The sequence below is a fragment of the Leucopleurus acutus genome (assembly GCF_964270905.1).
Source record: "Leucopleurus acutus genome assembly, chromosome: X".
Classification (NCBI taxonomy): Eukaryota; Metazoa; Chordata; class Mammalia; order Artiodactyla; family Delphinidae; genus Leucopleurus; species Leucopleurus acutus.
This window is the reverse complement of record NC_139148.1, coordinates 111,480,960-111,551,564: the sequence shown is the minus strand read 5'-3', so window position 1 is coordinate 111,551,564 and position 70,605 is coordinate 111,480,960. Positions and strand designations below refer to the sequence as shown.

The window sequence follows — 70,605 nt, the reverse complement described above, 5'->3', positions numbered from 1 at the left end:
TAGCTGTGAGCGGCCCCTAAAGCAGGCCGCAGAGCAAGCTCCTCGCCTCAGGAGCCTCCACCCCGGTCAGGCCTCAGACTAAGCCCGGCTTTCCGCCAGTACCTGAAGTCTGGTCCCCAGAACCCTGTGGGGAAAGACTAAATGAGTCTGAGTAAACGCGTAGCTCCTACTGGAGACATATCTCAGCACGAACCGCAGCATCACCTTTATTTATATAACAGGGCAAACCCTCCCAAACCCCGCAGCCTGGCCTCCAGACTCTGTCTTCCCCAAGCATGCTTTCCTGTGATGGTGATCGTGGCAAACACACTGGGGCCTCCAGGCTGATGCATCTGTGTCCCAAGAAGAGGAAGACAATCCCCCCAGGGGCCAGTAAGACCTGGCATTACGCGTTCTGGAAAGCCACAGGACAGACTGATTCAGAGAAGGTTTCCCCGCAGATTTGAGACACAAATGATTGGGGTGAATATCGTAAAAGAAAGCTGCCATTTTCTCTGTCTTCATCTCTGCTTTTAACTTAACTTAGCTGCTAATGCAACGAGCTGGCTACACTAGACGTGTGCCAGTGTTCACAGACTTGTAGGCCCGACCTATTGTTTGTGCTGTGAATGAAAAATGCTGCCGGCCATATCAGCAAACAAAGGATGCTGCGGCCAGCAAGCCATCGACCACTACCGCTGCCCTGATGGTGAGCCCCGAGGGAACTCAGGATGGAGACAAACGGGCTGCCCTCTGTGAAGCCCCCAGTGGTGCACCCTGAGGAGACACAGGGTGGGAAAGATACTAGCCCTTATCTTTGCATAGCAAAGGAATGATTTCAATAAGCCCCGACTCTTGCATCTTCCCATACACAGAAAAGTGCTAAATTCAACTACTTGGGATATCTGGTTTCCTTGAACTAACAGTAATCTTTTGATGTTCCCACTACCTGGTCTTTGCTGCAAAAACCCCTGTATATCCTGGCTTCTCCCTTACCTCTAGAGAGCAGTCCCTCAGAGCTCTCTGAGAGGCCGCCTCCGGGGCTTGAAGTCCTCAGAAAGTCTGCCGAATAAAGCATAATTCTCACCTTTTAGGTTATGCAATTTTTTTCAGTCGACAGTGCTGACAAGCCTGTTTTCAGGAAATGAGCTTTTCTTAACTGTACGTGCCACGCACATGGCAGAATACCAGGAGAAACCCGGGCCAGGTGAGGAGGGCCAACTTTAGATACAAGAGGTGGAGGCTGAGCCCGAATCAAGAGCAACAGTCAAGACCAGAGATACACACAGGAACCAGAGTTCACAGATGGCCAGACAGACAGAGCGGGTCGGCGGCAGACACCAGAGATAAGGGCTTGGGGAACCGAAGCCCCAGACCCGCTCAAAGCTGAAAGTTTCACATCCTCTTTCCTACAAAAGGGGGGTCCAGTGACAATCCCCCAGGGCAGGGGCAGTGTCACCTGCCCCCTCAGCATACACACAACTAGCCCCGGCTCCTGGGGACTGCAGCGGAACACTTCAGTTCTCTTGGTGGGTCTTGACCAAAAGCAAGTCGGCAGGCAGGGACAGCGGCCACACCTTCCTAGAGGTCACAGCAAGCTAGATGACCAGAAACTAGGTCAGTGGTCAGGCCAAGCAGACACCACCACCATGAAGGCCTCCTGGGTGAGGCATTTGCAGCCTCAGGGAGAAAGCCTCTTCCGCAGGATGCTGGGGAGCTGGGAAAGGGGGCTGAGGGGTTACAGGGAGGGGAAAGCACGGCGGTGGGGTGACCGCTCCTGTTCCCTGCATCTCCTCCATCCTCCTTCCCTGGTTTTCCCTGCCCGCTATTCTTTCCTCTTTTTCTTCCTTGCTTTCCCCTTCTCTCCTCCACCTTCCATTCATTTCCTCCTCTTGTATGGCTAAGAGGCAGCTGCCTGGATAACTTCCTCCTTTTATTGCCTGGAAAAGAGGGAAGAAAGAGAGGATGGGCACCAGGCTGGCCTGGGCCCAAGGAGGGCAGGCTGGGGTGCTATTTTTAGGCCGATGGGGCCTATTGTGGCCTCCCCTCCACCCGTCCCAATCCCAGGAGTCTCCCCTGAAGCCCCAGGGACCAGTGATCCTGGAAAGCCAGCAGGAGGGCAGGCGTGGGGCTGGAGGTGGGCTTTGCTGAGGAAGAGTGGACTCACCGCCAGGCTGCCCTCTAATTGCAGTTCTTGCCTTTTTCTGTCATTAAGCTCAGTCGGGGTTGGGGGTGGCTGGGAAAGTGATTTTTGGCTCCTGGGACCTTGTGTCGGGGCCCCTCTGTCCCAGCTTTAGCTCAAAATGGGAGAAAACCACCTAAAAGGACCATGTGGGTGGCGCCGGGACATGGGCCTGGCAGGCCACTCCTCAGCCCAGGGACGGGGAAAGAACTAGACAAGTTCTTTGGGTGACTAAGGGTGAGGGCTGTTTGCCCCGGGGGGCCTCTTGCCCCGCCCACCTCTAAACTCAGGGGCGGCCTCAAATATCCTGAATACCTTTCGGTGAACCTGAAGTGACCCCCCCCCCAGCCAGGTGTGAGTGGACATCCTTGGGCCCTTTTGGATTTTCTGCCTGGCCTCCCTTTAGGGTGAGACCTTCCTGGGGGTCCTGGGTGGGAGGTTGTACCGTACACGTCGGCCACTTTTTCATATCTAAGGGGAGGATATGGGCCTCTTGGAAAGAACTACTTTTTTGGCGTCACACATTGCTGAGTTCAGCTCTGGGATGTGTGGCCTTCGGTGAGTTATCTGACCTCCCCGAACATCAGTCTCTTCACCTGGTGTCGGCTAGCGAGAGTTCACATCTTGCTTCTGCCATTGACGAGCTGTGTAAAGCTGGGTCAATTCCTCAACTTCCCTGGGCTTCCGTTTCCTCATGGGTGAAATGAAGACCGGAGCACACACCTCACTGGGTTGTTGTGCGGATGACAGGGGTGAGCATGGGATGCAGCAGCCCCGCGAGGCACGTTCAGGGAGGCTTACTTAGCCTTTCCAACAGCCCACCTCCAGGCTCTTAGCCCTTGCATTCCCCACCTGGAACACTCTGCCCTTCTCTGTGTCAACCATAGTTTTTCCCATCCTTCAGAATCCAGTTTAACTGGAAACAACTCAAATGCTCAGCAGCTGTAGAGTGGATTTGCAAATTGTGGCCGAGTCCCATGAGGGAAGAGCACATGGCAATGAGCTTCGTGCAACTCTCCCCAACAATACGGTGACTCTCACGGCTACACCGCTGGGCAGAAGGGACCCACCACCAGAGTATATTATATGGTTCCCCGTACAGAAAGTTCAAAACCCGGCAAAACTAATCCATGGAAGTCAGAAGAGTGGTGGCCTTTGGGCAGGGGCATGAGGGAAGCTTCTAGAGTGTTGGAAGTGTTCTGTTTGATCTGGGTGCTGCCTACATGGGGATGTTCACTGAATGGAACTCCACTGAGTGCTACATTTATGATTTATGCACTTTTTCTACGGATATTATACTTCAATAAAAAAGGTTTTTCAAATCCGGTTTTAAAGGCACTGCCCCCTGCAGGAAGCCTTCCCTGATCACCCCCTCAGAGCCTCACCCTGCCCCCACTGGCATCTTCTTCCCCTGCTTCCTAAGACCGAGCGCCCTCTGGGCACTGGGCACAGGCCTGTGCATGTGTGGGAATCCGGTAACGAGGGGTCAAACACCGCCCCTGTTCCCAGTGCCCTGCCAAGCACTTTGTGTGTGTCCGCTCACTTCAGCTTCACTGCAGCCCTGTCTTTACATCACGCTTCCCATCTGGGCACACAGAATCGGAGAAATGACGCATCCTAGGTGGAGTGGCACAGCTGACAGTGGGAGGAACAGGGCTTTGAACCCATGTCTGTGACTCCGGAAGCCCGTGCTTGTTCCTGTGCTCAGAGCTCAAGAAGTTGCCCCCTAGTATAGAAGTGGATTAAGGGCAATGGCGACTGCAAGCGTTGTTTGGAGGAAGCTACCAGGAGAGCAGGTGGGGGCATGGAGGAAGAAGGGCTCCGGAGGGCTTCGCGGAGAAGGAGGCACATTTGAGCTGGGCTGTAGCAGGGGAGCCAGGATTTCTCCAGGTGGAGTTGAGAAGGGTTTGTCAAGAGTGGGAGTTAGGGATGTTCCAAGCGTGGCGATGGAATGGTGGGTACGCCAGTGCTTGGGGTGGGCAGCGGAGCATAAAAGGCCACAGAAGGCCCTTGCCAGCCATGGCATCAGCCTGTGGGCAATGAAGAGCCACTGGAAATATGAATTGCATGCTGGTGTGGAGGGGGATGCCAGATGTGTGCTGTAGGAAGGGAGCCTGGGGGAAGTAGTGTGCTGGGATTGGGGAACAGAGGAGCAGGGAGAGACTGGAAGGACGGGACAGCTGCACACTCGAATGGGAGCCTTGATTCCTCTCCATTTCTCCTGGTGAGAGGTCTGGGATGTAGCGAAAAGTAGGGGTGTGATGGGGTAGGACCATCCTTAGGGGAGGTAGGTCCCAGGACAAACCCCTGTCGACTACCTACACTCCAACAGACCAAAGAGAGTGCAGAGAGACACTTGATGGAGGCAAAAGTCTCCAAAAGGCAGCCAAGGGGTATTGCTCCCCCCATCCCGGGCGTCTCCCCAATCCTTCATGATGCATAGCAGGTGACACATCCTGAGCCCACCATCCTAGAGGGCCTGTTCCGACTCTGCTCTGCTGCTTTGAAGGTCACTCATCCCCTGGCCATCTGGACCTGCCCTGCAGAGCTCTCCTGCCGATAGGCTGAGTCTTTTATGCTCATCAGACTCTACCAGTGCTTTTGAGATCAGTAGGGAGACAAGAGAGTAGAGGGAGAAGGGGTCAAGACCCTGGACACCAACAAATCTGGCTTAGATCCCTGCTCTGCAGTTTACTAGCTGTGTGACCTCGGGTAAGTCGCTTCACCTCCCTGAGCCTCAGGCATAAAATGAAGACAATGCCTGCCCTACTTCACAAGGTTGTCGTGAAGAGCCAACGGGCTAAGGGATGGGTGGAGTGCACAGCACAGCACCTGGCACCTGCTGAGCTGTTAGGTGTTGTTTTCTCCACTTCAGGGCTGGGACCGAAGCTCGGTCCTTGCAGCGGGTTCCCCACCCCCACCCACGCCTGTAGCGTACACCCTCTCGTGGACACATGTACACATGTGACACAGTGCACTCACACGTATTGTTCCAGGCAATCCACACCCTCCTGAGGTGGGCAGATCAGGAACTATCTCCCTTTTCCGAGGTGACGAAACTTAGGCCCAAGAAAGGTCAGTGAACTGTCCAGGGTCCTACAGCTGGAACCTGGTAGATTCCAACTCTGCTTTCTTGTCCTCTGCCCAGCACATTCTCCACTTGGTAGGCCCGAAAGGAGGAGAGGGACAGGAAAGGGAGGCCTCTCTTGCCTTTGTGCTTTCCCTCCACCACGTCACCTTGGCCTCTGAGGGAAAGGGACTTGCCCAAGTCACAGTGCAGGAGCCACGCTGCTGCCCCCGGGCCTGGGGAAGATGCCGTCTCCACCTTCTGGAAAGTTGGCTTTTCTAAGGGCACTCCCATGGGATGGGCCTTGGAGAGTGGCTCTGGAGGCTGGCCCAGGCTCTGCAGGGGTGAGGTAGGCTTTGCCTGGACGATGCTGCCCTAGAGGACATGGTCCTCAGAGTGCCACAATGGCCTTGACTCTCCGGGGAGAGGCCTGTGGGAAATCCCAGAGGCCCAGTCACCAAATACAGAATCTGGATAATGGAAGTGGGGAAAGAAGACGGGACTTCTGGCTTCTGTGAGCCTCTGGGCACTTCCACCTGAGGCGGCACAGCGTGCCAGCGTTGCAGTGTTAGCTCTTTCTCAGACTCTTTCCTCCAGCTCAGCTCCCCTGTGGTTTGGGGCCCAGCAGTGTGTAGGGCGGTCTCTGCTTCCCACCCCCATCAGCCGGACAGCAAGGGGAAGTGGACCCACTCACTGAGCAGTGACAGCCAGTGGTAAGTCTGCCGGGGGCTGGCGCCGTGTGGGGCTTGGACAGGGGTGACAGAGCCTGTGAGAAGATTCATGAATCTCTTTCCCACCCGCCCACCTCCACTGCAACCTTAGAGAAGCAGTTGGAGTGGGGAGAGTACAGCTGGGAGTGGCAGCCACCCCAGGACCTGAGATGGGGCAGGATGTACACCCCAGTGCCCTGATGCTCGGCTTCTCAGCTGGTTCAGTCTCCGTCTGGAAGCTACTCCCCTGACAAAGGGGCTCCCCCACGGAGCACCTGAGCTGGGCTCCAGGGGAAACCAGTGGGGTGCAGTGAGGGCCTGGAGGCCCTGGACCTTGGCCTGTGGCTACGCCTGGCCTCTTGGACCTGGTTCAGGCCTGCTTTGGGATGGTCCTAGGCTCCTGCTGGATGTGCGGAACGTACTTGCTGATTGCCCGGGAGGATCTGACGATCGAGTCAAAAAATTAAGTCTAGAAATCCTCAGATCCAACTAGAGAAACCTAAATGTGGCAGAGCCTTCAAGGAATCTTCTAGTCTGGCCTCAAGACTCCAGGAAGATGAGCCCCTCAGAATTTTTTCCTCCTCAGCCCTCCCTCCTACTCATCGTCTCAGCACCTTCATTTCTCATTCTTCACAAATAATTTCTCTCCACCTGGGAAGAACCTGTACGCCCCCAGCATCCCACTGCAGGTTTGGAGGCCCTTTCCTTAAATCTGGAAATCACGCTGGGCCCCATCTTCAGGTGGGCCCCCTCTCCTTTGGGCCCCGGGATCTACAACAGAGCTGAACCAAGTGAGCAGAGCCTGGGCTCTGGCCAAAGGGCGGGGGCCCTGGGAGCATCATGGCTCCTGGCTGGGCGGCCCAGCGGGGCCCTCTGAGTGAGATGGCTCCCGGTGGCGGGCCCGGTGTAGGGAACAGAGAATTAAGTACGGTCTTAGGGTTCAACTTGAGAATTGTATTTTATAATTCTCGAATTCTAGTCTAGGATTCTAGTCCCCAATTTTAAGTCTCTATCTTATCATCGTAGGGTTGAATCCTACAACTTTTAGACTTCTAAGAATGTGTTCTGTAACTCCGTTTCTCTAGAATTTGGGAAGTCTCTTCTGTACTTCTGTTACTCTAGTTACCTTTGGGCCCACGTCCCATGCCCTTGGGAGTATGGCCCTCACCTACAGACTCAACAGAAGGCCTTCGGCTCTTCCCACTTCCGTGAGTCCCGGAGAGGCTGGGTTGAGAGAGGGAAGGAAGCAGTGAGCTCCCAAAGATGCTCCTCACCTTTTTCTTCTGCGTGGGCTCCTTCTCGCTGGCGTTGGAGGGCTTACGGCGCAACATGGTCCTCTACCCTGGTGATGCTCCGCCCCTGCGCTCGTAGGTATCGAGATGCGGAGGCCTCTTGCTCAGCCTCGCCGGCACCGTCCAGGGGGCACGGCATGGACTGAGCCTCCGGCTGCCACTCTGACTGCTGCACTGGCAGCTTGGGGGTGCGGGCCATGGACACCCGGCGGCAGCAGCATACAGGAAGCCCCGTCACGTGACCTGCTCTTACAGCAATCGCAGCCCCTGCCGGCCCCTAGGGAGGAAGGAAGTCCCAGCTTCAGTCTCCAGAGATTCTGATGCAGACGGCTCTTGGGTTGAACAAGCAGAGAAAAGTCCCTACCCTGCCATCTCATGGCAACCATTGCCAGTCCTTCGGCCAGTCAACCTGACATACGGCCGACTCAAGCCCTTTATCTCACTGACCAGAGTCCCGAAACCAGAAGTGGGACCATCTCTCTGCCTGTGGGGCCAATGCTCCCAGTCACCTTGCATCGCCAAGGTCATCACTGCTATCAGTCCCTCTCCTATCACCCCATAGCCATCACTCCTATCTACAGCCATCAGCCCTGAAGTCATCTCCACTGCTACTGGCACACCTACAGCCACCACTGCTAGAAAAACCATCCCTACAGCCATCACCCCTATAGTTGTCATCACTGCTGCTATCACTGTCACAACCATCATCCTCTCGGCTGTTATCCTTACGGACATTACAGCCAGTCACTCCCATGACACTCTTACCCCACGACCATCATCCCTACAGCCATCACCCCTACAACCATCACCACACCCCTGCAGCCAACACCTTTCAGCTATCATCCCTGCAGTCATTCCCACTGCCATTAGCACCACTACAGCCATCACTGCTAAAACAACCACCCCTGTAGTCAACACCCCTCGGCCATCTGTCTCTATCTGCCTCACCACTGCCACTATCACCGGTACGGTGATCATCCTCATAGCTATCACCCTTACAGACACTATCACTATAGCCAGTCATGCCCACTGATGCCCTCACCCCTACAACCATAACTCCTAGAGCCATCTCTCCTCCACCATCACCCTGCAGCAGTCATCTCCACTGTCACCGGCACACCTGCAGCCATTCTCACCAGAGCACTCACACCTACAGTCAACATCCCTTGGCCATCGCCACTTATATTTATCACCACCACAGCCATCAACATGAATAAAAAAGCAATTGCAAGCAACTCCACACCACCAGCAAATGTCCCTTTCAGCAGGCATTTCTCGAATGTCTATGTGCTAAGTTTAGAATGTTCGCTTTGTGGGTTATCTGTGGCAGATATTTTAATAACCTTAATTACATTTTCTTATTACAAAAGCAATTCATATGCGGCATATACAATTTAGAAAACAAGGATAAACAAAATTCAAAAATTCTCCGAAATTATCTTCCATACTATTTGCATGAATATTTTTCTGTTTTTGAGCATTTAACCTCTCTCTCTCTCCGTGTGTGTGTGTGTGTGTGTGTGTGTGTGTGCGCGCGTGTGTGTCTCTCTCTCTCTCTCTCTCTCTCTCTTTCTCTCTCTGTCTCTCTCTCTGCAGCATGATTTGCACAGAGAGCAGATCAGTGGTTTGGGGGGATGGGGAGGGGAGGGAGAGATCAGGAGGGGCACAAGGACCCTTTTGGGGGTGATGGGTAGTTCACAATCTTGGTTGTGGTGATGGTTTCATCGGTGTATACATATGTAAAAATTCAACAAATCGTATACTTTTAAAATGTGCAGCTTATTGTAGTTAAATTATACCTAAATAAAGCTGTTTTTAAATTTTTAAAAATTAAAGTCCCACTTCACACACTGCATCTGCTTGTCAAACTGAGCACAGTCTCAAGATTTTCTCCTGCCATGAAATGTTCTTCTACGACGTGATTTGTAATGGCCGCCGAGCAGCCCACTGTACGAATGCATCACGATTATTTCACCAGGCCCCTACAGATGAACTTACGTTGCCTTGATATTTTTACTCTTAATTGTACATCCTTAAAGTAAATATTCGTGTATAGCCACGAATTTGTTCTTAGGATAGATTTCCAGAAGGGAAATCCTTGGGTTAAAAGAAAGGTGTGCATCTTTTTAAGGCTTCCCATTCTGGGACGCTCGTGAAATCTGAGGCTGTTCCCAAGATGTTCTGGCGACTTCCTCGCCCCTACTCTCCAGCCTGCTCTACGCCCTCCCAGCAGCCATCCGTGGGGATGAGCTCAGGAAAGACGAGGTCCTTCTCCCCCAAGCTGAAACCATACTTCTTTGGCTGCGTCCTACTCAGCCTGCCGGGTAGACTCGCGAAAAGCCCACGCTCTCCCGTCCCCTCCCCCCACGCCGGGCCTGCGCTTTCCAGACTGAAAGTCCCTCCCCTGCCGCCCCAGGCGCGGGCGCGGGAACGGCTGAGGCTGCGCGGCGCGGTGTCGGGGACCCGGCGGGCCTTGGGTGGCGGGCGCGATCGGGGGCGCCGGGTGGGGGACGTGGCTGCAGGGCTCGGGGCTCCTGGGGGTCCGGCGGCCGGAGCGGCCGGCGAGGGAGCCTTCAGGCAGAACCTTCCCGGCCTGCGCCGCGACGGCGCGTCCCGGCCCCGCGCAGGATGTGCCGGCTTCCTGTTTGCTCAGTCCCGGCAGCGAGCCGAGCTCACACACTAACCTCAGAGCCTTCAAAGGCAGCCAGCCACCTAACCCCAGCGCTGGGCGGCCCCGACCGCCTCGCCGAGGCCTGGGAAAAGGCGGCGGTGTGGGGGCGGGGTGAGGGGCACCTCGAGAGAAGTACAGAGAGGCGACCAGCCCCCGGGACAGAAGGGAGCGGGTGTTTTCAGCCTTTCCCTTCTGGCTTCTTTTCAGATCTGTCGCTTCTGGTAAGAAGTCTCCACTCCGGGGGTCCTGGGCTCCCTCATCCGGACTTGCCTTCCCGGAATTTTCTCTCCCAGCAGATTGCCTTGGCCCCAGTTCCGTTAGGTCAGGCCCCAGCTGGCTAATGGGCCCTAAACACTTTTTTAATAGGTTTCCCTTCCAGGCAACACATTTGCATTTTATAGGTTCTGATCCAGGTACATAAAGCCCTCAACTAAAGAAGCGATCCGGGTCAGTAGTTCAGTGAACAAGGCCACCTCAAACTTGATAATGGGCTGGCAAACAGGACCTAGGAGCTAGCTCTGGGTCCTCGTGCCAGGTACTCAGAGGAGATGCAAGATAAATAGCTGTCGAGGTCCCTTGCACCCGGGAGCTTACATCCTAGGTGGGGCGGCAAGCTTACATTGCCCAGCACTTGTTCTTTGACAAGCACTGCATCAGGCACTTCAGAAACGTTATTTAATCCCGGCACAGGCTCCCCACCCCACCCGGGTAAGTAGTTTAAATTGGGATTATTATGGCAAAGATGTGTCCAGTATAAACGTGGGGCAGGAGAGCCTTGATTTAACGGCAATATTGCGGGTGTGTGTGTGGGGGGGTAGGGAGGTGTTCCACCAATAGTGAGACTCGTCTGAACCTTCAGAGGGTGGATACCGGGCTTCCAGAGATACAAAGGTCATTGTAGGCATTCACATAGAGCAGCCCCCCACCTGCACCTCCCTGCAAGAGATTCTAATTTGGTAGACGATCATGAGTGGAATATTTGGGCAGATGGGACCCAGACATGTATGAAAGCATCCCTCACTCTGCGAATGGGTACAATCCTGCGTTGAGAGAGTAAGAGTTCGGATAAGCGATATCTACGTTTGGAAAACTTCCTGAATAATTCTTATTCTCACCTCCCCCTGCCACCCACACATATCCAGTCGAAAGTAAGAACACTAAGTGGCAGGCGGTGGGCTTTACAACAACCCTATGAAGCAGGCACTGCTGTCATCCTCATTTTCCAGGGAGGAAGCCGAGAATCAGAGGGGTTCAGCAAACTGTGTAAGACCACACAGCTAGGAAGTGACGGGAGCTGAGTTTTGAGCACAGGCTTGGTCTAGGTTCAGGGCCCGTGCTATTAACCACTAGGCTCAAGTGCCTCTGATGCAGAGTTCCTGAACAAGGACGTGAGAGAATCGACACCCTACGCTGATTGGGGCGCCACAGGGCCACCTTGAAGCAGAGGGGAGTGAAGAGGATGGGGGGAGCATCTGGAAGCGGCATCATATACACAACAGATGGAGAGTTAGGGTTGATCAAGTGGGGGCGATCTATAGGGGAGCCCTTGTCAGCCTGGGGAGTACTCAACATCTGTACTATCTGGCTTAGAGGGTTGGCGTTGGGAAGCAAGTTGACTTCAAACAGCTGTCGTGTAGAGGAGGGGGATGTATTCTGGGTGGCCAGGAATGACGGGGAAGAGGTAAATGGAGTTTGGGTTCATTTCAAGGAAGACATTTTTGATATTCAGATGGTACTAGCTCAGCCCTGGTAAGTAGTGATCTCCCCGTCTCTAGAAATGTTCAAACAGAGACCACATAGTCCCTTGGAAATACCTGGGCATTTCCAAGGTGAAGTCCATCGTGGTAGCCTGAGCCCTTATCAGACTTCATGGTGGTCATTTTAGGCAGGGAGGGCAAGGAGAGCAGAAGTGCAGGTGGGAGGAGGGCAGAGGAGAGCAAGGGACCTGGGCAGGAGGCAGCCATTCCCACGCACACAGACAGTACACACGAGCTGGCAGGTCTGGGAACACTAGGGAGTCCCCGGCAGCAGGGGCTCATGGGAGGGAAAGACAGTCATCTCTGAATCTCTGAATTCATGATAAGGTCTTGGTTTAAAAACAAATAAAAACTAACACCTGCAGGCAGCTGTGGCAATTAGCATCAGAAGAGGAGGCTGGGCTTTGGTGCTTGATTAAAAACACACTCGGGACTCACCGGAGGGCCTTTCTATGGGAGACTGGGAGGGACTGGAGACAGCTGTCTAGGGCTCTGGGAGAGGAGGAGCAGGATAACATCTCCAATAAATGGAGTCAGGTAGAACTGGATTCAAATTCATCGCCCCACATCACCTGCTGACTGCATGACCTTGGGCAAGTGACTTTGGGCAATGAGCTCTAGATAATGACAATGATAATGTGGGCCTTGCTTCGGGGGGAGGGGGGAGGAGTGGTGTGTGTGTGTGTGTGTGTGTGTGTAAGTGTAACCAGCATTACCCAGATGGCACGTATGGAGAGAGTGCTCTTGGCCCGGTGCCCAGTGCATGGAAAGTTTGGTCCCTGGTGGGGGACTCCACTGCTGTTCACTCCAGCCTCCAGTCCTGCCTTGGCACCTGCTTCTACATCTCATCTGGGCCCCAGCTGAATCTCTGCTCCGTGACCTGGTGGCCCATATCCTGTGTGTCTCCACCTTATGGGGCAGGGTCCCTCAGCCCAAGCTATTCTGGAACACAGGAGGTGTGACAAGCAAGAGGGCCTAGGACTACGCAGGGCCCCGGGGAGGGAGTTGGCGTTTCAGCCTCAGGGCCTTGCCCTGGGCCACTGGGGCTTTCTCACCGCCAGCCTACCTCACTTGAGCTGCTTGCTCGGTTCCTGTTTCACAAAGAAACTAGGAAGTGAGGAGATGGGCCAGCCTTAGGGCAAGGGCTGGCTGGGCAGGGCTGGCGCTGGGGAGTGCCTCCCACTCCCAGCTGAGAGAACCCTGGAGGACAGAGATGGACAGAGAGGAAACAGTTGCTCTCGACTCTTTCATATTCCTATTTTTTGGCACCAAGAGTGCCCACCCACTGAGGAAGTGCCCAGTGAGTTGGTAAACTTCACTGCTGACGTGGTTTAGCTGGTGAAGGGTAGCGAGCCCCGCCCCTTCTGTGGTCCTAGCCCGTGAACAGCTGGAGCAGCTGGCGGGCAAATGAGAGAGAACTGACAGTTATCATTTCTTTTTTTTCCGGTACGCGGGCCTCTCGCTGTCGTGGCCTCTCCCGTTGCGGAGCACAGGCTCCGGACGCGCAGGCTCAGCGGCCATGGCTCACGGGCCCAGCCGCTCCGCGGCATGTGGGATCCTCCCGGACCGGGGCACGAACCCGTGTCCCCTGCATCAGCAGGCGGACTCTCAGCCACTGCGCCACCAGGGAAGCCCTGAGAGTTATCATTTTGAAAGTGAACCATTTAGACTCTTTGTGTACGTATGCAGGTATGTATGTATGTGTCATCTTACCCACGCTCTTTCCTATTCCAAAAAGGATTAAAAGGGTCAAAAGTGTAGCTCAATCCCATCGTCACCACTGCTGTCACAGCTGTGTGACATCAAACTGGTCTCCATGGGCCTCACTTTGCTCATCAGCGCCAGTAAGGGAGTGACAGAGGCGCACACTGAGAGGCACAGGGGAGCCAGCAGAGCTGAGTCAGGAATGCTGGGGACTTCATCCCAGCTCCTGGGCAAAGGGCAGTGTCACCTTGGGCAAGTCCCTTCCTTTCTCTGGGCTGCTGTTGCAGTTTCCCCGTCTGGACACTGAAGGGACCAAACCTGGTTTTTGTTTGTTTATTTGGTCCTGGAGCTCCTAGTCAGGACGGCCTATGGCATTTGTGGGGCCGGTGCAAAATGAAAGTGCGGGAGCCCTTGTTAAAAAAATTCTTAAAGATTTCAAGATGGTGACAGCAGAGCATCACATCAAGAGTGGGGCCCTTCTAAGCACAAGGCCTTGCGCGACTGCACAGGTCAGTCACCCAGGAGGTGGCCCTGCAATTGCTTCCAGTACAACTTTATGGGAAGTCCATCCAGCTGCTTATTTTTTTTAATTGAAGTATAGTTCATTGACAGCATTGCATCATTTTCAGGTGTACTGGGGCTCTGCTTTGCCTTGTGGCATTTCTGAGGAGCCTTGAGCTCTGGGAAGCATAGCTGGGAAAACAGATTAGATACTTGCTCAAAAACCTGTCTGGTTTTGACAATTTGTATGTAAAATTTTGGTCCCAAACGTTTTCCTTACCTCCCTCCAAAGGTGGGCAGATAATAGCATTTTCATCTCTTGTCTGTGCGGCTTCCTGGCTTACAGAGCGCTGTCACATCTGGATCTTACGGGCTTCTCACCTCATGAGGAAGGCGGTCCAGGTAGTTTACAGAAGGGATAACTGAACACCAGAGAGGTGCAGTGACTTGAGCAAGGCCACACAGCTGGTACAAGGACCCTAGAATCCTAACACCTAGGAAAAGGGAGTTTTCCACGTGGCCTGCTCCACAGCGGGAATCAGCAGGCGAGGAGGGGTTTGTAAGCTCTATTATCCAGCAGAAAAAGCAAGGACCGGAGCCCAAGGGGACATTTATTTATCTTCGGTTCCTAATGATGTCTCAAGTGCACTGCACGTGTTAGGAGCCCCGCTGTGTGTGCCCTGAACGTTTCCCTGCCTGATCTGGAGGGAAGCCCTTGAAGCAGGATGCTCCGTGTGCCGGGCATCTGAGGCCCTGGAGGGGAGGCGCTCGGGTGGCTGTGGCCCCCTCTGCAGCCAGGCTTCTGAATCCAAACATGGTGGATTAGAAGAGGCAGTTAAACTGTGGGGAGGAGATGAGGCGCAGCCCTGGGTCTTGCACTAAAGGGAGGAAAGGGGGGCATGTGAGCTGCCCTGGGCTGAACGGCCTGCGAGTGGGTCTTGGCCAGGCACCCAGGCCCTCCTGCTGCCCAGGAACCCCAGGATCAAGTGTCAGGGGTCAAAGGTAAAGGCCTGGGCGGGAGGGCTCTGGGGAAGCAGGATCGTGTGGAGAACATGAGCTAAGTCCTACTCACCAGCCATGTGATCCTGGTTGAGTCTGTTTTCTCATCTGTAAAATAGTGAAATCCAGATCCCTTGCCCTTTTTTGAGAGAATGGGTCCTGGAGTCATTTGCCTGGTTTGATTCCTGCTTTTTTCATATCCTTGACGAGTGACCTTGAGCGACTTGGATAATCTCTATGAGCCTCGCTCTTGTAAAATGGGAACAATAAAAGTACTTTCTCAGAGGTTGTGGGGATGAAATGGGAAAATGCGATAACGTATGGTATGCTTAAAAATTTCAGAGGGTAGAGCTCATGTTTAATGTTCTTACCACAATAAAAATAAAAACATGTAAAAGAGTGCATGTAAAGCACAGTGCCTGGAACATAGTAAACACTCAGTGGATGGTACCTCTGATGATGATGATGATGATGGTGGCGACGATGGCCACTAATTTTATTATGAGCAGCTGTCTTTGTGGGGTGGGCCTCTGGGGGAACAAATGACTCAGCAAACAGAGGCCCGCTGTTGGGTGTTACAGGCTCTCAGTGAGGATGGCTCAGAGCTGTGGCCTTTGGGTGCAAGTATCGGTGGTGATAACTGTCACAGGTCACCCTCACGCTCGGCAAGCTAGGCCTGCTGGTCCCGTCTGGGGGACTCCTCGGCCTGGTGCCTTCGCCCAGCACTCTGCCCCAGAGACTTGCTTCTCTCCTCCCCTGACTCTGCTCCACTTCTGCTGGCCCCAACTTTCCGTGACCACCTTTGCCAAGTCCTCCAGCATGGGGCTCCCCTCATCCGGTCCACGAGGCTACCCGTCCTTTAGCACAGGAGGTGGTTGGCTGGGCGTGGCATTCATGCGAATCCACGTACGCGCACGCATGCTCACTTGCACATTCTCAAACACATGTGCTCCCCAACTGAGCTTCTGGGAGCCTCACAACCCCGCCGCCACCGCAACTCCTCCCCTTCCTCTCCCACCACAAAAGCCACAGGTAACAGCAGTCCCCGGCTGCAGAGCAGACAATGCAAAACCCAGAGGCAGGCTTCCTTGCCAGGCTGTTTTAAGCATTCAGCAGGATGTGAGCCCAGGTGGCTAACGGCTGGGCTGGCCAGAGACAGCTCTCCCCCACCCTCCCCCTGCCCCAGCTTGGCGAACTTGGAAGGGGCTGGGAGGTAGGCTAAGGGATTCTGCACGGTGCCAAAGAGCAAAAGAGCTGGACTGCTGACCCACTCTGGCCCCGCCACGTTCCCACCAAACACGGTGTGTCGCTGGGCAGGTCCCACCTCATCTGGAGTTCAGTTCTCTTATCTGTAAAATGGGGAAACCAGATTCTGCCCACACAGGTTAAAGGTCATCCAAGAGTGTGGAGGATTTAACAGCCTTGTCCCAGTGGCTGCACTTTGGAAAGCTCAAAGGGTGACACACGTGCCGGGAAGTCTGGGAGAGTGATTGGGCACTGTGCCTCAGGTTGTTCTCCGCGTCCTCTCCTACCCCATGGCCGGATTGCTACGGCTTAACTCCCTATGCTGTCAACTGGCATGGAGTCTGCCTAGGGTTTAGGAGTGATGGGCTCACACATGGGTGGGTGGGGCGCTGGTGTATGTGCCCCTGACCTGGCTGGTCTCCCTGACCCTGGGGTGGCGGTAACACAGCCAGAGGACTCAGCCACCACCCCCTCCTCTCCCTCTACAGGCACAGTAGGGAGCCTGGAGGCAGCAATTGTTCCTTCAGCCTGTAGGCTGCAGCCAGGAGGCCACTGCAGGGCCAGGGACAGTGGGGGTGACCAGAGGTGGCCTCAAGGATGCGGGAAGACCAACAAGTCAGGAGCCGGTGTGGGTCTGGCTCTCTCCAACAGGTGCTGGCAAGGTGGGGCTCTCCCAGGGCCACGGAGCCCCTGCGGGCTAGGGCAGTGTCCTATATTGGTCTTTTGGGGGTGGAGCCGACAACAGCCTCTGCCAGGTTACAGCCTAGGCCTACCGGGCTCATGGGAGGAAAGGGACTAGCTGGCTCCTGTATCCTGGGGCTGGGGGTTTGGGGGTGGGGAGCTGAGGGTGAAATGTCGAAGCCCAGGTGTGGGGGGGAGCTAGGGGTGGGGAAGGTGTGACCCAGAAGCCCTGCACCCCTAGGGCTTGGCCCTGCAGAAGGAGGCTAAGGGCAATGGGTCAGCAGGGGCTCTTGGGGCACGGGTGGGGGGTGAGGGGAGCTGAGTGAGAGGGTCAGGAGGGGAGTCTCGAGCTGCTAGACACTCCAGCTGAGGATGGTGAGAGCAGAGACTGTCATCAGAGGGGCCAAGGAGGCGGTGGGCACTGCCCTGGAGGCCAGGGGCTCCGTGTGCCGCTGTAGCCAGGAGAACTCCTTCAGCAGCTGGCGCCGCTGGAGCTCGGGGCCCACCTTCTCGCGGATGGTCTGGTAGTAGCGGTTCAGGTACTGGAGCTGCAAAAGGTAGGAGGGGTAAGGGCCTCCCCAGGCCAAGCTGTCAAGGTGTGGGAGCTTGGTACCATCCAGGTCCCCACAGGTCCCCAGCCATCATCAGGTGAGCAGGGGAGGGATGCCCCAGTGTGTGCCTGTACGTGCCATCGGTGTGGACCCTCCCAAGGGAGGGGAAGGGGCAGAGGGTCTTCGCTTAGGGGAAGCGGGGGTGAGAGAGGCCCAGGGCTGCGGAGAAGGCACTTAGTGGCTCGAGGGCTGAAGGGGAAACAGCGCCGAGGGGCGCTCGCTCACCTGCTCGGGGGACAGCAGGCTGACGTCGATGAGGTTCCGGTCATAGGGCACCAACGACACCACTTCAAATGTCAGGTAGGTCCCTGGGTACTGGGGCGGGGGCACAGGTAAGGTAGGAAGGCAGGAAGTGAGCGAGGGGGAGGAGCTAGGCTGAAGGGGTGGAGGGAACACTCCACCCGGAAGCCCTGGGCATGGGGAACTGACCTTGTCAAGCCTGAACCCTCCACAGTGCCCTTGGCCACCCCCGTGTCTACCACTTAGGCACCCGCCTTTGGTGCTTCCCTCATGATTCCTGAAGTTTAGACTTAGGCCTGTGTTTTTCAAAGTGTGTGCCTCCAGAGCGCCAAGGGAGCCTGTTAAACATGTAGATAGATTCTGGGGTCCACACCCCAGATCACTGGAGTCAGAATCTCTAGAGCAGAGCTGGGAACCTACATTTAAATAATTTTAAGGTAAGTATTAGTTTTTTATATCTTTCTATCTGATTTCCATCTCTATCTACAGCTCTCTTTCTATCCATATCTCTGTTTCTATCCATTGAGGTATCTATGGAGATAAATATAAAGAAGAAGAAATAGCCCATAATTCCCATCTTCCAGAGAGCTCTTGCATATATGTGCTTAGAAAATTCAAACAATACAAAAAGATACTCAATAAAAATGGAAAGTCGGGCTTCCCTGGTGGCGCAGTGGTTGAGAGTCCACCTGCCAATGCAGGGTACATGGGTTCGTGCCCTAGTCCGGGAAGATCCCACATGCTGCAGAGCGGCTGGGCCCGTGAGCCGTGGCCGCTGGGCCTGCGCGTCCGGAGCCTGTGCTCCGCAACGGGAGAGGCCACAACCGGGAGAGGCCTGCGTACCGCAAAAAAAAAAAAAAACAACAAAACCCACAAAAATGGAAAGTCTCCTCCCTGCCTGGTTTCCTTCCTGAAAACATTTTTGGCACATATAGTATATATATGTGTATATTCTAAAAACTCACGCAAAATGGATCCTACTATACACTTTTCTGCACCTCCCCGCCCCCCTGCCATAGTAAACCTAGGAGAGTGCTCCATATTGGCACAGGGAGGTCTACCTCACTCTTTTTTTTTTTTGCGGTACGCGGGCCTCTCACTGTTGTGGCCTCTCCCGTTGCGGAGCACAGGCTCCGGACGCGCAGGCCCAGCGGCCATGGCTCACGGGCCCAGCCTCTCCGCGGCATGTGAGATCTTCCCGGATCGGGGCACGAACCCGTGTCCCCTGCATCGGCAGGCGGACTCTCAACCACTGCGTCACCAGGGAAGCCCTACCTCACTCATTTTAAGGGTCCATAGTGTGCAGATGATAATTTATTTAACCAATGAAGGATATTTAGTCTGCTTCCATTTTTTTAAACTATTACCATCACTGCTACAATCAACATCATCGTATAAACATCTTTATACGAAGTGACGTTTTGGGACTATATCCAGAAGGGATACATCTGGCAGTGGGAATGCTGAGACAAAAGGTATAGGCATTTTCAATATGTATTTTGATAGATATTACCAAACTGCCCTCCCAAAAGGCTGTACCAATTTGTACTTCCCCCAGCAGTGTATGAGAGTGTTCTTTCCCCCACAAACTCACAAGCACTGGGTGTCATCAAAGTCTTTCGCTTTTGTCAATCAAATGGTATTCTACTGTCACTTTGATTTGTATTTCTTTAAGAATAAAGTTGAGCATCTTTTCACATTTATGGACCATTTGTGTTGATCTTAGTGAATTGTCTCTTTACGTCTTTTGCCCATTTTTTCCCTTTTCCTTATTTCTGTCTTACTCGATTTTTAAAAGCTTGTGGTAAAAGAAGGACATTCCCCCTTTCTCTGACACACGTGCTATACTCATCATACATCTTTTGAGTTTGTATATGGTATTGTTCCCATATAGATGTTTTTTATTTAATTGGGTCAGAGTTATCAATCTTTTTCTTCATGACTTCTGAGTCTTACATCGAAAGGCCCCTTTCCTCCCTGGGATTATAAATGAATTCAGATAGGTTTCCTTCTAGATCTTTTATGGTTTCACCTTTAAACCTCGATCCATTTGGAATTTTATTTTAGTGTAACAGTGAGGTTCTTCAGTTTAATTCCCCCCATTTATTAAACAATCTTCCTCTTCTTTACTGTTTTGAAGCACCAGCTTTATAGTAAACTAAATTCCCATCTTGTTTATGGAAATTAGAGGGTCCATTTCTGGACTATTCTGTTCCACTGTTCCGTCTTTCCCATCTCTGGTGTCTTACTGTTTTAGTGATGGCTGCTTCGTAGTGTGGGCTAATATCTGCAAAGGTTAGTTTCCCTTATTGTTCTTTTCCAGAATCCTCCTAGCTATCTAGCTATCTTTGCATGTTTATTTTTACAAATAAACTCTACTATCATTTTGTGAAGTGTTGAAATTGAGGTTGCCTTGAATTTATAGATTAACTTAGGGAGAAATGACATCTTCATAATATTGAGGCTTATTTCCAAAGACCGCCATTTACTTAAATCTTTTTTATGTCCCTCAGTAGAGATTTTCTCCGTGTAAGTCTTTTAAAGTTTATATCTAGGTATTTTATCTTGTTGGTTGTTATTATACAGAATCTTTATACCTAACAGGCTCCCCTGGTGATTATTATGTGCATTGAGAACCAATGATTTAGGGCAAGGATACTGATTCATTTGGTTTGGAGTGGGACCTGGGCATTAGCATTAAAAAAAATCTCCACGGGCTTCCCTGATGGCGCAGTGGTTGGGAGTCCGCCTGCCGATGCGGGGGACACGGGTTCATGCCCCGGTCCGGGAGGATCCCACATGCTGCGGAGCGGCTGGGCCCGTGGGCCATGGCTGCTGGGCCTGCACGTCCGGAGCCTGTGCTCCGCAATGGGAGAGGCCACAACAGTGAGAGGCCCGCGTATAGCAAAAAAAAAAAAAAAAAAAAAAAAAAAAAAAAATCTCCAGGTGATTCTAATATTCTAATGTGCAAACAGGTTTGAGAAACTGATTTATGGAGTTATTCTGACACTAAGGAAGACTCCAAATAAATTCATGACCCTACATTAAATTCTCCTTTGACCTTCCTTACCCCCCATGCAGCCCAGAGTCACTGCCACGCTGTCCACACCTCCAGCCCGCCTCAGTGGCACTTTACCTTGGTCTTTGCTTCTACCACAAGGGCCACATCTTCAAGACGGATCCCAAATTCTCCATCCTGATAGTAACCAGGTTCTGGGAGGCACAAGAGATGCTGGTGACATTAAGTAGGGGAGGGGACCCAAGCCCAGGTTTCCTATGCTGACTGAGGAGTGGCTGGAGGGCCCGGCTGCCCCCCGCTGTTGGCTTGGGCAGACCCAGCACCTGTTAGATGCCCCATGGCTACTCGGAGGCCACTGCCAGACTTCAGATTCCCCACCCTCCCTTGTGACCCAGCGGGGAAGACTTAAGAACCCACTTGGGTCCTGGAGGCGCTCCCCTCTCCCTGTGTGCCACTGTCCTGTAACCCCGGCACTTGAATGGAGACTCTGGAGTTTGGATGTACAGCTGGAAACCAACTCCCACGGGCAAAGTGAGGGTACGGGCTGAAGGGGCTTGGGGTTAGAGTGGGACAACCCATTCGGGGCTGGGAGTGGGGAGGTGAGGGAGTGCAGCGGTGGAGCCGGGGCGGGCCTGTGTGGGGCTGTGCTCCTTGAAGGCTGGCGTTCCCTAGACTGCGGTCCTGGAGGAGCCCCGAGAGCCGTACCGATGGAAGTGAACATGCCCTTGGCCATGGCAATGTTGCCAGACTGGAATCCCACTGGCCCTGGAAAGGGAGAGTCAGGGACAGTGTCAGCCCTCCTGCACTCACCAGCTTGGAAACTAGCAGGTTCCGGGGAAGAGCAGGTAGCTGGGATCCCTAGCAGCGTGTGTCCACCGCATCACCGTCTACCTGCGACTGGTACAGACCAGACTGGCTCTGGCTTATATTTCTCTGGGGTCTATGCCAGTCAGCCACTGGACCTTGACCTGCCTATTCTCTCTCTGAGGCCGTCCTAAATGCCAGCGGAGCGGCCAGCTGCCAGCATGTCTCACTTACCCTGTGGAGCACCAACTCCCCACCAGCTGGGTAACCTTGCATGGGTCACTGCACCTCTGTGGGTCCTGGTCATTTCCACACCTGTGAAACGCTCCACCTCTTTCATAAGAGGGGGAACTCCAGGGGAGTGCTGAGGAGATACCTACATTCGTGCACACACAGGAAGTTGCCAATGCCGTGGCCTGTCCCATGACCATAATTGAGGCCAACATCCCACAGGGCTCTGCGGGCAAAGGCCTCCACCATTCGCCCTGGAAGAGAGATGACCTCTGGTCAGCTGGCTGGACCCCAGATATTGGCTTTGCCCCTTCCTGCTCTCTTTTTCCAGACCAACCACCAGGATGGTGCCTGAGGAGAGGGCCCCCTGAGAGGCAGGTAACCATGCCCTATCTCCAGTATACTGTACGTTGTACCCACTACCTGGACCTCCCCATCTGTGAAGACACCCGCTTCCTCCAGGAATCCTCCCATGACCGCTGCAGCCCACACTGACCGCCCCCACCTCTGAGCTCCGGCTCCAGCTCCTGAGTTGGACTAGGAGACAGGAGGCCTGGGCTCAAGGCCTGGCTCTCCCACTAACCCTCTGTGTGACCTTGGGCAAGTCACTTTCTCTCTCTGGGCTGGATTTTATCTATACAGTGGATGGGATGATGATATAATCCCTGCCCCACTAGCCTCCCAGGGTCTGAGTGCAGTGAAATCAGGGCCTGAGGTTCTGGGTCCAGCCTGGTTTGCAAAACCCACCTGATGTAGCAGCTGGGAAGACGAGTCTGGAGAGATCAATATTTCCTATCAACACGCGGGTGTACGCCTCCTGATGGGGAGAGGGCGAGGGAATGCGGTGTGTGGGCCCAGGCCTGGGTTGGGGGATGTTTGGGGGAAGTGCATGCTCATGCGTGGTCACCCAGGTTCTGGAGGATGGCCGGAGGAGACCGAGGGGGACCTGCTCAAAGCTGGGGCTTGGTCCATGCGGTTCCCTTTGGCTGGTCCACAGGGATGCTTGTAGGTGGGGGTGAGCTGAGGCCACAACAGTAGGGATTGGGGAGGCAAACTCCCTGGGCTGGAATCCTGACGTGGCCACTCACAAATTTGACCTTGGGCAAGTGATTTTAACCGCTCTGTGCCTCAGTTTCCTGGTCTGTAATGGGACGGTCATAGTACCAGCTCATAAGGTTGCTGGGAGGACTAGGTAGACTCGTGCATGTTGGGTGCTCCCAACAGACTAGATGCTCAAATAGAGGTCAGCACCCTTCATTGCCATGATCACGATCACCATTTAGTTTTCTTAAGGCCTTATGGTTGGGTTGAGGCCTGATAATTGGCAGGTCGGCCTTGCTCTGTCAGGGCTGTTACCTTGTGGTAAGAGGGAGGGAGGTGGGCTGACAGTGGCCTCTTCTCCTGGTCACTCCCTGTGGCGACCTGGTGAGTCCCCTTCACCGCCCCCCCCCCCACAGGCTTGTCATCTTGAGCATGATAGCCTGGGGCATTGGATCTAACAGCTAAACTGAGCTCCTTGAGGCCTGACCAGTGTTTGTTTTCTCTCTCTCTCTGTCTCTGGCACAATGTCTGAGCCACAGTCCACTTGCTGAATGCACAAATGTGGCCCCCTGCTCTCCAGCCCCCCAGAGGCCCCCAGAGGCACACAGACCATGTCCCTGCCTCGACCCCAAGTGGACCAGCCCTCGCTGCTTCCTGAAAACCTCCAGCTCCTTTCCACCTCTGAGACTTTGCTGGTGCCTTTCTCTCCCCCTGGAATGGAATGCCTGTCTTCCTCTTTTCTGTTCAGCACAGTGCTAGGCTCACAGACAGCACTAAGAAAATATTTGTTCATTGAGTTACTGAAATGGGATGATGATAAGCTTGGGCTGAGGCCCTGTTGGGGGCCTGAAATATCTCTGGGGAAGTAGTTGGGGGCACTGGGTTTTCTGGTACTAATTTGCTGTGTGACCTTGGGCAAACTACTTAACCTCCCTGGGCTTCAGTTTCAGCCTCTGTACAATCAAATGGCTCTTGGCGGAGTGGTTGCTTGGGTGTCCGTTGGGTGAGTGTGGGTAGGGAAATGTGGTCCAATGCCTACCTTTTGGAAAGCAGAGGGGGTGCCCCAGTGGACTGTTCTGGTGATGTCTGTTGTCCCGTCCCTGTGGAGAAGGACAATCAACATGTCCAACTCTTCTGAACACCTTGGGGTAGGGATCGTGGCCACGTGCTTCCCGAGTGCTTTCCACTGGGGTTTGAGTGGCAGGGCTGGGATGGGGGTCGGGAGGGAGGTGAAAGGAAGAGGATGGCTGCCATCATGCAATTCCCAAACTCAGCATCTATGCATGAAGGGGCTCTACAAAGCTATCACATTCAAAATCACTATGTTTTCTGAGAGTCCCAATTCCCCACATACATCTTCTACCCCCATACCAGCCATTTTGGTTGTTTTGTAAATCTGGGTTTCCTTGGGCCAGGCTCGCTCTAAAAGCAAGGCTTCCTCCAGGCTTCCTAGGAGGTAGGAAGGGATGGTCCCATTCTTACAGATGGGGAAACTGAGGTCCAGAGAGATCATAGCACTCTCACACATTCATATACTTATTTGCCATTTATAGAAGGGAGGGAGGCAGAGCAGACGTCATTATCTCCATTTCACAGGTAAGGCAATTGAGGCCACGAGGCTATCTCCCTCCCTGAGCCTCAGTGAGGCCAGGTCTGGCGCAAGCACTGACTCCACACAGTTCTCTCCATTGTAAACATGGATCTGCCCCAGGGATTTGCTCAGAGTCTCAGTGAACCAAAGCTGCCAGAAGCCAAATAGTCTGACTCCCAACCACCAGCTGCAGCCGTTCCCTCAGGATGCCTGCTGTGGCCACCCCCCGGGGGTGGGGGCAGTGAGGAATGATCCCAGGGCCCTAGGGACTCCTCCGTGGGAGCAGGTCACAGGGCGTGGCCGACTTCTTCAGAAGGAGAGAAGAGGAACTGAGATGGCCATTTACCCGGCCTCACCCTGCTGAAGCATGCCCCAATCCAGCAACGCCCCAAGAATTCACTTCCCCTTCGCACACTGGCCATCTCAAGTATACACAGCGCCACACGGGTGACTGCGAAGGCTGCTAGGCTGAGCGCCTGCCAGGCTGGCTCCCAGAGCCCCGTTAAGGCTAAGTGTAGGGCTTTTATCATTAGCACATTCACTGCAGGATAGAGGATGGGAAACTATTCCTTGCTCCTCCATCAGTTCAGCGTGCCCCTTTCTATCCCCCACTCTAAGTTTCCCACAGTCCACCTGCTTCCTAGATGAGAAGGGAAAATCTTCCAGCCCACCTCAGCTCAGCTCCCATGTGAATGAATGGGCCTAGTCTATTCTGCATGGCTGCCATGTCCAGGTGTTCAGGTTGTGCACTGCACAAAGGTACCACATCTAAAGAAATGCCATTCACTGAATGGGTATATACTAATTTCAATGAGAGCACACAAGTGGACACACAGATTGTGGGGTCCTGGAGCACGGGACAGTGCCCCCCCCACCGCATAACCCTATCTGTGGTTGTGCTCACACTCAGAAGAACACGCACATGTCTACTCGCAGACACATCCTCATGCTGATGGGTGTGCCCTGTCCCAACTGTGCTGCAGGTGTCCCCTGAGGTTGCTTCACTCACCTGCCTACTGCTCTTGAAGGCCTGATCCTGCCCCCACTCCCCATGACACGGTCATCTCACCATACAATGAGGGAAGAGGTGGTGAGGACAATGCATCATGCTGGTGGCGCGCGGGACGTGTCCAGGGTGTGCATGAGTCGGTGAGAATATGGGCGCTGTATTTGTGCAGCCAGGCGGGGCTGCTGAGCGTGGCTGTTCGGACTGTGTAATAATGTTCGGGCTTAAAAAACATTTAACTTTCACAAGGGGAGTCTTCCTGATTCTCACAGGGCAGCACCTGTGGGCATCCCCACTGTTTTGGCCTCTGTCTGTTGCCCACCGGGCAGGGACCCCCACGTGTGAAAATGGGAAGGATACTCAGGCACATTCAGTCCAGGCCTCTCCTTTCTCAGATGAAGGATCCATGCCCAGGAAGGGAAAGCTTTGGCTGGCTCTTGGCTGAGCTGAGACGGCCGGGCCAGGGCTGGGTGGGGAGCACATACCAGTATTGTCCCCCGGAATCCAGCAGGTACATCTCATCTGAGGACAGCTTGCGGTGCAGCTCCTTGGTGGGGCTGGGAAGGGGAGAGATGCTGAGAAAGGAGCAGCCTAACCCTGAGCTGGGTGAGGTGGGGGTCCTGAGTTAAAGCAGAGGAACCTCCTCCCCGCTGGGGGCCGGCCTTCTAGCTAACTCCTTTGGGGAAGCCATCATCCCCCAAAGGGCCCTGGGAGACTACTGAGCTTCTGCTGCTAGTGCCCTCAGCGCACATCTGTTCATCCTGCACCTCCCCGAGCAAGGCCCTGGTCCCCAGGGAGGGGAGAAAGAAAAGAGCCCCGAGTGTGGGAGACGGGAGAACTTCAATGAGCACCCAGCTGAGCTATCTCTTTTTACATCAGGAGAAACAGGTTTGCAGAGCAAGGGGTTACAGAAGGCCCCGAGGGAAAGCTGTGAGGGAGCTGGGCCTGAACCCACATGCTGAGTCTAGGGCTTTCTCTAACTACTTGCCACCTCTGGGAGCAGAGGGCCCCAAGAAGCCAGGGCACAGGAAGGGAGGGTACCCGAGGGTGGAGCTGGAGAGCAGGAGTTGGTAGGGCTGAGGAGTTCCTACCCTGTTACTCTCTAGTAGGGAGAGGGGCTGGGCTAAGGCAGCTGAAGGCTTGGGGACACTGGAGGAGGGAATTCTGGGATGGGTCAGGCCAGCCACTGGAGGGTGTCTGCCCTCTCCCTGCTTTGTCCTTGCCAGGCTGAGGCCTCTGGTTGGCTCGACTCCCCACCCCCAAATTGCATCAGGCAGGCCTGCAGGTGTTTGTTTTGTACAGAGCCAAACATCTGGCCAGCCTACATCTTGGGCCCACCTTGGTTGGTTCAGGCAGAGTGAATGGGCCCTTCTCCCCATGTGCTTGTGAGCTTTAAGAATTAAATAACTCACAGGAAGCCAAGGAAACACATCCAGCAGCAGTCCCACCATCTCCCTTCCAGATCCTTCTGCCCAGAGTGCTCACAAAGTCCCAGCCTCTCGAGCAGGGAGATTATCAAGTCTTTTAATTCAAAGGAGACTCTCAACGCCTGACTGGGCTCCATTCCGCACCTCCAGCCTCCACAATGCTAAAGACCTCAGAGCTTAAATGTGGACTCAGGTCCTCCATAGAGCCCCAGAAAATTCTTTCTTCTGAAGTACCTGTAGTGGGCCAGGGCAGCATTCAGGCCACTAGCAGAGATGGTTTCAAAACTGGATCCGGAGAAGAACTCTTCTTCTCTGGAAAGGACAAGGCAGGAATGATCAATGAATGGGCTCAGGGACTAGGCTGGGCCCAGGATGTCCAACAAGGGCAAGTGAAGGTGACGGCTGCCTCTACCTCAGCCAGGCTCCATTTGGCCTTCCCAGTCCCACCTCCTGTCACTTCCCAAGCCCTGACCTGTCACTCATAGACCACTCAAGGTCAGAGAAGCAGAGATTGTAGAGGCCAATTTTTCCTCCTCTACCTCCATTTTATAGATGGGGAAACCAAGGCCTGTGTCCCAAAGTGAGTTCCTAGTAAAGCAAGAGTGAAGAAACCTAGCTCCCTGTATCTGAAAACTCCCTCAACTCCGGAACAGCATCCTGGGCTAAGTGTGCCCTCAGGGAACCTCCCTCCCCAACCTTGATATTCTCAAGTGGTCCAAGGTCCTACCTGGCCTGAGCTGGCCTGAAGCAGACACTAGGGGGCGCTGTTGGGTTGTGGCCCTTCAAGTTGTCCCACTTTCTGCAGAGCTGGGGAATGTCATCCAACACCTCTGCCCCGCTTCCTGACCACGACCACCCAAGAACCTGTCACTCCTTGTTCCAGTGGGGCCCTCAGATACTAGGAGGGTCTTCCTTCCCCCATAAGGAGACCAATCCCCCCTCCCTGCCCCCACCCCCACGTTAAGACAGTCAGCCGAAAAGGATGGCTGTGGTCCTTCACCCTCGGAACTTCTCCAGCAGCTCTGCCCCTGAGAACTCATCCACGGTGCCTTTGGGCACGTTCTCCTCCAGCCAGACCAAGTATCGGATCACAGCCACAGCGTCCCGCACCTGGAGCAGGGCAGGCAGAGAGGCGGGCCGAGGAATGGTCTCAGCCGGGGCTCAGGGACGAAGGAGATGGGGGGACTGCTCTGGGAGCTGAGCTTTAGAAACACGAGGGTCTTCCTCGCTATTCGATGATATTAAGGGATTCTTATTAATGTTTATATATATGATTAGAGTGTGGTCATGTTTTGAAAAGAGTTCTTGTCAGAGATACTGAAATGTTGATAGAAGAAACGATATGATAGATGGGATTTGCTTTAAAATCGTCCAGCAGCCGAGGACACGGGGGAGTGGAGATAATGAATGTAGGGTTGTAGAGGAAATGAGATTGGCCTTGAGTTGATGATTATTGAAGCTGGGTGATGGTGATGGAGATCATTATGCTACTTCCTCTACTTTTGTATATGCTTAAAATTTTCCACAAGAAAAGTTTTCAAAAATGAGGCAACGTATCCTAATTTTAACAGGAATATCCAAAGGGGCAAGCCATCCTCTCCCTGGGGTGAAGGAATTATTATAAGTAACACTTATTTAAGACCTGGAGTGTGCCAGGCAGTGCCCAAAGCAATATATTAAAAATATATAATTACATAATTATACTTATAGAACTATATAATCATTATATAAGTATCATATATTTATGTAATTATTATATATTTATATGTACATATTAGATATATAAATGCACATATGTACACTATATATATTTATATTATGTATTACAATGAATATATTTAAACATGTATTATTTATTATATATTATTTATACTATACAATGTAGATATATATCTTTAATCCTCACAGCAACCCTCTGCTATGGGTTACAGTTATGATCCTCATTTTACAGAGGAGGTAACTGAGGCCCAGAGAGGTGAAGTGACTTACCTAAGGTCACCCAGCTAGGAGGTGGGTAGAGGAACTAGGATTTGAACTCAGATACCATAGCTCCGGGGCCCAGGCTCTAAACCACTGAACCACCCTGGGAACAACAGGGTGGAGCACAAGTGGGTGCCCAGGAGTTTGGCGTCCACGTCTCTGATTCACTGGGGGCCTTCTTCAGGCTCCTCCAGCAGCGTCTACTTTCTAACCCATCAGACCGGGAGCTCCCCAGAGGCTCGTGTGTCTGCCTGCCCATGGACTTACATGGCTGGCCCTGAGGAGGGTCTGCTCCTTGCTGTTTTTCACCGCCTTGGTTACCATCACTGGGGAGTAGGTGTCTGCTATGAGTTTCTCCTGTGAGGGGCAGAGAGGAAGCGGTCTGGGAGCCCTCTCTAGGGCACGGTGGTGTTTGAAAAGGATTGGCAGGAAATTCCAGCTCAGATGAGACTTGCCGTCTCCTGGAGTGGCAATGCCCTTCCCGCGTGTGCTTTCTGACTACGCAGGGCTTTCCTAGTCTTCCCTTCCAGCCTAACCTTCCCTCTCTCCCTCCCTCCCTCCCTCCCTTCCTCCTCCCTCCCTGGTCCTGGATCCCAGCAGCACCCTGGGATGGATCCGAGCCTGGCCCCTGCCAGCCACGGGCTGTTCTGACACTGTGTTTCCTGCACATCTCATATCATGACAGCTACCACTTATTGAGCGCCTGCCATGCGTTAGGCACCGGGCTTTACATGCACTGTCTCCTTTAAATCTCCTCAGAGTGACTCTTGAGGTTGTGACTCTTAGTGCCATTTTATAGGTGAGGAAACGGAGGCCGGATTGACTAAGTCACTTGTCCAGGGTCACGGCACAGCCAGTTCTCAGTCTCAGGTTTGGTGACCTCAAAGCCTCTGCTCTACCAGCCTGTACTCCCCCAGCCTCCTTGACAATCTCTGAGCTCTCTGTGGACAGATGTTCTGTCTCTTCCCGGGAAACCCTAGAAAGGGGACTCAGTGCACCACTGCTGACTGGCCAACTGCCAGAATGGCCCAGGGGCTGTCCACCCCCCCCCCCGTTAGGTTGAGACTTATCAGGGCTGTTGGGGGGTGGGGAGGACGGTGCATGGCAAACCCACCTTGGGTATCACTTCATAGAGCCCATACGAGGTGTAGCTGGTCCCGATCCAGATCTTCACGGCTCCTGAGGTGTAAGCCTGGACGCTGTCACGGACTTGGCCGTAATCTTCGAATTGCACACACATGGAATCCGTGCAGCCAGAGTTCAGGTACTGCAGGGTCTTGGAGCTAAAGCGACTCTTGTTTGCAAATAACCTAGGTGGAGAGGGAACACCAGGAGGGTCCAGACAGAATCTAAGGACAGTGCAAAAGACCAGCGGCCCTTTGTTCCTGGAGGTCAGAGGGCGCCTGCGCCAGGCAGCTGAGCAGACCAGATTTGGAGTACGTGGGAACAGAGGTCAAGTGGGTCAGGAAAAGCTGATTGGAGGCTTCCTCGAGGGTCCTGCTGGGGCAGGCACCCCGCTTCTGGGAAGACTGCATGTTGGGGCAGTGAGGAGTTAGAGGAAGTCCGTTACCGCAAGCCAAGGACAAGCCCTACCTGATGGAGGAGTCAGTAAGCAGCGTGTAGGAATAGAAGAAGGGGTTATAAGGGATGTCACTGCTGCGAAGGTTGAAGAGCCCTGGGGAAGAGAATTGATGGGGACTATTTGAGGCTGACCTGCCCGACGGAAGTACACATGACACCTTTGCTCTACTGTTGGCTTTGGCCGCACGCCGGCATCCTCTGCCCCTGAATGTTTCTCAGTCTTTCCGGAGTGGGGGAGGGCCTTTGAAGCACTAATGAGCGCTAGGGGCACTTTCTCCCAGAGAAAGGCAGATACCCAGCCAGTAGTCTGCACACGGTGTCGGTGGGCTCCCAGAATACCTGAAGCCCAGAGCTGGGGTCAGGTGAGAAGCGCTGTGGGCTCCCAGAATACCTGAAGCCCAGAGCTGGGGTCAGGTGAGAAGCGCTGAGCCACGATGGGATAGAACAGGGCTGCACAGGGTGCTAAAGCCGGGAAGCTGAGTGCCCTGGGCTCGTGGCCAGGAGGTTGGGAGGTGTTTGCTGGGCCTCCTCCCCTTCATGAGTCAGAAGCCTTTGCTGCTGTGGTTTCCTGGTCCTCTGATGGCCCGGGGGCTGGCCCCAGATTGCATGGGGCTTCCTGGTTTCCTTAGTGAGCAGACGTGAGCTCCTGCCCTCACCTTAGTTCCCGCAGGCCATGACCACGGAGCTCTCAGAACCCATGGGTCAGTGGTCGTTGGGGGAGGAGTCCTGTGCTGCAGAGCCCAGGAGGCTTGGGGGTTGGGGGGAACCCAGGCACCCCCCTGCATCCACAAATCTCTACTCACAGGCCGTCTCATCAAGTGCGGACAGAAGCACGGCAGTTGGGGCCTCACGATGCTTCTTCATCTGGCTTCGGATGCCAGATACTTTCTCCTGCCAGCTGCTTCCTAGAAGCAAAAGAGCCAGAAGCAAGCAGAAGTGATCTACCTTCTCTTCGGCACTCCGTTCCTGAGAAGGGCTCCCTTAGGGCAATGGTTCTCCATTCCTTTAGAAGCAGTAGAACCCTTTCTTTAACCAAACTCTTACTTGTGTAATCATTAAGGACATGGGCTCTTGACCCAGACTGTCTGGGTTTAAATCCTACCTCTGTCATTACTTGCTGGCTGACCTTGTGAAAATTAACCCCTCTGTGTCCTATCTTGCACATCTGTAAAATGGGGATGGATTATAATAATAGTGTCTACCTCAATAGAGTTGTTATGAGGTCCGAATTAACTAATATTTGTAATGTATGTAGAATTGTGTCTTGGTGTATAGAAAATCTGGTATAACTTTCTGATTAGCAAATAAGCATGCAAAACAGAGACCAGGAGAGCAGCCCTAGTTGAAGGGCAAAGGGATAGGGCTGGGCCATGTTTAATCTTCTTCCTCGCAGTAACCCCAGCACTTACTAAAGCCACTTGGGTCTGGGCTAAGCACTTTGTGTACATTGTTTTAATCCTTACTTGACCCATTTTACAGATAAGGAAATTGAGCCTTTGGAGAGGTAAAGTGACTTATCTATGGTTTTCATAGCTGGCAAGGGGCGAAACTGAGACTTGAACGCAGGTCTGTTTGACTACATGGCTCACACTCTTAATCGGTATAGACATTGGACTATCTTGCTAACCTTGTTAGTCTCCAACCTTGTCCTTAAATTCTGTGTCACAGAGCTGTCCTTTCTGCGATGCTTGTATCCTGGTTCTAGGACTTTGGTTTTCATCCCCCCCCCCACCCCCCGCGGCTCCCTGTAATCACTCTAAAGAGTCTGCCCCTAGGCAGGGCTAGGAATTTGCTGGCAGAAGATCATAAGCATTAAGGGTCCTAGTTGGGCTGACAGATTAGCATAAACAACATAATTCAATTTAAAAAATCTTTATGCAAACAGGTGAAACTGCTCATCAAGAACCAAAGCTTTGGGTGCGATACTTCTTCTAGGTTTATTTTATTTTATTGTGGTAAAATACACATACCATAAAGTGTTATCATTTTAACCATTTTAAAGTGCACAATTCAGTGCCTTTAAGAACATTCACAGGGCTTCCCTGGTGGCGCAGTGGTTAAGAATCCGCCCGCCAATGCAGGAGACACGGGTTCGAGCCCTGGTCTGGGAAGATCCCACATGCCGCGGAGCAACTAAGCCCATGCGCCACAACTACTGAGCCTGTGCTCTAGAGCCCGCGAGTCACAACTACTGAGCCTGTGTGCCACAACTACTGAAGCCCGTGCGGCTAGAGCCCGTGCTCTGCAACAAGAGAAGCCACCGCAATGAGAAGCCTGTGCACCACAATGAAAAGTAGCCCCTGGGCTTCCCTGGTGGCCCAGTGGTTGGGAGTCCGCCTGCCGATGCGGGGGACGTGGGTTCGTGACCCGGTTCGGGAAGATCCCACATGCCGCGGAGCGGCTGGGCCCATGAGCCATGGCCGCTGGGCCTGCGCGTCTGGAGCCTGTGCTCCGTGGCAGGAGGGGCCGCGGCAGTGAGAGGCCCGCGTACCGCAGAAAAAAAAAAAAAAAAAGAGTAGCCCCTGCTCGCCGCATCCAGAGGAAAAGCTCGCGTGCAGCAACGAAGACACAACACAGCCAAAAATAAAATAAATTAAACAAAATAAATAAATTTTTTTAAAAAAAGAGCATTCACAAAATTGTGCAACTACCACCACTATCTAATTCCAGAAACATTTCCATCATCCCGAAAGGAAACCCTGTAGCAATTAGGCAGTCTCTCCCCATTTGCCTCTCTCCCCAGCCCCCCGCCCCCGGCCACCACTAATCCTCTTTCTGTCTCCATGGATTTGCCTACGCTGGATGTTTCACACAAATGGAATTCTACAATATGGGGCCTTCACTGACTTCTTTCACTTAGAATTATGTTTTCAAGGTTCATGGATGTGATACATTTTTGAGACAACAAACGAAAGCCAATTTAAATTGTCTGATACACACAGGTGTCTTTGAACTTTTCACGTTCTTCCCTTTGCTCTTTGCCCCCTTTAAAACCTGTGAGTGGCTGGAGAGAAAGTCTCTCTTGTCTCTGTGAGCTTAGAGACTCTGTTCTTGGGCTTCCAGGCCCAGTTCTGGCTCTGGATGGCTTTTCCTTGAAGACTAGCAGCCTGTGATGGCTTGGCTTCCTCTCACTTGTGGGAAGTGATAAAACCCATGTGAATTCTCTCCCAGTCCCTGGAAGGTTTTCCCCTTTATCCACTCCTCTTCCTGACATAACTGCACCCTTCTTTAACTGAATGGAATGAGTTTTATTTATGATGGAAATGTCTTGGATAGCAAGTTTCTTTAAAAACTGCGTCAAGATGCAGAAAGTTTCTGCAAGTTACATCAGAATGGATAAAGAAAATTGGACACAATTTTGACTTGTTTCATCAGACTCGCTATTTTGAAATTTCTCTCCTGTTTTTGGGATTCCTTTCCAAACAAGAAGTGTGCATAGACCTGTGTGTGGAAAGGGACCTCTCAGATTGCCCAATATTTCTAGGAATCCAAGTCTATGGGCTTGTTCAGAATTCCTAGGGAGGTAGAAGCTGGTGGTGGCCAAGACATTGATTCATACTCAGTAGCCTGGGTCCAGTCAGTTTAGTTACCACTTACAAGAATTACAGAGCACACTGTTCTTTTATGACATATTTAGATGGTGTCAACAGGGTCAAGATTATCGATGTTAGAATTTTGAGGGCCAGTTAATTTTCCTTTGCAGTCCGGCCAACACTTGAACCCTAATCTGTGCCACAGACTGAGCTTGACTTAGTTTTTGCTTCCTTTGTCCATGCCAGCCCATCTGACCTCAGCCATCTTACATCTAAATTCCTCATCACTGCAGGACCCGAAGTCAAGGTCTGAATGATTCAATACAAACCAGTCTTCACTACCAGACAAGCAGCCCATATCATGTTTTTTTCTCTCTTCAAAGGGGTAGGTTTTTTTCATCTTTTTCTGACTCCCTTGTTTCCCCCCTTCCTGTTCCCTCTTGCTTCAAATCCTGACACTCTTTATTCCAGCATTTTCTAAATATGCTTCGAGGAACTTCCGATTCAGACTCTCTGAGGGGATGGGGCCTAGAAACCTGTGTTTTAAGAAAGCATCCCAATCTATTCAGGTACACATGGAACCATTGCTTTGGGACCTCTTAGGATGAATTTTTCAGCCAGAGGAGCAGCAGCGGGGGCCTGTGTTGCTCCAAGGTGGGAAAGAGAACGGGCGTAGGAATCACCTGTGAATGCCTCCTGCAGGGCATAGATGGGCTCACTTGGCACCGGAGGCCTCTCTGACCCCCACAGCAGGTCCACAAGGTTGACGGTGATGGACACCAGCTCTCTGTCAGAGTCTCGGAGGGCCACGTTATAACTCTCCCAGGAATCTGCAGAGGCAGGAAGGAGTCACTTGTCCCTTGCCTGTGTATGCCTCCGGGAAAATTGTGATGCAGGCAAAGCTCGTTCTTGTCCCCTCTGCCTCCTGTTCCGCTCAAGCAGCCTGGGCTGTGCACTCTCACCTTCCTCCTTCAGCTTGCCCTGAGCCCGCCCCAGTACTGCCCATGGTCAATTAGCTAAGCTCGCCCTTTTAAGTGCCAAGGGTTGCGGGGCCCTCTTTTTGGTCCTGTCTGTTCGACTGAACTTCAATGCCACAGCCCAAAGGAATGGTGAGGTTCAGGCCACTGGAAAGGCTGGCAAAGAAGCCAGATCTGAAGTGGGAGCCTTTCAGTGCATATTCACGAGGACGGCACCCTTGGGGGCAGGCTGGCCAGCTGGCGGGGGCACTGGGAGCTCAGGGAGCTGTGTTCCTGGATGGGAGGGGAGGGGACTGTGCTTCTTTTTGTAAAAAAAATTGTTTGGCCACACCATGTGTGCCATGAGGGATCTCAGTTCCCTGACCAGGGATCAAACCCACGCCCCCTGCAGTGGGAACGCAGAGTCTCAACCACTGGACCACCAGGGAAGTCCCAGGGATTGTGCTTCTTTACTCAGAAACCCTCTCGACTCCTTTGACCCTTCCAAGCTGCCTTCCAGAGAGGGCTACCAAGTGATTCTACTGCCCTGACTGTTAGAGTTCCAGGGCACAGAGGATGGTTCTAGGTTTAAGAACATCCCGGCCTACCCACTGGCTAGGTCTTAACGATTCCCTGAGTCTTCTAGGTTGGGTCTCTGCACTCCTGACTTAAAAAAAAAAATCTATGTTTATTCTTTTAAATGTATTTTCATTACACAATCCAGGAATACACCCTTGTTGCAAAATATTTTGCAACTACAAGTTCAAACACTCTATCTTTAGAGTCACCCTGCACCTCCTTCTACCAAGATGTGCTTCTTTACATCCTGAGGGCCTGAATCTCCCTCGTTGGTGTGGACAAACATGGGGACTGAGGGAAGAACATACTGATGGAGAAGAGGAAGGGGTCGAAGCCCACACGCCCTCCAACAGGAATCTCGGTGAGGAGCCAGGTGACAACAGGAGTAGTGCCAACTGCGAGAAAGACAGGAAGGGACACCGAGGTTACCCCAGGCCTTCCAGCCGGGCTTCTGTCTGTGACAGTCCTTCCACATCTGTCCTCCTTGATATCCGCCTCAAAGATTAGGGATGGCTCCAAATTTCTTGAGCTTCCCAGAGGGGCCCAGCATGGCCTTCCATGCACCCCCCTCACCTGTACCTTCCCAAACCCAGTCTGGGTTCCAGGGCTTGGGGAACAAACCCGTGCCGTCCTCTTACCTTCCTTATGGAGCTCCCAGTTGCAGTCCATCTGCCGCTCAGCCTGGGTCCAGTAGCGGCTGTCGGTCCAGAGAGCGGCTTTCCCCATGGTCACCACGGCGATTCCTGGGGCAGAACAGAGAAACTTGGAGGGGAGGGTGAAGGTGTAGAGCGTGGCTTTGGTTAGCACTTTAGCAATGCGGTGCTGGCTCTGACATTGTCACAGGGGGTCTCTGGAAAGAGTTGCTCTCCTCGCTTGGAAGGGAGTGAGGCAGGAGATGTTAAAGAGAGTGTTGGGGGGAAGGTAGCTGGAAGTGTGTCCTGAGTTGGGCACCTCTGCTTTGCCTTGAGGCCCTTCCCTAAGGGGGCATTTAGCAGGACAAGTGGGGTCTGCTTTTGGCCATCCCCAAAAGTCGATGCTACATGTAGGTGCTCTCAGCAAAGACGGTGTGGCAGTCAGTATGAAGATGCAGTGGCTGATGGGAACACTAAGCCAGGGGCTTAGCTGAGGACAGGCAGAGAGGCCAAACCCAGCAACTTCTGCAAAGAGAAGAAGGGCCCGTGATGGGCAAGCCAGGCAGCTTGAAGCCCAGGGGAGGGATGTTTAAGGATCAGCAAGGGAAGTTTAGGTTTCATTCAAGGGGCCAGGATCAAGGTGGGAGGCCGATTCCAAAACTGGGACCCCATAAATGGCCTCTATGTTTGTGTCTCATTTGGCCACGTGAGGTGATGTTATCCATAAAAGGACCAGCAAAGTAAAACTTTGTCCCCAAACGAGCCATTGTGTGAAGGGAATCAGTGGGCTCCTAGTGGCTAGATATAGAGGTAGCAACTGTCCCAGAAATGGAGCCCAGGGAGCGCCGTCTGGGCCTGGCTGTGGCCGAGGCAGCGAGCACAGGAAAGAAGTCAGGAGGGCCATCTGCCTCATGCAGAAGCGTGGCTGCTGGGCTATGAGATGTGTGCCCTGGTGACCCCTTTCGGAGTGGTGAAGGGGGAGGCAGAGAGAGGAGCAGGGGCCTCTGGACACTCGCTCTTGGGCTCCTGGCTGCTGAGAACTAGCCACACCAGGGCCTCTCTGACCACTCTGGGTCTCCCACCAGAAACAATGAGGGCCGGGTAATGGCTGTCACCTGCAGACCCTGTAAAGCCTGTAATCCACGCACGCCTCTTGTCATAGTCGCCGATGTACTCGCTCTAGGAAATCAACAACACCGTCATTAGCCTTCTTCATGGAGTCACACCCCACATGGAAGGGCCCCAACCACATCCCGGTTCTTTCTGTCTAGTCAGTTTCAACCAGTCCTACAAGCCCAATGGGTACATCATAAATAACTTGTGCAGAGAGCTTTACACATTACTGGGTTTGGGTTCTCATAATCCTTGGAGACAGATCTCATTATTCCCATTTCGCAGTAGAGGAAACTGAGGCTCAGAGAAGTTCAGACACTTACCTACCCAAGCTTCTTAGCCCTTTTCGGCAGGTGGGAAAATGAATTCAAGTAATCGTATTGACACTGAAAATGCCTTCTCTTCCAACTGGGCTGTTTCTGGGAAGGTGGATGGGGTGGAGGTGGGGCCAGGGTGGGAAAGGGTGGGATGGGTGCGCAGGGGTGCTGCTTTGGGAAAAGCAGTTCTGGCTCAGACCATCTTCTTTCCTGTCTGTTCCCCTCTCCCAGCCTACACCCCAAACTTGTGGAATCTTGGATGCTGGATCGTTTCAGCGCTCCATCCATCAGCTGACGGGAAGGGCTGAGCCAGAAGGGAGCTCAGGGTTCTAATTCAGTTCCCATCCCACATTCTAACCTCCTAGGGCAGGGGTATCCTAAACATTCATTCTGGATCCACCATCTAGGAATTGATCAAAATTGTTCTGAAGTTGTTTATAGTTTCATTGCCTGAGGTCAAGGAGATTTGGCAATGTCTTCTCTCCTATGTAAAGGAATACATTCTTTCAGTTGCCCTAAAACGCCCGTGTCCAAGCTCCCCACTTCCTTCCCTTTGCCTGTCAAATTCTTTTTCTGTCTTCCATCTTCCGATTCTTAACAGCGTCCTGTTTGTGGCCTGTTCTCTTAGGCCAGACCCAGCCCGGGGCGGGCGGGGGGCGGGGGGGGGGGGTTGGTGGGAGGAGCCATCCCTCACCATGTGAGCATCCGTGTCCGGGACGATGTAGGCAGAGACATTCTGGGTGTGCATCTGCTGGCGGAGGGCTGTGAGCTGCGCTGTGGTATTGACCACAGTAACTGGAAGGTACTGACAGGTGACAGGAAGACACCAAGACACACACACACACACAGACACACATTGCTTAGAGAAAATGTCGCCGGGGCCCCCATCCTCTCCTTAGGCAGGGGTTGGGGTTGGGTAGGCTGGGCCAGCCTGGAGAGGGATGGTGCAGAAGCTGATGTTATGGATTAGTCTAGATTAAGGTGCCTGGGCTGAGTGGAGATGGAGGTGTTTAAGAGCTTGGAGAGAGACTTTTTGTGACAGTAATGGGACCTGAGTCTGGGATGGGGTAGGGGGTGGGTAAGAACTGCAGGGTTCTGAGCCCTGCCACTGGGCCAGGCCAGGGGATGGCCCCTCTTTGGATACCTTGGGGTAGAGTTGCCAGTTTAGCAAATCAAAATACAGGATGCTCACCCAGTCACATTTGAATTTCAGGTAAACAATGAATAATGTTTTAGTGTAAGTGCGTCCCAAGTACTATTTGGGGCATACTTATATTAAACACATTATTCATTATCTGAAATTCAGATGTAACTGGGCGTCCTGCGTTTCACCTGGCAGTCCTACCTTGGGGACTTTTTTCAAGTTTCCACTCACCGGTCCCAAATGACAGAGGAGAGTGAATGAGTACCCCCAGCAGTTTGGGACATTGTCCAGAAAGATCGTCTCCAAGCCAGACATTTTGTTAAAGGTTATTTTATCTTAAAAATAAAAAGTGTGGGCTCTTTGTTTTGCTTTGCCTTCTACTCCAGGATACATCCATGTTTATTTTAACATAAAAATAATGTGGTTTGCCCACCTACCTGCCTGCCCCAGTGGTCTCATAAAGTGGACGAGGCAAGCGGATGTATCCCATTTGTCCCGAGACTTTAGTGACCTGCTGGCAGGCCCATGAGCCCTCACCTTCCCATGAGCCCTCACCTTCCCATGAGCCCTCACCTTCTGGCCTGCTCCTGTCTGGAGAAGCTCTTTCACACTCTCATCTAGTTGTGGAAAGAACCCCTCTGGTCTCCATAGGGAGCTGATGACCTTCCAGCTCCAATATGCTGGGCCTTCTCACAGTCTTCACACCCGAGGCCTCCCCCTCTTGACCTTGCGCTGGCTCTTCTAGCCCTCTGTCTTCCGCCCTCCTCCCCGTTCCTCTAGAATTGTTGTTTTCTTTCCTCCCATCCTCTTCCTGGCCTCTGCCTAGCTATCTTCAGCGAAAGGCTGGCTAGGGGCCTCCTCCCTCCTTGTTGCCCCTCCTCCCTCCGGCTCGCAGGGGCTGCCTGGGCTCAGGCCTGGAGGGAAGGAGATGACCTGCCGTGGGAATGGCTGGGAGGGAGGGAGGGGGGCGGATGTCAGACACCTGAGAATGCGCCGCCCGCCCTGAGGGAGGTTAATCAGAAACAGTGGCCCCAGAGTCCGGAAATCAGGAGGAAGGCTGGTAGAGGGTGAGGCTAGCAGCTGGGCCCATGGGGGATGGGGAGGAAGGTGGGAGCTGTGGGTCCGGGCGGGGCGGGGGCGGGGCGGAGGCAGGGCCTCACCGGAGGGCTGATTGAACAGTTTCTCACATCCTCTCTCAGGTCCAGTGACTTTGGGCGGCCCCCGGCACAAGCTAGAAACCGGAGAAAAGTCCAGGGTCACTTGGAGACTGGATAGGTCCTAGAGAGCAAGGGAACGTGTTCCCCCAACCCCCCTCCTGGTCCCCGCAGCGCCTCCATCCTTTGAAGCAGGAGATGCTGTCCAACTCTACTGGAGGATAAAAATAATTACATTTCATAGGAAATCAGGCTGAATTGGTTGGCACCCTGGGTCACAATCAAAGAAACCTGTTTCATCGACAAGTGATTGCCACTTTTGGATGGGTTTTAGTGCTCATTAAATCATTTTTTTCCTTCCAATCTAATTGGGTCTTTTCAGGATCTACCGAACTGGAAAAGTTGTGCGTAAATTAAATTTTTGTAATCAGATTTTCTCTTAAATGCTCTAGAGGATCTCGCTAAATAATAACCCCACCTTCGTTTTACCCTTCTATAAATCTAATTTTATATATATTGGGTTTACTTAAATTCAAGGCCCACTTCTACCATTTCTTACAGTCCAAGTATCTGCCTCTCATTCCAGGCTACAGAAGCCAGCAATCCCAGGCTGACATCGTCCCCTGGTGGGGAAAGGTGGGTTAGCATCTAAAGAGCTCCTACTATGTGCTAGACACCGAACTCAGCAATTTACCTATAGTATCTCTTTTGATACTTGCAACAACCCTGGGAGATGGGGATTATTGTCTGCTTTCTACAGAAGAGGAAGCTGAGGCCCAGGTATGTTTAGTTACTCGCCCAAGTATTACCACAGTGAGTCCGTGGCAGAGCAGGAATTTGAACCCAGGCCATCTGAGTACAAAAAAGCCAACCATGGAAGGGACAGAATGTATAGGGACAGTTTCCAGTTGGGGCTCTGCCCCAAATTTGGTGTATCCCAAGAAGAGTCGCCCAGTATTCATTGAGCAAACATTTCCTAAGCCCCTGCTCTGCGCCGCGCACTGGGCTAAGTCCTGCAGGCTCTGGGTCTTCACACCCTGAAAGTCCAGGGGTCTCTGATAGGCCTTCCTTCCAGCACCCCACCTTTTGGGGGGAATCTCCCCAGAGGTAATGGGGGTCTGAGTTTGGGGAGACACTACTTTTCCTTTCTGAGTGGGTTGAGCTACAGATGGAAGGAGTACCGCTGGGTTCTAACACCATGAATGCCCTGCCTCACTGTCTCTCCCGGTCACATAAACTCAAGGGAGAGATGAGACCCACCCTGTTGATTTAAGAAAATGAACGCTCATTTCTGTAGGAACAGATCTCTGGCAAAATGGTGGCACTAAAACACCAACATAAGAAGCAAGACACAGCCAACCCATGTCCCTCTAGACACCCCAATTGCTGTTTTCTGAGGTCAGGGCTGTGGCTCCCAAGGGCAGGCTCTGCAGCTTAACCACTCTGTGGTCCCTGGCACGGGGCCTGACACTGGGAAGGTGTCAGGAACTGGGTACTGAATGAATGAGTAGGGTCCTGCTGCCACAGAGCAAAGGGAAGGAGGCCTCCCTAGGGCCAGGGTGGAGTGGATGTGGAAGATGCTGAGCTGGGCACTTAGCTGTGACTAAAGAGTACAAACAGGACACCATAGGGTGACAAAAACCAAACTTTAGCTAGACTCCACCAAGCCCTCTTCTCCATTAGGCCTTGACTTCCAAGTCCATCCTGTCCTTACTGGGCCTGCATCGCCCAGTCTTAGCAAGAATCCTGCTAAGTCAGTTTTAGAGAGAATTCCCCACCCTTAGTATCTCATCAACCTTGATATCTGATCAAATTCCTCATCTCCCATCCTTGATATTTGATCACCCTGCCTTCAGCAAGGATCCTATTAAGTCAGTTTAGCAAGAATCTCCTCACCCCGATGTCTCCTCTTGGCAATTTTCCATCCACTGACCCCCTCACTCTGCTCATGGACAAGAAGTCCTCAGCCATCTTTGCTGTATTCGGAGTTGAGCCTGATCGTTCTCCCCTACTGCAGCGCCCCTATTGCAATAGTCTTGAATAAAATCTTCCTTCCTCTTTTAACAAGAGCCAGAATCATTTTTTATTTAACAGGTGGGAATGGAAACAGGCCAAATCAGACTTGAGGTGAGCCTTGAGGGTCCCCAGGACTGGCCCTGGGGTTCCTCTTCCTTAAGACAGAGAGAGGGACCAAGAAAAAAAGAGACAACCTAGGCCCAGACTTCACTCCAACCCTTTCTGAGCCCACAGGGGAGAGGCCAGAACTGCTCTCCAGCTGGACCTGCCCTCCCAGCTTGGGAGGGAGAGACAGGGGATGCACATACCACAGAGGAGGACAAGCCAGGGGCAGCATCCCCAGGGAGCCCGGGCCATGGGGTCTTCAGATGCCGGTGCTGGGTGGATGGAGGGTCAAGGGAGAGTGGGCAGGGCTGTTTCCTTGGCCTCTTCCTCCAGGCCTTTCCGGGGCAGGAGCAACCAGGGGATGGGGGCTGGCAATGGGGAGGAGGTGTCCAGCTGGTGGATGGAGAGTCCTCTGGTCTTTGGTTTCTGAGGGTTCCAGGAGTCAGGCTGGGTGGAGAAGGCTCGACTGCCCCAGGCAACATCTGCTGGCTCCCTGTCACCCAGAATAGGGTGTGAGCCTGCCCCGGGCAGAGTCCAAAGATCTCTGAGACAGAGGAGGAGCAGCTGGTCTCAATCAGCCTGCTTCTCCCAGCCCCCTCTCCAGCAGCCAGCCTCGGCCATTCCCGAGTTCTGTCCCCCTCCCTCCAGCAAGCTGTTTCCTATTAGCTGCCTCACCCCAGGCTCTGGCTACAGCCTCACTTTTGCTTTGAGATGGATGTTTATCCTTCCGCCTCTTCTGAGCTGGCCTGACTCAGAAAAAGCCAGTGTCCTCTCTGCCCAGTGCCTGTGAAGCCCCACTGCACCCCTCGGAGAAGTTAATTACAGCCGGAGACTGACTTTCCTGAACTGAGGGCTGGGTCCCCTCAGGAGAGTCCCTTCTATAAAAGTGGCAGCAGTCACTGGCAGAGGGGAAGACTGCCCTTCTCTTGGGATGGTGGGGATGGTGGAGTCCATGCAGCTGTTAGTGCCATACATACCTGAGGGAATGAAAGCCCAAAGACCCATCTGGAGGGATCGGGGGATGACATTGAAGAGGGAAGAAGACCCAGAAAGGAGGTTTGGGGGCTCCCAGAAGACAAATTTGGTTAACTGGACATGCCCTTTCTACCATAGCTTCTAGAAGAGGTCTTTGTTGCCCTGTGGTGTGGGTCACTCCCAACGGGCATGACTCCCTCTGGGGGAAGCGGGCAAACTGAGGCCGGCCCTGTGTCCACCCACTACATCAGAGGGCAGCTCACTGCACCAGCGCCAAAGCAGCCCCCAGTCAGAGCCATCTACACCCCTAGACCAGAAAGGAATACTTCCCAGAGACAAACAGACCCAATGGACAGGCGCTCCACCTAGCCTGGAGGGCCCCAGAGGCAAACCACCCATTCCTTTTGATCTTATTTTTAACGTATTTACACTCGGGTTACATCCATAGCAAGTTTAAGGCAGCTTTCAAGTAATCCATCCAAGGATCATAAAATAGATCATTTTGAAGAGGGAAGGGGGGCCTTCGTGGGACTCCCTGAAGGAAGGGTGTCTAAATGAGTGAGGAGGTTCAGGGAGCTCCACCTCCAGGAATAAAAGTAGAGGCAGAGCCCAGAGCCTCAGAGGACAGCCCAGGACTGGGGATGAAGTTATGCCCAGAGACCAAAGGACTGGGGAAATGTTCCCTCAAAGGCCTTTCCCTCCCCTGTGCACTGTATTAGCCATCCGCAAGCGCAAGCAGGTAGACTTGATGGGGTCACGCAGGGGAGGGACCCGGAAGACAGCCTTCTAGGACAAACAGCCCTGCCTTGACCAGTGACCTGGGAGCCAAACTGCCAGGGCTTCAATCCCAGCTCCGCCACCCACTAAACTCACAGTCTTGGGCACATTGAAACAGGAGGGAAGGGGGCAGGACACAACCTTTAAAAGAATGACATAGCCATAGGACATGACAAAAACTGGTTAGAACCAGCTAGGTTCAAGATGGACCTTGAGCCTCATTATAAGCTCATTGTTATACATTAGCATAAGCTAAGTGACACACCCACAGGTGCCATGACAGTTCCGAGGCTGACCATCAAAGATCAAAAAGTGGGCGATAGCCCAGTTCCTGGAAATCTCTGCCCCTTCCCCAAAATACTTGGAATAATCCTCTCGCTCATTAGTCTATGAAATTACCCAGCCGGTAAAAACTAACCACGCCATATTTCGAGGCTTCTCGCCTTCTGAGAGGGCCCACACTCTTTCTGGGGAGTGTGTTTCTCTCTAAATAAATCCACTTCTTACCTATCATTTTGTCTCTCACTGAATTCTTTCTGCGATGAGACATCAAGAACCTGAGCTTCATTAAGTCCTGAGACCAGGTGTGTGATCTCAGTTAAAAGACCATGGGTTCAAGTCCCGATCTGAGTTGCACAGTTTCAAAATGATGTCACTTCTCTGAGCCCACAGTTTCCTCACCTGTGAAATGGGTAATAATCGTAGTAACTTCTTAGGAATGTGATGAGGGTTAAATGCATTCATGTTTGTGAAGCTCTCAGAACGTGCTTGCCACAAGGAGTAAAGGCTGCGTGAGTTTGTTAAATCAAATGCACAACTAGAACTCAAACCATCCTCATCTGTACCTGGTTCTTTCTGCCCCGGCATCCAACACTGCTGAAATGACAGTTAATGTTTTAGCAAAGATCAGCTGGGCTGAAGTGTGCCAACCTTGGAAAAAAATAACCAGAGCAGGCATCCCTCCCCCATCTGCTGGACTCTGCCCTGGGATGGTCTCGGAGGCTGCACACAGGACTCAGCCCTCTGGCTCTGTCCCCAGGGTCCCTGTCTTGGCCCTGGTGGCGATGATGACTTCACCTCCCTTCACCCTCAGCTCCTCTCTTATCTCCAAACCAATGTCTTTACTCATCACTCTGGGGGACTTGAAGCCAGGTTGGTAACAGGCCTGATGTGGAAAGGAGCGATTCAGTGCGGGAGGGGTGGATGGCCAAGAGTCCTTGTGTCAACGTTGTTTCCGTGAACTGTCGCTCACTGGAGTCTGGCCGTGGTGGTGCAGGCAGCCCATGTCTCCAAGGCCAGCCAAAAGGCCAAATTCTGAAACTGGAGAATTTGTTCTTCAGGGCCACTGCTGTCCCTGCCTCTCTTTTGGCACCCTGATCCCATCTTAGGCTTGCCATCCTGCCTTCTGACCTAGGTCTGCCCACTCTGGGTACCCAGGACTGCCCGACTTCATCAGAATGCACCCACCTAACTTGCATTTTCTCCCACTTGGTGAAAACGGATGTCCTGAGTCACCGTACCGATCACGATCACAGCCCATCTCGTATGTATGAGAGAAAATGCATGTAAAGCGACCAGCATGCCAGGAGCTCTAGCACCAGGGCCACAGGCAGCCGTGCTGTGGGACCCTCTGGAAGAGTAGAAGCCAAGGACGGTCTGAGAGCGAAGTGGGAGCCAGCAGGCCAGAGCCGCAGAGGGCATCCTGACAGCCTCGGGGAGTAGCATTGGGGCGAACATTGGCAGGAGAGGCACAGAAGTGGCACGCAGGCAGTGGTCATGGGGTGGGTTGGGGGCAGATTGGTGGCGTTGACATAAACAGAAGCCTGAGAGAGCACGGGCAGGTGGCACCGTGGCCTGGAGCAGTGTGTGGCAGCAGGAAAGTTGGATACCCAAGCGTGCTCCGAGCATTGTGAAATACCCCACTGGGAATGTCCCAAGATACTAAGGATGAAACCTCAAAAGGGAGCCTGTGGTCCTGCTGTTCTGCAGGTGGGAGGGGACTTCGGATCTAGCTGTTGATGTGACCTCAAAGGCTGAGAGACCAGCTCCCCCTTGCCATGTGGGCAGAGCACATGTCTGCTGCTTCCAAAGCCCCTTTCTACCCTTCCATCAGGTTAGTCAACCATCCTGGGAGACAGGCAGTCCTCACCTGCAGAAGAGGAGGCAGGCTGGAGAAGAATAGTGGCATGGCCCAGGTCCAAGCTGATCAGTGGCAGAAATGGGACTCAAACCTGGTTTTGGGGGCTTCAAAGCCCCTGCTCCCTCCATTGGGCCTCACTGTCGCCCCACCTAAAGTTCCTCCACGGCTCCCATTGTCCTCAGGATAGAATTCAATCTCTATAGCTCAGCGGTCAAGGCCTTCCTCCCTGATATGTCCCATCACCCATCTCTTCTTGCCCACATTCTCTCCAACCATCAGAGTCTAGTTCAAAAGTGACCTTGTCTACCAAGCCCTGACCCCCATCTCAAATTCATCCCTCCACTTTGGAGGCTTCCATAGCATTTTGTTTGAGCTTCTATATTAAAAGCTTGCCTTGACCCTTTGCTTTCCTGACTCTCCCCTCCTAGGTCGCCCATCCCTGAGAGCAGGAGCTTGCTATTATAAATGGCTGTATGCACCACAAAATCCAAGACAGAGCCCAGCAAAGAGTGGGCTCAATACAAGCTTGGTGAATTGACACTAAACCCCAACAATGTGGGGACTAGCCCCCATCCCTAATCCGGAAGGAATGTCCTTGATGGGGGGGGCAATTGTCTAGTCCCCAGATGGCTGCTGTGGTGCTTTTGGGTGCTCCTTCTATCACATCTGCCCCACTTTGACAAAAAGCCAGCCCTGCCTCAGTTGTGTGTGTGTGTGTGTGTGTGCGCATGCATGCATGTGTAGGGTTGGCCACAGGGCTGGAGGTAAGAGTTTGTTTCATAGAAGCTGGTCTTTGGGGCTTCCCTGGTGGTGCAGTGGTTGAGAATCCACCTGCCAGTGCAGGGAACACGGGTTCAATCCTTGGTCCAGGAAGATCCCACATGCCACGGAACAACTAAGCCCGTGCGCCACAGCTACTGAGTCTGTGCTCTAAAGCCTGCGAGCCACACCTACTGAGTGTTTATTCCTAGGTATGTTATTCTTTTTGTTGCAGTGGTAAATGGGAGCGTTTCCTTAATTTCTCTTTCAGATTTTTCATCATTAGTGTATAGGAATGCAAGAGATTTCTGTGCATTAATTTTGTATCCTGCTACTTTACCAAGTTCATTGATTAGCTCTAGCAGTTTTCTGGTAGCATCCTTAGGATTCTCTATGTATAGTATCATGTCACTTGCAAACAGTGACAGTCTTACTTCTTTTCAGATTTGGATTCCTTTTATTTCTTTTTCTTCTCTGATTGCTGTGGCTAAAACTTCCAAAACTATGTTGAATAATAGTGGTGAGAGCAGCAACCTTGTCTTGTTCCTGACCTTAGTGGAAACGGTTTCAGTTTTTCACCATTGAAAACGATGTTGGGACTTCCCTCATGGCCCAGTGTTTAAGAATCCACCTGCCAATGCAGGGGACATGGGTTCGAGCCCTGGTCCGGGAAGAACCCACATGCTGTGGAGTAACTAAGCTCATGCGTCACAACTACTGAGCCTTCGCTCTAGAGCCTGCGAGCCACAACTACTGAAGCCCATGCACCTAGAGCCCGCGCTCCACAACAAGAGAAGCCACCACAATAAGAAGCCCGTGCACCACAATGAAGAGTAGCCCCCGCTCAACACAACTAGAGAAAGCCTGTGCGCAGCAATGAAGACCCAATGCAGCCATAAATAAATAAATAAATAAAATGATGTTGGCTGTGGGTTTGTCATATATGGCCTTTATTATGTTGAGGTAAGTTCCCTCTGTGCCTACTTTCTGGAGGGTTTTTATCATAAATGGGTGTTGAATTCTGTCAAAAGCATTTTCTGCATCTATTGAGATGATCATATGGTTTTCCTCCTTCCATTTGTTAATATGGTGTATCACATTGATTGTTTTGTGTATACTGAAGAATCCTTGCTTTCCTGGGATAAACCCCACTTGATCATGGTGTATGATCCTTTTAATGTGCTGTTGGATTCTGTTTGCTAGTATTTTGTTGAGGATTTTTGTGTCTATGTTCATCAGTGATATTGGCCTGTAGTTTTCTTTTTTTGTGACATCTTTGTCTGGTTTTGGTGTCAGGGTGATGGTGGCCTCGTAGAATGAGTTTGGGAGGGTTCCTCCCTCTGCTATGTTTTGGAAGAGTTTGAGAAGGATAGGTCTTAGCTCTTCTCTAAATGTTTGATAGAATTCGCCTGTGAATCCATCTAGTCCTGGGCTTTTGTTTGTTGGAAGATTTTTAGTCACAGTTTCAATTTCAGTGCTTGTGATTGGTCTGTTTATATTTTCTATTTCTTCCTGGTTCAGTCTCGGAAGGTTGTGCTTTTCTAAGAATTTGTCCATTTCTTCCAGGTTGTCCATTTTATCGGCATAGATTTGCTTGTAGTAATCTGTTACGATCCTTTGTATTTCTACAGTGTCAGTTGTTACTTCTCCTTTTTCATTTCTATTCTATTGATTTGAGTCTTCTCCCTTTTTTTCTTGATGAGTCTGGCTAGTGGTTTATCAATTTTGTTTATCTTCTCAAAGAACCAGCTTTTAGTTTTACTGATCTTTGCTATCATTTCTTTCATTTCTTTTTATTTATTTCTGATCTGATCTTTATGATTTCTTTCCTTCTGCTAACTTTGGGGTTTTTCATTCGTCTTTCTCTAATTGCTTTAGGTGTAAAGTTAGGTTGTTTATTTGAGATGTTTCTTGTTTCTTGAAGTAGGATTGTATTGCTATAAACTTCCCTCTTAGTACTGCTTTTGCTGCATCCCATAGGTTTTGGATTGTCGTGTTTTCATTGTCATTTGTCTCTAGGTATTTTTTGATTTCCTCTTTGATTTCTTCAGTGATCTCTTGGTTATTTAGTAGCATATTGTTTAGCCTCCATGTGTTTGTATTTTTTACAGACTTTTTCCTGTAATTGATATCTAGTCTCATAGCATTGCGGTTGGAAAAGGTACTTGATACAATTTCAATGTTCTTAAATTTACCAAGGCTTGATTTGTGACCAGAGTGACTTCTTTTAAGCATAGCAATAGATAACCAGAACAGCCTTCTAATGACAAAATTTAAAGGACCATTTTACGGGTAATGACCTCTTTGTGGTACTTGATCTAGTAGAACCATTCCCTCCTCTTGAAACTTACCCTTTCTTTGACATCCTTGACAATTTTTCCTAGTTTTCCATGGTTGCTTTTTAGTCCTCTACCTACACTCCTTTATATTCTTTGCCTTAAATTTTGATGCTCTGGCCTCAGCCTTCTTCTTTTTCTCTTGTAGCTCACTCTCCCTGGAATATCTCAGCCATCTACCAAGTTGATGCTAGTCCAGACTTCTTTCCTGAGCTTGAGGTTCATAAAACAAATTGCTCACTGACAATCTCCACTTGGATCTCTCACACTCACCATTTCCAAAATGGACCTCTTCATTTCTCCTTACCCCAACATGTTCCTCATCCAATGATCTCCAAAGTTCCCAACTCCATGATTGGCATCCCTAGCCACCCAGTTGTCCCAGCCACAATACTGACAGTCATTTCAGACCATTCCCTCCTCACTGCCCTCACATTCAATCGGTCACCATATTTTGTCAAACCCACCTCCTAAATACATCTAAAGATCTTTGTGGTTGTCTTCTGCAACATCTCCACTCTCCCCTAATCAAAACCGGTGCTCATACAGTCTTCCGTATTCAGACCTGACATACCCGAGCTACAGCTGCTGTGATCCATGAGCTTGGAGCTGTTTCCCTCAGTGAGGAAGGTGAGCTGCTAGAGCAGCTCCAAAGTCTGTGTTCTCAACCACTGGTCGTGGTGTGGAGGCTAGTTTGGAGGGAAGAGAGTAGAGGCAGACAAACCAGTTAGGGTCTATGGCAATTTTCACGTCTCTGCCACTCCCTGGCTCTGTGACCTTAGGCAAGACATTCACTTCTCTGAGTCTCAAGTTTCTTCATCTATGAAATGGAGACAATAATAATTTTACCTACTTACAAGGTCATTGCCAGGATTCATTAAGATAATGCACGTGCAACATTTAGCACAATGCCCTGCACACAGCAAATGCTCATGCTCAATAAATGATTGTGGAGTGTTCAAGAAGGAGGAGCAGATGGGAACTTGGCTGGCTCTAGCTGCTTGCCTTCTTTGCTGAAGACAACAGCTCCAAACCCATGGACCACACCAGCTGTGTCTTGGGATCATCTTCGGGTCTGCATAGGAAAGACTATGTGTGCATTTGTGTTGATTAGGGTTGAGTGCAAATGTTGCAGAATACATCTGCGTTGTGTTCCTGAAGTCAGGGTGGCAGCTAGGGGCTGGAGAAAGTGACTTAACCTGCCCAACTGTAGCCAGCATGTCTGGAGCCAGACAGCAGAGGGCAGCAGAGGTTGATTCTATTGCAGTTCCCTGGATTGGAGTGGGGGTGGGGAAGAGAAACCTAAAGGAAGGACTTGTGGTCCTAATTCCAAATTCCGGTGGACTGGGGAAGCTGTTCAGAGAAGAGACATGCTCTTGGGATCACTCTCCCTTAGGGTCTGGGGTGAAGATGATTAAGGAAGTAAGACAGCTTGCGAGGGGCCAAAAGGGCTAGAATTTAAGGGTGGGATCTGAGTGAGTGAGTTGGGATGTTTACAAAGTATATTAAAGAAATGTATATATCCTAGTCGTGTCTCTGTTTGGGCCTTCTAACTTTTCTTGGAGTCCCAGTGGTCCTTCTAAGGGCAGAATTATCAACTGGGGACCCTAGAGGGTGGAGATACCCTTATGTGTGTTCAATGATGAATTCGTAGTACAGGTAGGGACCCCATTCCTAAAGTATGGATGAAAAGAAGCCTCAGGCTCACAAGAGGGAAAACCAAAGCCCAGAGAGGGGAAATGACTTGCCTACGGTCATATAGCTAAGATTCAATGTCAGAGTCAACACTCACTGAGACTCTAGAGGTACTGCTGAACACACTACACACGTTACCTCACTTCACCCTCACGGTAACCTTATGAGGCAGAATCAGATGTTTTATTATCACATTTTACAGATCAAGAAACTGAAGCTCAGAAAAGCTAAGCCATTTGCCCAAGGTACAGCCAGGATGTAAACCCAGGCCGCCTGATTCTAGGGCCTGTGCTATTAACCACCTCATTCTACTACTTGCCTAGACCAAAGGTTAGGTCTCCAGACTCCTAAATAAGGGCTTTTACCATTATTCGACATTGTCTTGGATGGAAATCCAATTTTAGTAAGTCAGATCCTGGTCTTAAGTATAATAACAAGGCAGTTTGCTTCTTTAAGTGGATTTTCAGTTAATTCTTTTGTAAGGTAAATACCCCATTAAAAAAAAATCTCTCATCTATAATTTACCTGCTCTGTGGTGTTCCTATGTTGTGCGAACTGTCTGGGGAATGTGCTATTTGGTACGCTTCCTACGGAGCATTAACGCCAATATGTGTTCTGCTTTAAATGTCTTCTTTCTCAGCCTGCTCTGGCTCTCTCCTGGGATACCTTCCTACATCAGACTGTCAGTGTAGGTCCAGGGACAGTGAAAGCTAGTTAAAGCAATGGAATTTTTTGGATGATCATCTATTTTGTTTTCCTTGTAGTATTGCTTATTGTTGGCCAAGCAAACATTCTTATGCTTATTCAGTATTTGCGTGGAGGCATGCATGAATGCATTCATTCATTCATTCATTCAATACTTGCTGAGCACCTACTATGTGCCAAACACTATGCTAGATCCTGGGGGTACAGTGATGAGTAAGGTGAGCATGGTCCCCGCGCTTATGGAATTTTGAGTCTAGATGGGCAGCACGTGCCCCTCACTGGATTTGGGCATCGTCCGTCTTCTCCACCCTCACTGCCTCAGTTTGAGCTCTCGCCATCTGTCTCTTCCTTGGGTCACTGCATCTATCTGGTCTACCATCTCTGCTTCCTCCCAACCCCCCACCCCAGCCTGCACAGAGCAGACAGCAGCAGACAGACTCCACCTTGGAAAACATCCCTTTCAACATGTCACATCCTTCCCCTGCTCAACCTGCTCAAAATCTTTCAGTGACTCCCCATTTCCTGTCAAAAGGGATCCAAATTCCTTCACCATCTGGCCAGAGCCAAGCAATTCCATGAGCCCATCCTGCCCTATCCCCCACTCCTTATTTTCTACCTGTTCCTCTGTGAGTAGGGAGGGTCTTCTCACCGTCCCTATGCACTGCCATCTCATTCCTCAGCCGTACTGCACTTCCATCTCTGAGAATCCCACCCGTCCTTCAGAGGTACCACTGCCCACAGGAAGCTTTCCCTAAAGCACCCCCCCCCCATTTTCTGCTCTCCCTTCTCTGTGATTCCTGGGTCCAAGTCCTGGCTGGTGTGAGAATCAGATGAAAACCATTGTGGGCAAATGCTTTGTATTGCCTAATGTTAGGCAGTCTTCATATTGGTTCTCATAGCTAGCATTTATTGAGCATGTGTTCTCTGCCAGATAGTGGGGCTCAGTGGTTTACAGACTTCATCTCATTGAATTCTCTATGAAATAGATAATATTTATTAAACCCACCATTTAGATGAGGAAACTGAGGCTCAGAGAAGTTAGAGATCTGGCCCAAGATCACACTTAGAGATTGGTCCATCTGGGGATCCTGTGCTCTTTCAGGAGATGGTCCATTGGACTGAGCTGGGTTGAATCTCATCTTTGCTCTTTTTAGCTCCCTTAGTTGAACACCATATGGCCTTGAGGGTTTTTTACACTTGGTTTTTTAAAAATTCTATTGATATTTCCCCTGGTCCTGACTCTCTGTTTCTATTTTATCATTATTTTATTGGTGTAAGTCATCTAAAGTCTTTGGGAAACAAGGCGTAAGTAATTGACTTCGATGCAAATAAAATGCATTTCTCCCGTCTCCACTCCCAGTGTCCAGGAGAGAGGTGGGTGCCGGTGTTATGGGTGAGCATTGTCTCGCTCTGTGCCCTGTGGGCCCTTGAGGAAAAGGCAATACAAGTCAGAAGCCAAAGGTCAGCTCCTTCTGTGAAATAAAAGGGCACACAGTCTGTGCCAGGTCCTCTAGCAAAGTGCCAAACTGTGGCATGAACTCTATTTCCTTCCATGGTTTTATTTTTAAGGAGCCATCAGGTGGTGATGGATGATTCATGCTTTACTTACTCTTCTTGTTTATTTCCCTTCCTCGACCTTCAGATTTTTTTCGCCTTAATGTTTGTTCCGGGTTTTGACAAAGCACTGAGGTACTTGACTTGCGTTGGTAACTTTTTTTCCCTAATGTCTTCTCAGGAAAAAAAAATGAAAGGAAGTGACAGTATTCCAAAACTATCTTTTTTCCATCAGTGGATGGATTGCACCTGCTACTCCTAAGGTCACTCTCCTCTTGTTTCCTTTTACAGTAAAACCTCATTAGAAGACACTCCATGAGTACCAGATGGGGATGGCTTGGGCCCTACCTGACCTTACTTTGCCCACTCTCAGCAGAAAGAGTCATCTGAATAAATGGGCTCCATGCACTGAGTTTCCCTACTTCAAGGCAGCAAACTTTGTCACTCCTTTGGCAGCACTATTTGTGTACAAATGACTGATGCTGGGGAATCTTTTCATGCAGGCAAGTCTCCTAAGACCTCGATTAGGCTACAATTTGTTAGCCTACTTGGAGTTACTGTGAATTATTCAAAGCTATAAAGCTTCGTTTCTTTACAAGTAACCTACAATACAAATGGTTCACTAATTTGAAGGGCTACCTCCAATTAGCGTAAGTGAAGTTGGACTGCATTCAGTAGCAATTTATTGATTTCTCTCATCGTAGAAATCACCCTCTCTAAGCAAGAACACTTTCTAACAGCCCCAGCACTGCGGGAAGTCTGGAAGAGTGGGTTCCCCCTAGAGACAAAGATGTGCTGGCCACTCACCTGTCCTTGAGCTGGAACCTTAGTAATAGGGATCCCTTTGAACCGATACATCCATATACTTGTAATCTTATACTTTATGGCTAAAAACATGGTCTGAAATTCATGGTCACCATATGGCTGGGATGGAGAACTGGTTGTGTGTGATATTGGCCAAGTTCCTTTACCTCTTTAGGTTCGAGTTACCTCATTCTGTGACTGTATACTTAGCCTGTGAGTATGATTAAGGACCGTCAGTGGCCAAGGTTAGGGCTCAGCCTGTGGATGAAGAACTAAGCAAAGGGGCCTTCCTTTCCCAATTCTTACAGCCTGCTCATAGGTAGCCCGATGCTCTACCCCACTGAGCTAAGATACAAGACACTAAACAGCTAGAGGAGACTGGAATTGCAAGACAAAGACATTTAGCAAGGTGGGGAAAGATAGTGGATAATTTATATTCCCTGTAAAGAAGGCAAGAAGAAGAGGGTCACTTCTGCAGTCACTGGTGTAGCAAGGCATTCTCAGATTCCAAATAAGTATTTGAAATGGGTGACTTTGCTTTGAATTTCTCCCTGGGAGACTCTGGCCATGGGATGCTGCTGGAGTATGTTTCAGCGAAGCTGTCTTTTCTCTGTCTGTAGTAAGGGTGGGGAGGAAAGGAGGTGGGCTGGGCCACCTTGGCCATATTTGAGCTACCAGATGACAATAGAATTCCTGCTCAGAATGCTAGGGAAATGGGTTTCTCTGATCTCCTGGGAGGAATTGTAATCACCAAGTGTTGAAAAGCCTAGGGAATCTGTAACTGAAGGCTGACTTTCATTTGGGACAGGAAGAGACAGACATGGAGGGTGAGACTGATAAGTGCAAGGGCGTGAAACACCGTTTCCCTGGCAGGATGCTGGGGCTGGCCTGGAGAAGAGGAGGTGGTGGTGGTGATGGGGGAACCTACCCTCTTTGACCTAAATGCTCACAACCACCTTATGAGGTCATTACCATTATTATCCCCACTTTACAGATCAGGAAACTGAGGCACAGAGAGAAACAGAGGTCACACAGCTGGTGAGTTACAGAGCTGTAACTTGAATGGAGGGCTGCCTCCAGAGCCTCCAGTTGTGGTTATTGGGAAGAGCAAGTCCTCCTGGGACAACAGGGTGACATGGAGAAGAAAGGATGGAGAGGGTTATGGTAACATGGCACCTCAAAGGCCCTGAGGTGGCCTCCATGCCAAGAGGTAGTATAGTGTAGCGGGGAAGAACGCACATCAGTGATCCAACAGTCTCCGTCAACAGTCTGGGTTCAAAGCCCAGATCTACTGCTTCCTGGCTTGTGACCTTGGGCAAGTTTACTTGACCTCTCCATACCTCAGCTGCTTCATCTGTGAGATAGGGATGTCAGGGTAATCATAGTACCCGCTTCCTGGGATTGAATGAATCAATACAGGATTGAATGAATCAATGCCTGACACCCCTTGAGGACCACCTAGCTATTTAGCAACTTGTGCAGCAATGAAGTGCACAAGGGCTAGGGCTGTGGTTGGCTGGGAGCCCTTTGAGCCCCAGTTCCTCCATGCAGCCCACTTTAGGGTTCCTGTGAGAGTCAAATGAGGCAACGCAGACAGAGAACTGCACACAGTGATCCCCGCAGCTGTTTTGCATGATTACATCAGCCTCTTGCAACTAACGCTAGAGTCCACATTCTCCTGCTGGCCTGGATCTGGGAGTTCACACATTAAATGAGTGGGTCACTGGCAAGGGATGGGGAACAGCTTTTGCTGTGCAAAGAATTTCATTTTTTTAAATTAATTTTTATTGGGCTATAGTTGATTTACAGTGTTGTTTGAGTTTCAGGTGTACAGCAAAGTGAATCAGTTATACATATACATATACCCACTCTTTTTTAGATTCTTTTCCCATATAGGCCATGACAGAGTATTGAGTAGAGTTCCCTGTGCTATACAGCAGGTCCTTATTAGTTATCTATTTTATGTATAGCAGTGTGTATATGTCAGTCCCAATCTCCCAATTTATCCCTCCTCCCCGCTTTACCCCCTGGTAACTATAAGTTTGTTAAGAATTTCGTTTTTAATGCAAGCGACTTTAGGTCCTGCTGACAGACAGTGAAGAAGGAAAGAGGCCACGGCCTCAGGTACCTCTGGGCTCAGATCCAGAGCCCCAAGAATCTAAAACCTGCAAGGTGGTAGAAGAAGAACTCAGCTTCCAGAGCCAGACCCACTCTAGCACAGACTGAGTGGCCTGGGGCAAGTAACTGCACCTCTCTGCCTTAGTTTCCCCATCTGGAAAATGGAGACAGGATTTATACCTCACAGGGCTGTTGTAAGGGTTTACTGCATGAACACGTGTAGAGAGCTTAGAGCAGTGCCTGGCACGTAGTATAATTATTGTTGATTTATTTCCCGAGAAACCAGGGAGATGAGTGAGTAATGAAGGAAGACGGGCACTCCCCCCCACCCTTTCCCCTTCCCCCCGGCTGGAAGGTGCTCCTGGCCGAGTGCGACATTGAAAGGAAGCCTCTCAGGGAGCAGATGGGCTCCCACTGCCGCCTCCCAAGGAATGTGCTGACTCTTCAGAACAGGCCTTGGGCTGTCACTTAACACAATCACGGAGCAAAGGGAAATGATCAGGTTTGTCACCAGGGTCAGTGCCAATTTATTTAAGGAAGTGGTGAGCCTGAAAAGGAGGATGTGGGTAACGGGAGGTCCCAAACATTCCTGGAGCCAGTTTGCAAAACCTTCGGGGTAGCAATCCCAGGTGAATGGGGAACCACCCCTCCACACATGCCATTCCAAAGTTCCCAAGTGAGCAACCTTGACCAGAGGCTGGGATTGGAGATTCTGAGCCAAGCCTGAGAGGGGGGTTGGTGGCCTGTGTGGGCTGCGTCCAGCTGAGGCTCTCATGCTTTTTTTATTCTATTCAGCAAACTTGTATCAGGTGTCCAGTCTGTGCCGGGCACTGGACCAGGAGCCACGGGAGATGCTGGGAAGAATGATGCAGGTAAGGTCCTTGCCCTGGAAGAACTCACAGAGGGTAGAGCCTATGCTCATTACACCCCGGGAAAGCGTCTGAGAAACACTGAGGGGTCAGGGGCCAAATGGCCACCCCTTTTCCAGGGAGTTTACCTGGAAAAAAAAGAATGTCTGGCAAGGATAATGCTTAACACGGAATAACCTCTCTTGGTGGAATGAGCGGGAGAGTTATTTTCCGGGGGAGGGGGGGAGGTGAAGGGGCTACAGCAGACTATAAACTCATTCAAGGAAAGGCTTATGCCTTTGTCACTCCCTTCACCAGTGACTAGCATGGCTTTAAACCTATAGAGACTCATAGGCAGAGCCTTTAGAATTCGATGCCACCAGCTTTGAGTGCCTACTATGTGCCAGGCACAAGGCCAGGTGCTCTCCCATGCTTGGATATTTTACAACATCTGAGTTGGATTAATGTAAATACTGAATGATTGGGCATGAATCATAGAAAGGAGCATGGGTATAATATAGCCCAGTGGTTCTCAAAGTGTGGCCCCTGGACCAGTAACATCAGCATCATCTGAGAACTTGTTCGAAAGGCAAATTCTCGGCCCCACCCCATAGGTACTGAATCAGAAACTCAGGGGTCGGGCCCAACAAGCTGTATTTTAACAAACCTCCCAGGGGTGCTGACACATACTCCAGTCTGGAGACCACTGCTCTAACCCAGTGATCTTTAAAAGGGGATTTCGGCTGCCATGGAGGTTCTGGGGGAAACTCTGGGGAGGGGAGGGGGGCTGGAGCAGCCCTATTTTCTTCTTCTTCTTCTTCTTTTTCTTTGACCTCACCACGCGGCTTGTGGGATCTTAGTTCCCTGACAAGGGATCAAACTCGTGCCACTGCAGTGGAAGTGCGGAGTCTTAACCACTGGACCGCCAGGGAAGTCCTGGAGTGGCCCTATTTTCATCTGCTTTACATGTTGAGCTGCTACATCAGACTTTGCTTAAAGAAAGTGTTTTAAACTGAAGAAGTTTGAAAGCTGTGACTATCCTGCCTCATCATCTGTACAGATGGAAACACTGAAGCCCAGAAAGGGAAGGCTCTGGGAAGCAGGGATGTACTAGCAGCCAGGCCTCCCAACTTTCAGCCCAGGGTGCTTACCAGCATCTCAGGCACCCCCCTCATGAGAGAGGAGAGAGGAAGACTAGCTTTTGGGGCCGTCTATTAGTAAGATCCTGGGGCCTGTCTGCTTCTCTTTCTGGTTATGCCAGGAAAGGCCAGGGGCTTCCAGGGTTCTTGCAGGAAGCCCTCTGGTTTCGTCTTTCTTCCTGTGGCCCAGGGTCTGTAGCCCCAGACTCCCTCCCGGCCAGCCTGACTCTCCCGCCCCCCACCCCAACATTCATCTCAAGGCAGAACATCACGGAGGTCTGCCTGAGCTTCCAGCCTCTCCCTCTATTCCCCATCCCGCCCTCTTAGGCCCACCTGACGTCTGAGACCCTGCCCAAGTCTGCATTTCCCTGCCCTCCATTCCTTGCCCACCCCAATCCAGGCAATGCTCCATCATTGGCATCATACTATGAACTGGGGTCACTGCGAGCTCCTCCTGGGAGGTCACTGCATTCTGTACCATGGCTCCTCCCTCCCCAGCCCCCAACACTGCCAGGCCTATGGTCCCAGCAGGCAGCTCACAGGGCTTGGTAAATGGGCAGGGGAGGGCTTCCCTGGTGGCGCAGTGGTTGAGAGTCCGCCTGCCGATGCAGGGGACACGGGTTCGTGCCCCGGTCCGGGAAGATTCCACATGCCGCGGAGCGGCTGGGCCTGCGCGTCCAGAGCCTGTGCTCCGCAACGGGAGAGGCCACAACGGTGAGAGGCCCACGTACCGCAAAAAACAAAAAAAAAGGGCAGGGGAGATGCTGGTGGGGTTGGGGTCTGCACCACCAGCTGCTGGCTCCTCCCAAGGCCCAAAGACCCAGCTGGCAGGACCTCCCCACCGCTGCCTGTGCCCTTTCAGGGCATCACCTTTGACTTAGGACTTGAGCTTTTGCCGGCCTCTATGGCTTTCTCCAGGGCCAGGGCACTGAGTGCAGCCGTGTCCACAGCACGGGAGTACGCAGCGGCTCCTCTGGATGCCAGCTGAGGACAGCCACCAGGCTGGGGCAGGAGTCTCGAGCCACTGAGCCTACGTGGACAAAGTCGAGGCCCCTTCAGTGTGGCGTGTGAGTCAGCTGCTTGGCTCTTCCCTTCTGGCTGTGTGGGTATGTGTGGGGGGTGCACTCTGGAGGAGGGAGAGAATGGAGAGAAATTGGAAACATGACCACCGAAAGGCTAACATTCATAGACCAAACCAGCTCATCTCCCCTGCCAAAGGGTGTTTGAAACCCTAGCCAGGCCCGCCCCTGTCCGAACCCTTGCCCTCTGTGGACTGCCTTATAGCAGGAATTTCACAGCTGATGGAAGCTGGGCAGTGGGAGGGAAATAGCCCGAGTTCTGGAGTCAGATGGATGGACATTCAAACCTGGGCTCAGCCCCTCACTAGATGATCAGACATGTGAGGGACTCCACCTCCTTGAACTTTGGTTTCCTCAGCTCCCAAAAAAGGATGGTAATATTAGGTTGAACCATACAAAAATGCTATTTTGTAGTCTTTCTTATCAATGTACAGAGCAAATCTCTCCTAATTACTTTTTCTCCCAGAACCTTGAGTTATCTGGGTCACTAATGCCATCCCACTTAAAAGAGCATTTTCTTTTCTTTTTTTTGCAGTACGCGGGCCCCTCACTGTTGTGGCCTCTCCCGTTGCGGAGCACAGGCTCCAGACGCGCAGGCTCAGCGGCCATGGTGCACAGGCCCAGCCACTCTGCGGCACATGGGGTCTTCCCGGACCGGGGCACGAACCTGTGTCCCCTGCATCGGCAGGCAGACTCTCAACCACTGCGCCACCAGGGAAGCCCAAAAGAGCATTTTCTTAATGACGCTGTGATAAGCTGGTCACTCTTTGTGGTAAAGCCACTGTCCACTGAAGGCTCCCATTTAAGTCACAAAAGGGGAACAGATTCAACCATTGACTCATCAATTCATTCATTCTTTCAACAGTTGGATCCAGAGACTATTGTGTGCCAGGTACTGTGCTGAGTGCTGGGTTGAAGGAGCTATGGTCCCTGCCCTGGAGGAATTTGCAATTGGATGGGAGAAAACCCCAGGAGAGGTACTGACAGTCCACTGTTGACAAGCATCCTAGTCATAAAAATTGTGTCCCAAGACTCGCGGGAGTACTGAGGAGGGATCATCAAACTCTGTCTGGAGGTCTGGGAAGGCTACACAGAAACAAGTGACATGCCAGATGGACCTTGAAAGATAGGTAGGAATTCCTTGGATGGAGAAGGCGCAGCACTAGAAGGACATTTCAAGCAGGGGAAACCTAACATGTAGAGAAACGAAATTACAAAGGGGAGTGATTGGTCTGAAGTTCAGTGATAGGGATTGATTCAAAGTTCAGTGTGTCTGGAGCATGGGGTAGGGAACGGAGTATCAGGGGCCGAGGCTGAAGGGGCAGGTTAGGGCTGAGTGAGGAAATGTATCATATGCCAACCTAAAGGGCTTCGATGTGATTCTGTGGGCAATTGAGAACCAACAGATAAGGGTTTCCCAGAGTGTGCAGACAGAAAACAATCTGATTTTGTCTGGAGTAGGTCCTGGGAATCTGAGATAGAAGAGTTTTTTAATTGTTAGTAATTATTCTCAACTTTATTGAGGCATAATTTATATACAATAAAAGGCACCCGTTCGTTTAAGTGTACAGTTCAGTGAGTTTTGACAAATATACACCCATGTAACCAGTACCACCTTAGTCGTGGGCAAATGGGGGTCCTGCTCCATGCCCTGCATCTCAAGGGTGGAGAACTGTGTTTTGCAGCACCTTCCTTACAATTTTCAAAGGTCCCCTTTAGTGCCTAGGAATGGCCAGGGTCAGCAATATCATCAGGGTGAGCTGCCCATAGTACAGAATAAGTTGCAGGTTGGTGGGAGACCAGATCCATGTTTTTCCCCTTCAAGAGACACTTTGAACCTCTAGACCCTTACCACCCCTTCATGCTTGGGGCCCACCAGATACCCCAAGGAACTTCAGGATTCTTACCTATGGGATCATCTATGGGACTCTCATGCTTGGGACCTGGTTCTAGGAGGGCAGCATGGCAAGTGGATCGATCCACTAGCCAATGCAGTATTTCTTTGACACAACTGCATGAAACTGGGCAATCAGAATGGTACCGACACACTGGTTTTGGATGATTCAAATAGTGTCTCTAGACAGGGGCCATGCAAAATGTATTTACCTAGGCTCTGAGCACCCTAGGAGTGGCCGCTGTAAAACCACCACTGCAATCAGGATTTACAACATTTTCCTCCTGGTAAAAAAATTTTCTTGAAGACCTTTGCAATGAATCTCACTCCCACTGTCCATCCCTGACTACCACTGTCTTGCTTTCCGTCACTACAGGTTAGTTTTTCCTATTCTAGGATTTCAAATAAATGGAATCATACACTGTTTAGCCTTTTGTGTCTGGCTTCTTTCAGTTAGCATAATACTTTTGAGGTTTTCCATGTTGTAGCACATATCAGTAGTTTGTTCCTTTTTATTGCTGACTATCCATTGTATTAATATACCATTGTATCGATATACCATTGGTCCATTGTATAGATATACCACAATTTATCTATTTACCTGTTGCTGGGCACCTGGGCTGTTTCTAGTTCAGGTTTTTATTTTTTTGATAAATAAAGCTACTTTGAACAAGGCTTTTTGTGGGCATATATTTTAATTTCTCTTGGACAAATACCTAGGAATGGAATTACTGGGCCAAAGGATTGGCTTATGTTTAATTTTATGAGAGACTACTGAATTGATTTCCACCATGGCTGTACCATTTTATACTCAATCAGCAATGTAAGAGAGTTCCCATTGCTTCCACTTGCTATTGTTATTTTTAAAAAAATTTCAGCCATTCTAACGGGTGTGTATTAGTATCTCATGGTGGCTTTAATTTGCATGTCACTGATAACTAATGACGTTGAGCATCTTTTCATGTGTTTATTGGTCATTTGTATATCATCCTTTGTGAAGTGTCTGTTCTTTAGGTATAATGCACAGACAATAAAATTCACCCATTAAAAGTGTGCAATTCAATGAGTTTTGACAAATGAATACAACCACATAACTAGTACTACCTATCTAGAAGTTTATCAATAGTACTGATCTTTTCAAAGCACCAGCTTTTGGTTTCGTTGATTTTCTCTGGGTTTTTTTTGGCTATTTCATTGATTTCTGCACTTACCTTTATTATTTCCTTCCTTCTACTTACTTTGGGCTTAATTTTCTCTTCGTTTTCTAGCTTCTTAAATTTGAAGCTGAGGTCATTGATGTGAGGCTTTTCTCTTTTCTAATATAGGTATTGAGTACTATAAACATCTCCCTAAGTACTGCTTTAGCGGCGTCTCACAAATTTTTATATGTTATTTTCATTTTCTTTCATTTAAAAATAACTTTCAGTTCCCTTTTGATTTATACTTTGACCCATGGATTATTTAGAAGAGTGTCATCTAATTGCCAAATAGTTAAGGATTTTCTGACATCTTTTTGTTATTGACTTCTAATTTAATTATGTTGAGGTCAGAGAACATATTCTCTTTGATTTCAATCCTTTAAAATTTATTGAGACTCATTTCATGGCCCAGCATGTGGTCTAGTCTAGATAATGTTCCATGTGTGCTTGGAGAGGAATGTGGGTGAAGAAGGCAGATGTTGGGTGTCGTCTTCCATTCATGTCTATTAGGTCAATTTGATTGATAGATAGTGTTGTTCAAGTCTTTCACATCGTCATTGGTTTTCTGTTTACTTGTTTTATCAGTTACTGAGAGAGAACTGTTGGACTCTCCAACTATAATTATGATTTTATATATTGTTTCAGTTCTTCAGTTTTGGATTCATGTATTTTGAAACTTGTTATTAGGTACTTACACATTTAAGATTGTTGTATTGTCCTGATGAGGTGACCCTTTTATCGTTATAAATGTCTTTATTCTTGGTAATATTCTATGTCTTGAAGCTTACTTTGAAATTAATATAGCCATCATTGATATATCTTTATTCATCATTTTAGTTTTTTAAAATAAATTTATTTTTTTATTTATGGCTCCATTGGGTCTTCATTGTTGGGTCTTCGTTGCTGTGTGTGGGCTTTCTCTAGTTGTGGTGAGCGGGGCTACTCTTCATTGCGGTGCCCAAGCTTCTCATTGCGGTGGCTTCTCTTGTTGCAGAGCTTGGGCTCTAGGCGTGTGGGCTTCAGTAGTTGTGGCACACGGGCTCAGTAGTTGTGGCTCACGGGCTCTAGAGTGCAGGCTCAATAGTTGTGGTGCACGGGCTTAGTTGCTCTGTGTGCATGTGGGATCTTCCTGGACCAGGGCTCAAACCCGTGTCCCCTGCATCGGCCAACCACTGTGCCACCAGGGAAGTCCCCATCATTTTAGTTTTAACCTGTGTCTTTATACTTAAAAGATGTTTCTTTTAGACAGCAAGAAAAAGGCCAATTTTATTTTTAATACAGTAGGATGATCTCTGACTTTTAATTGTCTTGCTTAGAGTACATTTACATTTAATGTAGTTGTTGATATCGCTGGGTTTAGGTCATCCATTTCTCTAATTGTTTTCTATTCTTCCCAACAACTTCATCAACTTTTCCCTTTTTTTCTGCCCTGTTTTGGATTGAGTATTTTCTTTATTTTCAAGTAATTTTAGATTTACAGAAGAGTTGCAAAGATAGTACAGAGTGTTCCTGAATACTTTTTATCCAACCTTCTTTACTGTTAACATCTTGCATGAACATGGTAGTGTATTTATCAAAACTAAGAAATTCACATTGGTACAGTATGATAAACTAGACTACAGACTTTATTTAGATTTTTCCATTAATGCTTTTTCTGTTCCAGGATCCCATCCAGATACCACATTTCAGTTAGTCATCATGTCTCCTTAGGTTCCTCCTGGCTGTGGCAGTTTCTTAGACTTTTCTGGGGTTTGATGACCTGGACAATTTTTAAGAGTACTGGTCAGGTACTTTGTAGACTGTCCCTCAATTTGGGTTTGTCTGATGTTTTCTCTTGATTAGTCTGTGGTTATGGATCTTGGGGAAGAATACCATTGAGGTGGTGTGCCCTTGTTATCCCATTATATCGGGGGTATGTGACATCAACATGACTTACTGGTGGTGTTAACTTTGATTACTTGGTTTAGGTGGTATTTGTCAGATTTCTCAACTATAAAGCTACTGTTTTTCCCTTTTCAAATTTTATTCATTATATGCAAGTCACTAATTTCAGCCTACACCCAAAGGGAGGGGAGTTAAGCTCCACCTCCTGGAGGGACAAGTATCTAGGAATAATTGAAACCTTTTATATTCTGTGTTATCTACAGCATGGGCTGCTTAGCTATAGCTGTATTTTTTGCTTTGTTTTTGTTTTGTTTTGTTTGCAGTTGCTCTAGGGTTTAAAACAAACATTTTTATCTGAAAAAAACCCCAAAATAATAATTCAAAAAGACACATGCACCCCAATGTTCATAGCAGCATTACTTACAATTGCTAAGATATGGAAGCAACCTAAGTGTCCATCAAGAAATGAATGGATAAAGAAGATGTGGTGTATATATATACAATGGAATACTACTCAGCCATAAAAAATGAAATTTTGCCATTTGTAGCAACATGGGTGGACTTGCAGGACATCATGCTAAGTGAAATGAGTCAAAGACAAATACTGTATGATATCACATATGTGGAATCTAAAAAATACAACTAAACAAAATACAACTAACTAGTGAATATAACAAAAAAGAAGCAGACTCACAGATATAGAAAACAAACTAGTGGTTACCAGTGGGGAGAGAGAAGGAGGCAGGGGCAATACAGGGGGAGGGAAGTAAGAGGTGCAAATTATTAAGTGTAGAATAAGCTACAAGGCTATATTGTATAACATGGGGAATATAGCTAATATTTCATAATAACTATAAGTGGAACATAACCTTTAAAAATTGTGAATCACTATATTGTACAGTTGTAACTTATATAATATTGTACAACTGTACTTCGACCAAAAAATAAAATAAAACAAGCATTTTTTGCTGGAGAGGGTGTGGAGAAAAGAAAACTCTCTTGCCCTGTTGGTGGGAATGTAAATTGATACAGCCACTATGGAGAGCAGTATGAAGGTTCCTTAAAAAACTAAAAATAGAACTATCATACAACCTGGCAATCCCACTACTGGGCATATACCCTGAGAAAACCATAATTCAAAAAGAGTCACGTACCACAATGTTCATTGAAGCACTGTTTACAATAGCCAGGACATGGAAGCAACCTAAGTGTCCATCAACAGATGAATGGATAAAGATGTGGCACATATATACAATGGAATATTCCTCAGCCATAAAAAGGAATGAAATTGAGTTATTTGTAGTAAGGTGGATGGACCTAGAGACTGTCATACAGAGTGAAGTAAGTCAGAAAGAGAAAAACAAATACCATATGCTAACACATATATATGGAATCTAAAAAAAAGAAAAAAAATGATCAGAAGAACCTAGGGGCAAAACGGGAATAAAGGTGCAGACCTACTAGAGAATGGACTTGAGGATACGGGGTGGGGGAACGGTAAGCTGGGACAAAGTGAGAGAGTGGCATGGACATATATACACTACCAAATGTAGAATAGATAGCTAAGTGGGAAGCAGCCGCATAGCAGAGGGAGATCAACTCAGTGCTTTGTGACCACCTAGAGGGCTGGGATGGGGAGGGTGGGAGGGAGGGAGATGCAAGAGGGAAGAGATATGGGGACATATGTATATGTATAGCTGATTCACTTTGTTGCGGAGCAGAAACTAACACACCATTGTAAAGCAATTATACTCCAATGAAGATGTTAAAAAAACAAAACAAAACCAAAAAACAAGCATTTTTATCTTATCACAATCTATCTTCAAATTGCATTATATGACTTTATGTACAAGTAGGAACCTTAAAACAGCATACTTTGATTTCTCCTATCCTTTGTAGTATTGTTGTAATACATTTTGCTTCTACATGTATTATAAGCCTCCAAATCCATTATTATTTTTGCTTTAAATAGTCATTTATCTTTTTCAAAATAATTTATTCAGGTGAAATTCACAGAACGTAAGATTAACCATTTTAAAGTGAACAATTCAGTAGCATTTAGCAGTCAATTATCTTTTTTTTAAGTTAATTTATCTATTTATTTTGGCTGCGTTGGGTCTTCATTGCTGCGCGCGGGCTTTCTCTAGTTGCGGCAAGCGGGGGCTACTCTTCGTTGTGGTGCGGGGGCTTCTCATTGCGGTGGCTTCTCTTGTTTCAGAGCACGGGCTCTAGAGCGCAGGTTTCAGTAGTTGTGGTGCACAGGCTTAGTTGCTCCGCAGCATATGGGATCTTCCTGGACCAGGGCTCGAACCACGTCCCTTGCATTGGCAGGCGGATTCTTAACCCCTGCGCCACCAGGGAAGTCCTTTTTTCCTTTTTTTAAAGGAGTATATTGTTTGGTGGCTGGGTAGAGTAGAGTTGCTGAGTTCAGTTGTGGACATGTGGACCTTGACTTGCTTGTGAGCTGTCCTACTGTAGAGGGCAGTTGGATATGTAAACCTGGGGTTCAGAGGAGAGCTGGGGGCTGAAAAAATAAATGTGGAGTTTATGGCATATACATGGTAAGTAAGGTCATGGGAATGGGTGAGACTGTCCGGGAAGAGTGTGTCCTAAGGGAGGAGAAGGCAGCCCCAGACAGAGTGAACATCCTCATTTCCAGCAGAGAGGTGGGTACTGAGAGAATGGGCCACAGTTCAGGGAAGTCATGATGGAGGAGGAGATAGCAGAGAGTGGAAGCCCTGTTTGTCCTGCCCATGGCAGATAAGCCCTGGGAGGGACTGCCTGGAGGCTCAGGCCCCAGGGATAGGAGTAGGGGGTGCTAGGAGAGAAGTCACCAAGCCCCAGGGCACATTCTGCTGACTTCACTGTTCTTTTGGCTTCTGCCCTGCCCTGCCTGTCTCACCTCTGGGCACTACCACTAACACTAGTACAAAAAAAAGGCAAACTAGGGCAAGCAAAGGCCTAATTGAAATAGAAATAGTTTCTAAACCCCAAAGTAGGAGAAAACCTCAACTGGTATTTTGGAAGCGACAGGCAGCAGTTGCCCCTCCGTCTCTGCAGGCCAGCGCTGTCAACTTGGCCCTGCACCCTGCCACTGGGCCCTGCAGGCTGGCCACACTCCAACTAGCCCACACATCTTCACCCCCCGCCTCTGGCACTGGGAACCATGCCAGTGCCTCCCCAGGCGGCCAACCATGTGGCCAAGCCTAGGGAGCAGAGTAGGAGGACTCCGAAGCAACTGGGACATGCAAGGAGAGTCAGGAAGGGGACGACTCTGTGTGGTGGTGCAGGGGATGCCTGAGCCCAGTCCTGGGTGCCCACCCTCAGTGGCCTCCCTGACTCTTCTTGCCTAACCTCACTCGTGCTTCTCAGAACTAGTGAACTAGCAATGGTGTCACCACCCAACTATTACCCGAATCCATTCTCTGGGGCCTATTGTTCTTCCATTGGCTCCTGTCTGTCTCCTCAATGGGCTGGGAGCTCTCCCAGGCCAGGGACCTGCTGCAATCACTGTTTGCTTGGCTTCTCCCCAGTCAACCCATCTTGGAAAAATGCCCCGGGGTACGTTGAAGGGGACCCTTCATCAGCTTCACTGTCAACTTTGCTGTCTACTCAGATACACAGCGTGCTGACTGACTTTTTTTTTTTTTTTTTTTTTTTTTTGCGGTACGCGGGCTTCTCACTGTTGTGGCCTCTCCCGTTGCGGAGCACAGGCTCCGGACGTGCAGGCTCAGCGGCCATGGCTCACGGGCCCAGCTGCTCTGTGGCATGTGGGATCCTCCCAGACTGGGGCACGGACCCGTGTCCCCTGCATCGGCAGGCGAACCCCCAACCACTGCGCCACCAGGGAAGCCCCTGACTGACTTTTGATGTACTGCTGAGTTCTTTTTAACTGGGAGCCTCTTGGGGCATATACAGTAGGATCTGGTTCCCCCGAGTGTCATTTGCATTCAACTTCTCAAGGACACAGCTTTTGGGTAGAGTGAGGTAAAGCTGGATTTCTTTTTTTGAATTAAGATGAATAGCTGGGAGCCCTTCCAGACCATCAGCAATGAGCCCATGCTCGGCCCCTCCCCCAGACTTTCTGGGCTTCAGGGGGCATGTACATCTCTTAGGCTACTCATCTTGACCCACTGGATCTTTGCCTCTGTCAGTGGGGGCCCTCTGAGAAGCAGACATCAAGATGAGGTTAGGGACTTCCCTGGTGGCGCAGTGGTTAAGAATCCACCTGCCAACGCAGGGTACACGGGTTCGAGCCCTGGTCTGGGAAGATGCCACATGCCACAGAGTAACGAAGCCCGTGCGCCACAACTACTGAGCCTGTGCTCTAGAGCCCATGAGCCACAACTACTGAAGCCCGCGCACCTCGAGCCCATGCTCCGCAACAAGAGAAGCCACCACAATGAGAAGCCCGTGCACCGCAACGAAGAGTAGCCCCCGCTTGCTGCAAGTAGAGAACTGTGTGCAGCAACAAAGACCCAATGCAGCCAAAAATAAATAAAGAAAGATCTTCGTGAAAATGCAAAATGTTTCTAAAAAAAATAAAGATGAGATTAAATGTACAAGCGATGTATTGGGAGAGACACCTGTGAAGGATGCAGGGAAAGAAGTAAAAGCAGGCAGGGAGTATCTTCCCACTGCAGTGAAGGACTGACACCTGAGAAAGGAGAGGAGGAAGGAAGGAGGCGTGGGTGGGAAATGTCTCAGATCACAGCACAGTTCTGAGAAAATCTAGATTGACGGGAAATCCCTGAGCAAGGTTTGCCTGTTGGAGGAGTCTCATGTCCCAGGGATGGGCTGGGATTGGTGTCCTTGCTGGACTTAGTCCTTGGCTGGGAGTAGCCTGGGGGAAACATGGCCTTGATGTGAACACCACCCATGGATCCCAAAGTGGAGCCCCGTGGGCTGTCGGTGAACGCTGCTCCCTGCAGCAGGTTCTCTTGAAGGGAGCTCTGAGCTGTGCAGTGCGTCTCCACGCCCACCACACCCTCCCTGCAGTCTCCTGGCTTCCCTGCTCTGCCACCTTGCCTGGGACGAGTCCTCACTGGTTTGTTCCCAAGGCAATCATTTCTCCCCTTCCAGCCGAACTCCAGGCCAGACGATCTGCCTGGGCGTCGTAAAGCTCCGCAGCAGGGCCCAGGCCCCCGGCCCCTGCCTCGCTGGAGTGCCGCTTGGAGCAGGCTGGGAGTGGGGGCCGCTGGGGAGGGGCTGTGCACTTTGATTCACTCACTGGCCAGGTGGTCAGTGCAGGTGGCGGAGACGTTAACAACAGCTCCCAAAGGAAGGCTGCTGCTGCTTCTCTCCTACCTCTGGAAGGGTAGCCACAATGCCGGCCTGGCTGGTGGTTCCTCCTGGCCCAAGCACCAGGTCTGCTTCGGTGGTGTGCCTCCACGACCTGGTCTAAAGCCTGGGACACAGTGGGTGCCCAATATCTGTTGGTGGAACAAGTGCCTTCTCCTGGTTTTCCCTCCCAGCGATCCCCTTTGCCCTCCACTAGAATGTCAGGTTCATGAGGGCAGGAACTTTGTTTTGTTCCCTGCAATATCCTAGTTCAGAGCCTGCACTCAGCAAAGAGCATCCATTGGGTGCCAGAGTCCTATTCCCAGGAGCCCAAGAAGGAGGAGAGTGTAGGCCTGGCCCATGAGAGCTCACAGCCTTCTGGGGAAACACAGCCTCTTAGGCAGCAGATGGGGAGCCGGGATTTACTCTGAAATAGCTAGACATAAGGACCGATTTAAAAGAAAGCTCTAAGCAAGAACATAGGTGACCACAGCTGGTTGGAGAAGACTTTGGCATGGAGGGGGACACTGGAATGACTGAGGTGACAAGAGCTGGCTGGAGACAGCTGCTGCACGTTTCCTTTCTAGGCTTCTTGTTTATGAGGAACACATGTTCTGACTCAGAACTCTGGACACATGGTGTGACCAGGGGCCTGGATGTGGGAAAGTGGGATTGGCCTGGAAAATCCAACAGGACACTTCCTGGTCTCGTGCTGGAACTGCTCATGGTAAGGAACAGCCCAGATGGAGGCCAGTCTCTCTGCTGGGAGCTGGACCAAGTTCCCAGGCAGTGGGTCTTACCAGTAGGCCTATCTTTGGCTCTCTTGCTGGAGGTTGGCATAGCCAAGTGTATCGAGGAAGGAGAACGACTTCTTGGACGCATGAGAGAGCAGCAGTACGCTCTCTGCGCCCAGCTCAGCCTGGCACCCCCAGAGGCACATCCTCGCCATGGCAGCACACCCCTCCAGGTCCTTGAATCTTGGTCCAACGAGAGAGAACACCTTTATCCATTCATGCATTGCCTTTGGACTCCTAGCCGTCCTCACTGCCAGCTTAAGAGTGTAAGTGCTCAGAGGCAGGTTCCAAGAACCTATCATACGTTGGGGGAGGTTATTCTGTACAACTTCAGATTTATTGAAGGCTCATAATTGAGAGAGAAGGAATCAATAAACAAAAGCTATTCCCCTGAGACGTCTTAAGGGTGTTCTCCCCACTCTAGGAATGTGATTGGCCTGAGCCTTTCACATTCCATCTTAAGAAGGCAGACTAGGGTTGGGGTTCAGGTTGAGGCCAGGGTTATTGTTCAATTAGGGCTTAGTCCATGGCTAGAGCTAGAATAAAAGAAAGTGGTCTGCACCGGGGTGAAATCCACAGTCTTGACCCCCAATGGATCCAATCAACCAAAGTTAACCAGCCCAGACATTTAGATATTGTCTGTTGCTCATAAATGACACACTAGGACCTGCTTTACAAATCTTTGAGGAAAAGCTCAAAGTTCAAAATTTTAGTTGGAACTAAAGGTATAGCGGTCTCCTTGAATGCAAGAGTTATG

At 50.6% G+C, this 70,605-nt stretch overlaps 2 protein-coding genes across 2 annotated transcripts in view; both read right to left on the bottom strand.

Annotated features, from left to right (window-relative positions):
• The window catches only part of SASH3 (SAM and SH3 domain containing 3), a 13,609-nt gene extending 6,265 nt beyond the window's left edge, over positions 1-7,344 (bottom strand). Inside the window, exon 1 of the mRNA XM_082864687.1 lies at positions 7,213-7,344. Coding sequence (XP_082720813.1) covers positions 7,213-7,269 — 57 coding nt within the window. The 5' untranslated portion in view covers positions 7,270-7,344. The remainder of the gene's footprint in view (positions 1-7,212) is intronic.
• Positions 7,345-17,107: 9,763 nt separating this feature from the next.
• Positions 17,108-42,120, bottom strand: XPNPEP2 (X-prolyl aminopeptidase 2; the record flags this gene model as incomplete). The annotated part of the gene is made up of 21 exons (XM_082864493.1): positions 17,108-17,336; positions 17,625-17,714; positions 20,776-20,852; positions 21,364-21,423; positions 21,843-21,947; positions 22,441-22,510; positions 23,774-23,834; positions 25,817-25,888; positions 26,993-27,070; positions 27,759-27,868; positions 29,006-29,095; positions 29,853-30,048; positions 30,332-30,413; positions 31,123-31,224; positions 34,536-34,682; positions 35,696-35,782; positions 36,026-36,130; positions 37,135-37,198; positions 38,144-38,254; positions 39,754-39,824; positions 42,072-42,120. 21 exons carry the CDS (start codon positions 42,118-42,120, stop codon positions 17,142-17,144), a joined length of 2,022 nt encoding a protein of 673 aa, XP_082720619.1. The 3' UTR covers positions 17,108-17,141.
• Between the last annotated feature and the right edge of the window lie 28,485 nt (positions 42,121-70,605).